Below are 68,226 nucleotides of genomic sequence, written 5' to 3' on the forward strand. Positions count from 1 at the left end.
TGGAACCCTGGAGGCAGAAGCTGCAGTGAGCTGAGATTGTGCCACAGCACTCCAGCCTGGGCAATAGAGCCTGACTCTCTCTCAAAAAAAAAAAAAAAAAAAAGATGGACAAGAGGCATCAGAAGCTCCTGTCCAGGTCTGGCCCTCCCTCGGGTCACTCAGTTCTCCCCCATTCATTCACTCACTCACTCATTCATTCCCACACTCTGCAGCCACTGACTTCAGCTAGCCATGCTGGATGCTAGGACGTAAAGTCCCGGCCCTCAAGGCCAGTCCATCTCAGTGGCATCTAGACATGCACAGAGATGACCAGGGAGCCCTTGAGGGACAGAGAGGCATACCCTGCCAATCCCATCTGGGGGCTGCGTGGAGGAGGGGCACAGGTGTGGCCTTGAAGGATGGGTAAGGGGCTGGGAGGGCGTTAGGGGCATTCCAAGGGGCAGGCACAGAGCTGGAGGCTCTGCCGGGCACACCCACAGGGTGGTAATGGCTGGAGGGTGACACTGACCCTCCCATGGACCACAGTGTGTGGCCTTGGCAGCCCAGCTCTTAAGGGGACAAAAATTAAGGGGAAAACAGACTTGGGGACAATGACCTTGAGCCATGAAATGATGTCCAATGCCCCCTGTGCCACCTGACATCAGCCTGATTAATGAACAAACAGAAGGGGAAGCAGGGGACCTGTGTGTCCCTCTCTGTGTTTTTCTGTCTTTCTCCATGTCCCCTCTCTTATGTCTCTCACGCTGTCTCTTGTCCTTGTTTTTAACTCTGACACGCCATGGGAACTTGGCTCACTTCCTAGAGGGAAGCTGTCTGGATTGGCCCAGAGATGGGCACCACCGTATCCCAATAAACACAAGATAAAATCAGAAAGCTGGCGTCAGTTCCAGAGCTGGGCTCAGTGGGGAAAAGGAAAAAAAGAAACAGAAATAAGAGCGGGGAAAGAACAGGGGCTGGATGCGGTGGCTCACATCTGTAATCCCAGCGCTTTGTGAGGCCTAGGCGGGAAGCTCACTTGAGCCCAGAAGTTCAAGACCAGCCTGGGCAACATAGGGAGACCCCATCTCTAAAAAAGTTTTAAAAATTAACTGGGCATGGTAGTGTGCATCTGTGGTCCCAGCTACTCAGGAGGCTGAGGTGGGAGGATTGCTTGAGCCCAGGAGGTTGAGGCTGCAGTGAGCTTTGATTGCATCACTGCACTCCAGCCTGGGCAACAGAGCAAGACCCTGAGACCTTGTCAGAAAGAAAGAAAGAAAGAAAGAAAGAAAGAAAGAAAGAAAGAAAGAAAGAAAGAGAAGAAAGAAAGAAGAAAGAAAAGAAAAGAAAGAAGAAAGAAGAGAAGGGAGGGAGGGAGGAGAGGGAGATGGAGGGTATGGAGGGATGAGCAGGTTATTTATCGGTCGATTAGTTTGTTTATGTCTCCCTACTAGAGTAGACATGGGGGCCGGAGGGAAGAAATGCCGTCCTCAGACTTCTAAGGAATCAAGGAAGGAAGGAAGGAAGGAAGGAAGGAAGGAAGGAAAAGAAAGAAAAGGCCGGGCACGCTGGCTCAAGCCTGTAATCCCAGCACTCTGGGAATCCAAGGCGGGTGGATCACGAGGTCAGGAGATCGAGACCATCCTGGTTAACATGGTGAAATCCCGTCTCTACTAAAAAAAAAAAAAAAAAATTAGCCGGGCGTGGTGGCACACGCCTGTAGTCCCAGCTACTCAGGAGGCTGAGGCAGGAGAATGGCGTGAACCCGGGAGGCGGAGCTTGCAGTGAACCGAGATCGCGCCACTGCATTCCAGCCTGGGTGACCCAAAAAAAAAAAAAAAAAAAAAGGGCCGGCGCGGTGGCTCAAGCCTGTAATCCCAGCACTTTGGGAGGCCGAGACGGGCGGATCACGAGGTCAGGAGATCGAGACCATCCTGGCTAACACGGTGAAACCCCGTCTCTACTAAAAAATACAAAAAACTAGCCGGGCAAGGTGGCGGACACCTGTAGTCCCAGCTACTCGGGAGGCTGAGGCAGGAGAATGGCGTAATCCCGGGAGGCGGAGCTTGCAGTGAGCTGAGATCCGGCCACTGCACTTCAGCCTGGGTGACAGAGCGAGACTCCGTCTTAAAAAAAAAAAAAAAAAAAAAAAAAGAGGCAAGGGCTATGGTTTGAGAGAGAGGTCTCTCTAGGGTCCCAGCCACCCTGCCGTGGGGGCCCTTCCCAAGTAGGACACCCCAGGCAGAGGGGGTGACTTCCCCTTGCTCCCAGGACCCGCAGGTGAGCTCCTGGCTGAAATGCAGACTGTCCCCAGATGCCCCTGGGGACTCGTAGGGATTTGGGCAACTCTGTTGCAGAGGCCGGAGCCCCTGCTTGCCGGACGGGTTTGAGTTGTGCGGTCAGGCCCAAGGCCCCGGGTCTCCAGGATGGCACATGAGGGCTCACACCAGCTGCTCCCTGGCACCCTTCTCCCACTTCCCACCCTTCTCCTGGAGCCCCAGTCCTCTGGTCCTCCAAGCTCAGCTTCAAACGCCTTCTTCAAATGCTTTCACCACTTCTGTCTCTTCCACCTCGAGTGGTTTGTCAACCTCCGAATCATCTCAAATATCTTGGGATTACAGGCACCCACCACCTATAATCCCAGCACTTTGGGAAGCTGAGGTGGGTGGATCACTTGAGGTCAGGAGTTCAAGACCAGCCTAGCCAACATGGCAAAACCCCCGTCTCTACTAAAAATACAAAAATTAACTGGCCGTGGTGGTGGGTGCCTGTAATCCCAGATATTTGAGATATTCTGCTGGGTGAACCCGCAGAGCCCCGTTAGTGACCGAGCTGGTGCAGAGACCCTGCTCAGGACAACATCCCTGCCTAGGACTCCCACATCTCTGGCCCCAGCAGCAGCGCTGGGGGGGTTCCCTTATCTTCCTCCACTCCTACCCAGGCTTCCTCAGCAGGAGATGAGGCAGGACATTTCCACTCCCTTTCTGGAAGGTTCAAAAGGTTAATGAGAGCTAAGCACGTATGAACTTCTGGGAAGAGAGGAACCTGGGTCTGGGCTGACGGCCAAGGGTGGGGTGGGCGATGGCCCCTCTGGTCACGGAGCCTGTCCACCCGCTGCCCAGGGCCCTGCCTCGACCCCTCTGACCAGCCACCGAGCCCCAGAGGGGTCTCCATGAATGTCAGAGACATTGACTGGAGGCCTTGTCTCCAGTGGGAGACCCCCTTCTCTTCCCACCGTGGGCCGGTTCCAGCCTGGGCGGTCCAGAAAGTGACCTCTCAGGGCCTGGGAAGGGTGTGACCAATAGGCCTTGGTTGTACTCAAGTCATCTGCCTTGGGTCTAAGGTTGGGGTAAATGGAAGGGCTCACCTGGACCCTGGAGGGACACCAGGCTCATGCTAAGATCCCAAGAAGTGAAAAGCTTTCCCCAGGCCCAAGCAGAGAAACTGGACCTTGAAGCTACATCTCCGGACCTAGTCCTCAAAGCGGGAGACATTTGCCTCTAAGCTGTTCTCTCCCACCCCACCTTTCTGTGAGCCCCTGGTTCCCTGTTGTCCACATCAAGCTGTGTGCTGGGTACCGGATGCAGAAATAGCTTGACCACAGTCCCTGTTCTGGGGGTGAGGGGGTGGCCAGGCTACAGAGGGATGAACCCCAAGCAGTCCCAAAGTGCCATGACAGAAGCTCTCGGGGCCTGGGTGTGATGGTTCATGCCTATAATCCCAGCACTTTGGGAGGCCAAAGGTGGGTGGATCACTTGAGGTCAGGAGTTCGAGACCAGCCTGGCCAATAAGGTAAAAGTCCATCTCTACTAAAAAAATAAATAAATAAATAAGTAAATAAATACAAAAATTAGTCAGGCATAGTGGCATGCACCTGTAATCCCAGCTACTTGGGAGGCTGAGGCAGGAGAATCGCTTGAACCCAGGAGGCAGAGGTTGCAGTGAGCTGAGATTGTTCCACTATACTCCAGCCTGGGTGACAGAGCGAGACTCTGTCTCAAAAAAAAAAAAAAAAAAGAAAAGAAAAGAAAAGGAAAAAAAAGAGAGAGAGAAGCTCTCAGCCTACAGGAAAGGGCTCCCTCCTTGTTGGCCAACCCAGTGGGGCCTTCAGCAGTGACAGGTGTGCCCTGGGCCCACCAGGATAGGAGCGGGGGTCAGGAGGGCTGCCCTGCTTTGCAAAACAGAGGCTGACAGATCTGAAGTTTCTGTTACTGGGGGAATAGAGGCAGGTGAAGGAGACATGTGGTAGGTCCCCTGGGAAGGTGAAGGGAACACGTGTGAAATACTCGGAAAGGCACAGTAAGAACCGGCCTGTTTAGAATCCAGTGTTCTACACCTGCCCTAGGCCCCAGTAATTCTGCTTCTAGGCATTTCCCCAACAGAAATGAGCACTGAGCCTCCCAAAAGACATGCACTTTGGGAGGCCAAAGGGAGCAGATCACTTGAGGTCAGGAGTTCGAGACCAGCCTGGCCAACATGGCAAAACCCTGTCTCTACTAAAAATACAAAAATTAGCCGGGCGTGGTGGTGGGCGCCTGTAATCTCAGCTACTCGGGAGGCTGAGACAGGAGAATCACTTGAACCCAGGAGGTGGAGGCTGCATTGAGCCGAGATTGTGCCATTGCACTCCAGCCTGGGCCACAGAGTGAGACTCCATCTAAAAAAAAAAAAAAAAAATAGAAAAAAAGACACGTGCAAGAACATTCAGATCAGGATTCTTCATAACAGACCCAAACAGGAAACAACAGACATTCATCCACAGGCCAGTGAAGAGGCAAGCTGTGGAGCCTCCGCCTACACCATAGAATGCTATTCAGCAACATGGGTGACTCCCCTGCACATAACATTGGCAAAGAAGCCAGGCACCAGCGAATGTACACTGTAGGATTCTATTTATATAAAGAGCAAAAGCAGACGGGAGGGCCGGGCGGGCACAGTGGCTCACGCCTGTAATCTCAGCACTTTGGGAGGCCAGTTCGGGGGGTGCGGGTGGTGAATTGCTTGAGCCCAGGAGTTTCAGACCAGCTTGGGCAACACAGCAAGACCCCATCTTAAGAAAAATAATAAAAAAAAAATAGCCAGGTGTGGTGGTGCAGGCCTATCATCCCAGCTACTCCGGAGGCTGAGGCGGGAGGATCACTTGAGCCCAGAAGTTGGAGGCTGCAGTGAGCTGTGATTGCAGAGTGAGACCCTATCTCAAAAAAGCAGGTGGGAGTAATCTATGGCAATAAATTGGGATAGAAGGTATTCCCAGAGGTGGTGGTGACGGGTATGGGACACAAGGAAGCCGCCTGGGGCTGGGAATGTTCTTGTTCTTGATCTGGGAGATGGTGATGCAGTTGTAGGCCCGTGTAAGACTTCCTTGAGCTGTCCACATAAAATTTGTGCACTTTAGCTGAATGTAGTGGCTTACACCTGGAATCCTAGCACTTTGGGAGGCTGAGGTGGGAAGATGGCTAGAGGCCAGGAGTTCGAGACCAGCCTGGGCAACATAGCGAGACCCCTGACTCTAAAAAAAAAAATTTTTTTTTAATTATCTGAGCGTGCTGGCATGAACCTGTAGTCCCAACTACTTAGGAGGCTGAGGTGGAAAGATTGCTTAGACCCAGGAGATTGAGGCTGCAGTAAGCTATGATCGTACCACTTCACTCCAGCCTGGGCAACAGAGCGAGACCCTATCTCAAAAAATAAATAAATAAATACAGTTCTCTGTATGCAAAATGTCCATGTCTATCCAGCAAACATCCATGGAATAGTCCGGAGAACTGTGGGTTAGCAAGACACTGGGTAGCGTCAGGCACTGCAGGGATGGGGAAACAGCCACATAGAAGATCCCAGGCAGAGCCAAGGCAGAGATGCAGGGGGATGGTGGGGGGCCTACTGGAGGGCAGCTAAGTGGTTGCGGGACACCAGTGATCCAAGGGCTGGGGGCATCTAGAGGCGAGGGTTCCCGTTACCCACAGTGCCCAGGATCTGTGGGAGTAGTGGATGGGGGAGTAGTGGATGGGCAAGAGCCAGGCTGAAAACCAAGAGCCGTCACCTCCACCCTCCCGTGCCCCCACTGTGGCTCCATCCTGGCTCCTGGTTCTCATCAGCTGAGCCAGGGCCCTTTCCCCGGCTGAGGGTGGCCATGGCGCCAGAAGCCATGACAGGTTTACGTTCCAGCCGCAGCTGCGCTGGCCCCATCCCAAGTCCCCTCACTCGCACACACATTTTTCTCCTTGTGGAGTCAGAAGAGGCCTGGCTAGGTCCTGCATAGGGATCTCGAGGCGAGAGTCCTTTTGGAATCACGCTGTCTCCCCCAGCCCTGGGCCATCTCTGCTTGGGGAGTGCCCTCAGAGCTGCACCTGGCCCCTTTCCCCCACTTCCCAGCCCTTTCTCCTGTTCTTTCTCCCAGCCCCATCCCTTCTCCTTCAAGCCCAGCTCTCCACTGAGACTGTCTCCAGTCTCCAGTCTCAGTGGGAACAGTGTGTCCTTGGTTGCTCCCAGAGTCTATGGCAGAGATATGGACCCAAGACGCTGGACTCCCAGCTTTGGGCTGGCAGGTAACACCCACTCCTGGTGCTTCAAAGTGTTTCTCACTTTGAGAGGGGCAGTAGTTTTCACCCACAGGGGCGGGAGCTGAGCGGATTAAGGGACTGCAGCTCCAGGAGGCCTCAGAGAAAAGGGTGCGGGGGGACGCAGTGACTCACACCTCTAATCCCAGCACTTCGGGAGGCCGAGGCAGGAGGATCGCTTGAGTCCAGGAGTTGGAGACCAACCTGGGCAACACAGTGAGACGTCATCTTTGCAAAAAATTTAGAAGTTTTTTTTCTTTTTCTTTTCTTTTATTTATTTTTTAAATTATTAATTTTTGAGACAGAGTCTTACTCTGTCACTCAGGCACTCCGTCATCTCAGCTCACTGCAACCTCCACCTCCCAGGGTCAAGTGATTCTCATGCCTTAGCCTCCGGAGTAGCTGGGATTACAGGCATGAGCCATCAGGCCCAGCCCTCCAAAAAGAAAACCAATAACAACAACAACAACAACAATTTTGGCCAGGCGCGGTGGCTCACGCCTGTAATCCCAGCACTTTGGGAGGCCGAGGCAGGAGGATCACTTGAGGTCAGTAGTTGGAGACCAGCCTGGCCAACATGGTGAAACCCCATCTCTGCTAAAAAGACAAAAAAATTAGCTGGGCATGGTGGCAGGTGTCTGTGATCCACTTGGGAGGCTGAGGCAGGAGAATTGCTTGAACCTGGGAGGCAGAGGATACAGTGAGCCAAGACCACGCCACTGCACTCCAGCCTGGGCAACAGAGCGAGACTCTATGTCAAAAAAAAAAAAAAAAAAAAAAAAAGAATTAAAAAGAAAGACAAAAGGGAAAGGAGATCATCAGAGTCTGAGACCACACAGAAACTCTCTCTTTACTACAGGGCTGAAGTCCTCCTGGCAGCCATGCCCTGCTCACTTTTGGGATCTCCATGGCCTCAGGGCACATCCTAAGGTGACACCTGTCACCAGCCCTATGCCTGCCTCTGTCCACCTTCGCCTCTGCTGAAGACCATTCGCAGCCACCCCTGAGATGCCCAAAGGGGACCTGCAACCGCTTCCCACACCCCCCCACGAGGGGTCCCTGGGAAAACTGGGGGCAACATTCCCCCACTCCCACCCCTACTTCAGTCTGGGTGTTCAGAGTAGCCCTTTCTGTTTCTGAATTTTCTTTTTTTCCTTTTGGAGACAGAGTCGCGCTCTGTCACCAAGGCTGGAGTGCAGTGGTGCAACCTCAGCTCACTGCAACCTCCGCATCCCAGGTTCAAGCGATTCTCACATCTCAGCCTCCCAAGTAGCTGGGATAATAGGTTCATGCCACCAATCCCGACCTCTGAATTGCCTCTCTTTTATTTATTTATTTATTTTTTTGAGATAGGGTTTTGCTCTTGTTGCCCAGGCTGGGGTGTAATGTCTCTATCTCAGCTCACTGCAACCTCCACCTCCCAGGTTCAAGCAATTCTTGTGCCTCAGCCTCCCGAGTAGCTGGGATCACAGGCACCTGCCACCACACCTGGCTAATTTTTCGTATTTTCAGTAGAGACAGGATTTCAATATGTTGGCCAGGCTGGTCTCAAACTCCTAACCTCAGGTGATCCACCTGCCTTGGCCTCCCAAAGTGTTGGGATTACAGGCATGAGCCTGAATTTTCTCTTTCTGATTTCCTGTCTCTCTCTGCCTCTGACTGTGTTTCTCCATCTGTTTCTCTCTGTCTGTCTGTCTTTCTTTCTCTCGGGGCAGGGTCTTTCTTTCTGACCTCTGTGGGGCTGGGGGCTGTGCTAGGAGTCTGGGGGCTGTGCTAGGAGGGGGTTGAATTGTGACTTTGCAGTTCCTTATCTATGAAGTGGATGGGACACCAGCATTTAGTCCCAGAGTCCTTGGTGAGGACCTGGTGTGTTGAGGCTGGTGCAGAGTTAAGGGTTCAGTCCATGATTTCTATATCCATGAAAGGGGGATGGTGAGGCTGGGCATGGTGGCTCATGCCTGTAGTCCTAGCATTTTGGGAGGCCAAAGCGGGCAGATGACTTGAGGTCAGGAGTTCGAGACCAGCCTGGCCAACATGGCAAAACCCTGTCTCTACTAAAAATACAAAAATTAGCAGGGCACAGTGGCTCACGCCTGTAATCCCAGCACTTTGGGAGGCCGAGGCAGGCAGATCACTTGAGGTCAGGAGTTTGAGACCACCCTGGCCAACATGGCGAAACTCTGTCTCTATTTAAAATACAAAAATTGGCCGGGCGCAGTGGCTCAAGCCTGTAATCCCAGCACTTTGGGAGGCCGAGACGGGCGGATCACGAGGTCAGGAGATTGAGACCATCCTGGCTAACACGGTGAAACCCCGTCTCTACTAAAAAATACAAAAATCTAGCTGGGCGAGGTGGCGGGCGCCTGTAGTCCCAGCTACTTGGGAGGCTGAGGCAGGAGAATGGCGTAAAATCCGGGAGGTGGAGCTTGCAGTGAGCTGAGATCCGGCCACTGCACTCCAGCTTGGGCAACAGAGCGAGACTCTGTCTCAAATAAATAAATAAATAAATAAATAAGTAAATAAATAAATAAATAAATAAATAAATAAAATACAAAAATTAGCAGGATGTGGTTGCACACACCTGTAATCCCAGCTACTCGGGTGGCTGAGGCAGGAGAATCACTTGAACCTGGGAGGCAGAGGTTGTAGTGAGCCGAGATTGCGCCATTGCACTCCAGCCTGGGCCAGAGAGCAAAACTGTCTCAAAAAAAAAAGTGGGGGTGGGGTGGATGGTGAGAACAGCCCCTGCTCCTCTGTGGGGATTGGCGTGAGGACATCCTGAGTGCTTGCCCCAGGGAGGTGCCCTCTGCGGTCTGGTGACCAAGTGGCTCACCAGCACGCTGTGCTCCCAGTCACTCTGCGGGGTACAGCCACCATTGCCCCACTCTACAGATTAGGCAGATGAAGCCCAGAGAGGCTGAATAACTGGCTCACAGTCACACAGCAGGTCCTATCATAGCAGTGGAGGTAGGATTTGAACTCACTTGTCTGGCTCCACAGCCTACGATCCTCACTGTGGACCTCGTTTTTTTGTGGGTTTTGCTTTTTGTTTTTAGAGACAGGGTCTTGCTCTATCACCCAGGCTGGAGTGCAGTGGCACAGTCACAGCTCACTGCAGCCGTGATCTCTGAGCTTAAGCGATCCTCCCACCTCTGCCTCTTGAGTAGCTGGGACTATAGGTGTGCACCACCATGCTTGGCTAATTTTTTTATTTTTCGTAAAGGCAGGGTCTCGCTATGTAGCCCAGGCTGGTCTTGAACTCCAGGCTTCAAGCAATCCTCCGCCTTGGCCTCCCAAAGTACTGGGATGACAGGCATTGAGCCACCAAGCCCAGCCTGTGGACCTTGGCTTTAAAACTGTTATTCAATGGTATCTGTCTAACTGGTGCAGTAGGGGTGTCAAGATTGGTGGGATGGCGGGGGGAAGCTGGGGATAGAGCCCCATCTGGCCTCTGATGCCTCCCAGCCGGCCCCTCTGGCCAGCCAAGACTTTTTTTTTTTTCTGAGATGGAGTCTTGCTTTGTCACCCATGCTAGAATGCAGTGGCATGATCTCGACTCACTGCAACCTCTGCCTCCCGGGTTTAAGCAATTCTCTGCCTCAGCCTCCCGAGTAGCTGGAATTACAGGCACCTGCCACAACGCCAAACTAATTTTTATATTTTTGGTAGAGACGGGGTTTAACCATCTTGGCCAGGCCGGTCTTGAACTCCTGACCTCGTGATCCACCCACCTTGGCCTCCCAAAGTGCTGGGATTACAGGCATGAGCCACTGCTCCCGGCCAGAACTTCTTAACATACAGCTGTCACTTGGCCCAGAGCCTGCCAGGGATCCTTGTGTCCCTGGCTCCCGTGCCCAGCTTTTGTGGGTTCACAGCTGGGCTCCTCTGGCCTTCAGAGGGGGCCGCCCTTGCCACCCTCTGCATCTGCCACACAGCTTCCTCCTCATCCCTGCTCCTGCCTCCTATCCATTTTTGTGGGCTTCTCCTCCTCCAGCAATGCCTCCAGTGTCGTTCTTCCAGGACCTGCCTCCTCCCAGAAGTCCTCTCTGGGGGCTCTGGACCGTGGCACAGCAGGACAGGCACCAGGAGCCACTGTCAGAGTCTGATGGGTGAAGACGGAAGTGGCTCAAGAGTATTTCCTTCAGGCAGTGACAATTTTTTCCAGGAGGGGTGTGAGGCCTCCAGCTCCTAAAACTCCTCGAGGTTTAAGAGAGGAAAATGCTTTGGCTCCAAAATATTTAACTTTAAAAAATAGTATTTAAACTGCATTTAAACTGCAACTTTAAAAAATAGTAAATGTTTATTGAAATGTCTTCTAAATATAACTATGTCAGTTTCATCCATTGTTAAATTTAGTATTTCAAAATGCGTCACTGCGCATGAAAACAATTTGTAGGTCACATTTTCTCACTTTGGAAGAATCCTAAGATTCTCAAGAATGCATGATGTTGGTAGAGAAATCAAGGCCAGGAGCAAATCAAATGATTTACTTGCCCCCAAACCGCTTTGAAAGTTAAGTTATAAAATTCTGTGGCCGGGCGCGGTGGCTCAAGCCTGTAATCCCAGCACTTTGGGAGGCCGAGACGGGCGGATCACGAGGTCAGGAGATCGAGACCATCCTGACTAACACGGTGAAACCCCATCTGTACTAAAAAATACAAAAAACTAGCTGGGCGAGGTGGCGGGTGCCTGTAGTCCCAGCTACTCGGGAGGCTGATGCAGGAGAATGGCGTAAACCCGGGAGGCGGAGCTTGCAGTGAGCTGACATCTGGCCACTGCACTCCAGCCTGGGCGACAGAGTGAGACTCTGTCTCAAAAAAAAAAAAAAAAAAAAAAGTTATAAAATTCTTTTCAATTGCTTTATACAGTCAAAATATATGTACAAAGTTGGGGTATAGGTGCATTTTTTTTTTAATTCTGGTAAAAAACACATAAGGTTTGCCATCTTAACTATTTTATTTATTATTATTATTATTATTATTATTATTATTATTATTATTATTATTTGAGACAGAATCTCACTCTGTCTCCCGGCTGGAGTGCAGTGGTGCCATCTGGGCTCACTGCAACCTCCGCTTCCCGGGTTCAAGCAATTCTCCTGCCCCAGCCTCCCGAGTAGCTGGGACTACAGGCACCCACCACCATGCCCAGGTAATCTTTGTATTTTTAGTAGAGACGGGGTTTCACCATGTTGGCCAGGATGGTCTCGATCTCTTGACCTCGTGATCTGCCCGTCTCGGCCTCCCAAAGTGCTGGGATTACAGGTGTGAGCCCGGCCTTATTTCTTTGTTTTTTAAAATTGTATTTTTTTTCTCATGTTGCCCAAGCTGGTCTTGAACTCCTGGGCTCAAGTGATCCACCCGCCTCAGCCTCCCAAAGTGCTGGGATTACAGGCATGAGTCACCACACCCAGCACATCTTAAGTTTTTTTATTTTTTAATTTTTTGACGAGGTCTCTCTCTGTCGCCCAGGCTGGAATACAGTGGCACCATCTCAGCTCACCACAACCTCCATCTCTCGTGTTCAAGCGATTCTCCTGTCTCAGCCTCCCGAGTAGCTGGGACTACAGACGCCCGCCACCACGCCCAGCTAATTTTTATATTTTTAGTAGAGACAGGGTTTCACCATGTTGGTCAGGCTGGTCTCAAACTTCTGACCTCAGGTGATCCACTCACCTCGGTCTCCCAAAGTGCTGGGATTCCAGGTGTGAGCCACCGCGCCCGGCCCATCTTCACTATTTTTAAGCGGACAGCACAGTAGTACTAACTATACGTGCATTGTTGTGCAACAGACCTCTGGAACTTTTTCACCTTGCAGAACTGAAACCCTATACCCAACAAACAACTCCCTTTCCCTGCCCCGCTCCAGCCCCGGAAAACTTCTACTCTCCTTTCTGTTTCTGTGAATTTTACTATTCCAGATACCTCCTGTAAGTGGAAGCAGCCAGTATTTGTCTTTCTTTGTAACTGACTCATTTCACTTAGCATCATGTCTTCAAGTTTCATCCATGTTTTAGCATGTGTAAGAATCTCCTTCCTTGCTTTGTTGTTGTTGTTGTTGTTTGTTTGTTTGTTTTGAGACAGTTTCACTCTTGTCGCCCAGGCTGGAGTGCAGTGGTGTGATCTTGGCTCACTGCAGCCTCCACCTCCCAGATTCAAGCAATTCTCCTGCCTCAGCCTCCCGATGTAGCTGGGATTACAGGTATGTGCCACCACGCCTGGCTAATTTTGTATTTTTAGTAGATATGGGGTTTCGCCATGTTGGCCAGGCTGATCTGGAACTCCTGACCGCAGGTGATCCGCCCGCCTCGGCCTCCCAAAGTGCTGGGATTACAGGTGTGAGCCACCACACCTGGCCTTGTTTTTGTTTTTGGAGACAGAGTTTTGCTCTGTCGCCCACGCTGGAGTGCAATGGTGCGATCAAATCTCACTGCAGCCTCCACCTCCTAGGCTCAAGCAGTCTTCCTGCCTCAGCCTTCTGAGTAGCTCGAACTGCAGGCACACACCACCATGCCTGGCTAATATTTTTATTTTTCATAGCAAAGGGGTCTCATTATGTTGCCCTGGCTGGTCTTGAACTCCTGGCCTCAAGTGATCCTCCCATCTCAGCCTCCCAAAGCACTGGGATCATAGGCATGAGCCACTGTGTCTGGCCTCACTTTTTCTTTCGACGACACTGACCTATTGTGAATATCAAAAGCATGCACTGAAACTCAAGAGCTGCCTCCTCTCTTGTGCCAGGGTGCACCATGACTTTTGTGAGCCCTAGGCATGTTTGACTTACATGGGTTAAGATATTCAAATGTGGCCAGGCACGGTGGCTCATGCCTGTAATCCTAACACTTTGGGAGGCTGAGGTGGGCAGCCTCCCAAGTAGCTGGGATTACAGGCATGCGCCACCACGCCCAGCTAATTTCTGTATTTTTAGTCGAGACGGGGTTTCACCATGTTGGCCAGGCTGGTCTTGAATTCCTGAGCTCAGATGATCTGCCCGCCTTGGCCTTCCAAAGTGTTGGGAATACAGGTATGAACCACCGTGCCTGGCTGTTTTTATGCCCACCAGAGACTGGTGTGTCTGGACTAAATGGTGGAGCCAGGACTAGGCTCCCCTCCTGGCCCCACCCTCTGACTCACCCCCTCCCAAGAGAGCAGTTTCTGGGAATGTGCTAAAAACTTGGCTTACTTCCCTGGCTGAATCCTGTGTTAAGGATGTTCTCCCCCAGGAGTCCCCGAGCTCACAGGCTGTGCTCCCATAGGGAGGGATGATGGAGATGAGAAGGGGAGGGTTTCGTGTGCCCTTAGGGGCTGGGGCTACAGCAGAATGGCAGGTGTTGAAAACAGCCCAGCAGCTCCCAGGCAGGGAGTCTTTTTTTTTTTTTTTTTTTCTTTTGAGACAGAGTCTCACTCTGTCGCCCAGGCTGGAGCGCAGTGACCCAATCTCGTCTCACGGCAGCCTCCGCCTCCTGGGTTCAAGTGATTCTCCTGCCTCAGCCACCTGAGTAGCTGGGACTACAGGCACATGCCACCATGCCCGGCTAATTTTTTGTGTTTTTAGTAGAAACGGGGATTTCACCATGTTGGTGAGGCTCGTCTCGAACTCGTGACCACCACCAAGCGATCCACCTGCCTCGGCCTCCCAAAGTGCTGGGATTACAGGAGTGAGCCACTGTGCCCGGGACCACTGAGCCACGTTCCTTCTGAAATGGAGTGTGCTGTAGGATTCTTGGCATGTCACAGAAATCTCAGGCAAATAGAGGTGATTATCTACCCAAAAGGGTGTCATGAGAATCAAATGAAAAAACCATGTGGGTGCCAGGAGTCCAGGGGACATCTGGTGGGTACTAAAGGCTGTCATCTGGGGTATGACATGGAGAAATTCCCTTTTTAAATTAATTTATTTTTAAATGTTTATTTATTTTTGAGACAAGGTCTCCCTTTGTCACCCAGGCTAGAGCACAGTGGTGCAATCTCAATTCACTGCAACCTTCATGTCCTGGGTTCAAGCAATTCTCGTGCCTCAGCCTCCTGAGTAGCTGGGATTATAGCAAGCACCACCATGCCCAGTTAACTTTTTGCATTTTTAGTACAGACAGGGTTTTACCATGTTGGCCAAGCTGGTCTTGAACTCCTGACCTCAAGTAATCTGGCTGCCTCGGCCACCCAAAATTCTGGGATTATAGGCGTGAGCAGCTGTGCCTGGCATTGTTTGTTTATTTTTGTTTGTTCTTTCTTTTTTTCTTTTTGTTTTTTTGAGATAAGGTCTTGCCCGGCGCGGTGGCTCAAGCCTGTAATCCCAGCACTTTGGGAGGCCGAGACGGGTGGATCACGAGGTCAGGAGATCGAGACCATCCTGGCTAACACTGTGAAACCCCGTCTCTACTAAAAAATACAAAAAACTAGACGGGCGAGGTGGCGGGCGCCTGTAGTCCCAGCTACTCGGGAGGCTGAGGCAGGAGAATGGCGTAAACCCGGGAGGCGGAGCTTGCAGTGAGCTGAGATCCGGCCACTGCACTCTAGCCCGGGCGACAGAGCGAGACTCCAGTCTCAAAAAAATAAAAAAATAAAAAAAAAAATAAATCCCAGCACTTTGGGAGGCCAAGACGGGTGGATCATGAGGTCAGGAGATTGAGACCATCCCGGCTAACCCGGTGAAACCCCGTCTCTACTAAAAAATACAAAAAACTAGCCAGGCGAGGTGGCGGGCGCCTGTAGTCCCAGCTACTCGGGAGGCTGAGGCAGGAGAATAACTGGAACCCAGGAGGCGGAGCTTGCAGTGAGCTAAGATCCGGCCACCACACTCCAGCCTGGGGGACAGAGTCAGACTCCGTCTCAAAAAAAAAAAAAAAAAAAAAGAGATAAGGTCTCGCTCTATCACCCAGGCTGGAGTGCAGTGGCGCAATCACAGCCCAACACAGCCTCCACCTCCTGGGCTCAGGTGATCCTCCCACCTCAGCCTCCTAACTAGCTGGGACTACAGGCTCATGTCACCACTCGTGGCTCCGTTTTTATTTGTTTGTTTTGTTTTGTTGTTTGTATTTTTATGTGGAGATGGGGTTTCACAATGTTCCTCAGGCTAGTTTTGAACTCCTGGGCTCAGGCAATCCGCCCACCTCAGCTTCCCAAAGTGCTGGGATTACAGGCATGAGCCACTAGGCCAGGCCTACGTATTTATTTCTTTTCCTTTTTCTTTTTCTTTTTTTGAGATGGAGTCTCACTCTGTCACCCAGTCTGGAGTGCAGTGGCGCGATCTCAGCTCACTGCAAGCTCCGCCTCCCGGGTTCACACCATGCTCCTGCCTCAGTCTCCCGAGTAACTGGGACTACAGGCGCCCGCCACCATGCCCGGCTAATTTTTTGTATATTTAGTAGAGATGGGGTTTCACTGTGTTAGCCAGGATGGTCTCGATCTCCTGACCTCGTGATCCGCCTGCCTCAGCCTCCCAACGTGCTGGGATTACAGGCGTGAGCCACCGTGCCTGGCGTATTTATTTTTTTAAGAGACATGTTCTCACTTTGTTGCTGAGGCTGGAGTGGCGCAATCATAGCTCCCTGCAGCCTCAACCTCCTGGGCTCAAGCAGTCCTCCTGCCTCAGCCTCCCAAGTCACTGGGACTGCAGGCGAGCACCACGATGATGCCCGGTTAATTTTTTTGTAGAGACGTGGTCTTGCTGTGATGCCCAGGCTGGTCTCAAACTGACATGGAGAAATTTAAGATACTGTGGTGAATCTAGCCAACTCTTTGGGCTCCCAAGCACAAGAACCCCCTTTCTCTCTGTCCAGGGGACCTCCTCCTTCTCCCAGCTCTCAGCACAGATGCGAACAATCTGTCGCTGGCTCTCCCAGCCTTGTCGTGAAGAGGGATTTGGAGTATAACAGTTGCAGCAGCAGCACAGGGCGTCCCGTGTTGGTGTGAGATGAGGGGTCTGGTGCCAGGGCCAGCGATGGGGGTGTCTGCACCAAGCCACGCATACAATGTGATGTGGGGCCTTTGTGCCTGGTTCTTGGGAGAGTTTGTGACATACTAGATATCCATCTAACGAACCCTTTTTTGTTTAGTTGGAGCTGGTTCTTGCTGCTTGGAACCAGAAACTGGAAAAGCATGACACAACAAAGCTAAGTGTGTGGCATCAAGGGTCTACTGCTCTGGAGAAGGGAGAATTTTGTTTGTTTACATCTGTTTTGTGCAGCTACAATCTAGAAGGGCTGGTGACCAGGTCATTGTGGGGTCTAGAACTCTTGGCAGAGGTGGTTGAAGGCTCTGGGAGAGGGAGGGATGAGCTGACTGCACTGTTCTAGGGAGACCAGCTATGGTTTAGGTCCCAAGGGCCTCTCTTGGAAGGCTGAGGTGGGAGGATTGCTTGAGGCCAGGAGTTTCGAGACCAGCCTGGGCAACATAGCAAGACCTCATCTCTACAAAAAAAATTTTAAAAATTAGCGTACATGTTGGCTTGTGCCTATAGTCAAAGTTACTTGAGAGGCTGAGGCAGGAGGATTGCCTGAGGCAAGGAGGTTGAGACCAGCCTGGGCAACATAGTAAGACCTCATCTCTACAAAAAAATTTTTAATTAGCCGTACATGTTGGCTTGTGCCTACAGTCAAAGCTACTTGAGAGGCTGGGCAGGAGGATTGCTTGAGGCCAGGAGTTCAAGACTAGCCTAGGCAACATAGTGAGACGCCATCTGTACAAAAAAATAAGAAGTTAATGGTGCATGGTGGTGTATGCCACGGTCCCAGCTACTCCAGAGGCTGAGGTGGAAGGATCACTTGCGCCCAGGAGGCCAAGGCTACAGTGAGCCACGATCCTACCACTGCACTCCAGCAGGGTCCACAGAGCAAGACTGTATCTCTCTAAAAAAAGAAGAAAAAAAAACAAAAAAGGCCAGGTGTGGTGATTCAAGCCTGTAATCCCAGCACTTTGGAAGGCCGAGGCAGGTGGATCACCTGAAGTCAGGAGTTCAAGACCAGCCTGGCCAACATGGTGAAACCCTGTCTCTACAAAAATACAAACACTTGCTGAGCATGATGGCAGGTGCCTGTAATCCCAGCTACTTGGGAGGCTGAGGTGGGAGAATTGCTTGAACCCAGGAGGCAGAGGTTGCAGTGAGTTGAGATGGCGCCACTGCACTCCATCCTGGGCAACAAGAGTGAGACTCCATCTAGGAAAGGAAAAGGAAAGGAAAAGGAAAAGGAAAGGAAAGGAAAGGAAAGGAAAGGAAAGGAAAGGAAAGGAAAGGAAAGGAAAGGAAAGGAAAGGAAAGGAAAGGAAAGGAAAGGAAAGGAAAGGAAAAGGAAAGGAAAGGAAAAAGGAAAGGAAAGGAAAAAGGAAAGGAAAGAAAAGGAAAAAGGAAAGAAAAGGAAAAAGGAGAGGAAAGGAAAGGGATTATAAGACCGATAACGGGTGGGCTACCAGTACCAGGAGAGCTGACATTCTCCTGAATGTTGGTGGCCCTGTACTCGCAAAGAGCCACCACCTTGGGAAACGTGGCAAATCCAATGGACTTTCTGCATGCACATGTCTTCTGGCCTGGAGATTCCATTTCTAGGAATTTATTATCAACTGCATTTGCTCCCATGCAAAATGTATGAGCCATGCAGTTGTCAGGTAAAAGCAAATGATGGCAACAATCGGCCTGTCCACTAACAGGGAACCCAGACCTGTTGAAGAGAGATGGTATATTTGCCCAATGGCAGAGAGAATGAGCACCAGCATGCTTGCTTGCTTGGTTTCTCTCTCCCTCTTTTTTTTTTTTTTTTTTTTTTTTTTGAGACAGGGTCTAGCTCTGTTGCACAGGCTGGAGTGCAGTGGCACGATCTTGGCTCACTGTAACCTCTGCCTCCTGTGTTCAAGTGATTCTCCTGCCTCAGCCTCCCGAGTAGCTGGGACTACAGGCACATGCCACCATGCCCAGCTAATTTTTTGTATTTTTAGTAGAGACAGGGTTTCACCGTGTTAACCAGGATGGTCTCAATCTCCTGACCTTGTGATCCGCCCGTCTCGGCCTTCCAAAGTGCTGGGATTACACGCATAAGCCACTGCGCCTGGTCTTTTTTTTTGTTTGTTTGTTTTTTTGAGACAGGGTCTTGCAGTGGCGCGATCTTGGCTCACTGCAACCTCTGCCTCCCAGGTACAAGCGATTCTCCTGCCTCAGCCTCCTGAGTAGCTGGGACTACAGGCATGTGCCACCACGGTCAGCTAATTTTTGTATTTTTAATAGAGATGGGGTTTCAGCATGTTGGCCAGGTTGGTCTCAAACTCCTGATCTCAGGCGATTTGCCCACTTCAGTCTCTCAAATTTTTTTTTTTTAATCTTTTAAAAGACACATTTTTGGCCAGGCACAGTGGCTCACACCTGTAATCCCAGCATTTTGGGAGGCTGAGGTGGGTGGATTATGTGAGGTCAGGAGTTCAAGACCAGCCTGGCTGACATGGTGAAACCCTGTCTCTACTAAAAATACAAAAATTAGTTGGGTGTGCCGGGCGCCGTGGCTCAAGCTTGTAATCCCAGCACTTTGGGATACTGAGGTGGGCGGATCACCTGAGGTCAGGAGTTCCAGGCCAGCCTGACCAATGTGGAGAAATCCCACCTCTACTAAAAATACAAAATTAGCCGGGCGTGGTGGCACATGCCTGTAATCCCAGCTACTGGGGAAGCTGAGGCAGAAGAATTGCTTGAATCTGGGAGGGGGAGGTTGCGGTGAGCTCAGATTGCGCCATTGCACTCCACCCTGGGTAACAAGAGCAAAAACTCCATCTCAAAAAAAAAAAAAAAGATGGTATGGTGGTGGGTGCCTGTAATCCCAGCTACTCAGGAGGCTGAGGCAAGAGAATCACTTGAACAGGGGAGGCAGAGGTTGCAGTGAGCTAAAGATCGCACCACTGCACTCCAGCCCGGACAAGAGAGTGAGACTCCATCTCAATAAATAAATAAATAAATAAATAAATAAATAAATAAATAAATGACATTCTCCCTCAGCCGCCAAAATGACTCACAAGGAACTAAGAACACTAGATGTCTGTGGGGGAGAATCTGTGTGGCTGGGTGAGACTTGAGAGACTTACTTTTCTTTTCTTTTTTTTTTTTTTTTGAGACAGAGTTTCGCTCTTGTTGCCCAGGCTGGAGTATAATGGCACGATCTCGGCTCACCACAACCTTCACCTCCCAGGTTCAAGCGATTCTCCTGCCTCAGCCTCCCTGGTAGCTGGGATCACAGGTGCCCGCTACCACGTCCAGCTACTTTTTTTGTATTTTTAGTAGAGACGGGGTTTCACTATGTTGGTCAGGCTGGTCTCGAACTCCTGACCTCAGGTAATCCACCCGCCTCAGCCTCCCAACGTGCTGGCTGGGATTATGGGTGTGAGCCACCGCACCCTGGCTACAGATTTACTTTTCATTGTAATCATTGCAAACTCTATTTTTTGAATTTGATCAAATGTGCCTGTACCATACAAATAATAAAATAGGAAAACAATATAACAGAAACTAGAATCTGTATTAAGACACCCCCCCAACACACACAAATATATCCTGTGTACTTTATTTTTTGAGACAGAGTCTCACTCCTTTACTCAGGCTGGAGTACAGTGGCTCGATCTCAGCTCATTGCAACCTCCCTCTCTCAGGTTCAAGCGATTCTCCTGCCTCAGCCTCCCGAGTCACTGGGATTACAGGCACCCACCACCATGCCCAGCTGATTTTTGTATTTTTAGTTGAGATAGGGTTTGGCCGTGTTGGCCAGGCTGGTCTCCAACTCCTGACCTCAGGTGATCTGCCCACCTCAGCCTCCCAAAGTGCTGGGATTACAAGCCTGAGCCAGCACATTTGGCTAATACCTCTTCAATTTGATAACGTGTGCATGTACCATACAAATAACAAAATAGGAAAACGACGTAACAGAAACTAGAATCTGTGCGAGACAACCCCCCCCTCCCCCCAACACACACATTATCTCCTGTGTACTTTGGTAGGGCAGGTGTTTCTGCTCCCACCACCTACCTCTTTGCAGTCGATGAAACTGAACCAGCTCACAGAAGCTCAGGAAGCTGCCCAGGGTCACCCAGTAAGGGAGTGAGTGGTGAAGCTGGGTCCCAACCCAACTCTGTGGTCATGCTTGCGACAATGCCCTTAGGAGAGCCAGCTCGCCAGGGCCAGTCTCTGCTGTGCAGGGGCCCAGGACTGAACCATGAAGATGGATAATTCCAGAAACTCCGCTCTGGACAAAATCTGTGAGAAGGATCTCGCCCCAATGGAAAGACCTGCCATTAGGGAGTACTTGGGAGGCCAAGCCTGGCCCGGGTGCTACCTGTGTGACCTCCTGACCTCCAACAGGAAATCTTCCCACTGTGAACCTCATCCAGGTTCCCACTGCGGGGACGCTGGAGGAGTAAATCAGGTGACAATTGAGAAAGCAGCTTCTCCCAAGCAGGTGCACAAAAAATCAAAACAAGAACAGGTCTCTCAAACGCAAATGCCAGTTTCCAAAACCTCTGAGCTGCCCGGGCTTTCTCTGTCTCCTTCTGGGTCCAGGTGGCTGTGATATAAACACTCCTGTTTGCTGTTTGTTACATTCATCAGAACGCTCATTCATTCAACTCACATCCACGCAGGGCCTTCCACCCGCCAGACTCCGGTGGTCCCGGCGCGGTGGGAACGTGTCCCCCCCTTGCACGCGCTCCCCACCCAAGGCCCGCGTGTCCCCAGCTTACAGTCAAGAGTCACCCCCCCATCCCCCGGTGCTCGGCGTTCCTCGGTACTCGCGCTCGGACCACACCCGCCGCCCACACGCACCCGCGGCCCAGACCACGTGGCCCGGATTCCCCACCCGCGCCTCCAGGGGCGCCCCGCTAGAGCCACCACGCGGGCAGTGCCCGCAGCCCGGCGAGCGTCAGCGCCTCCGCACAGGCCCCGCCCCTCACACCCCAGACGGCCAATGAGCGCCGCGGCCCCGGCAGGCCCCGCCCCGCTCCGGGGAATCCCGGTCGCGGATTGGCCGGCCCGGGAGCAGTGTACCCACACGTGGGGCGGGGGTGGGGTGAGCGGAGTGGCAGCGAAGCCCCGCCCCCGCCGCCCCGCCCCCGCCTCCCTCCCCGGCCCGCCCCCCGCGGAGCCCAGTCCAGCGCCCGTCGCCCGCCACCCCGGACCCCGGTGTCTGGCTCCCCCCGAGCCGGGACCCCGCGATGGCCAAGCGCAGCTCGCTGTACATCCGTATAGTGGAGGGGAAGAACCTGCCGGCCAAGGACATGTGAGCGCGGCCAGGGGTGGGAGCCCCAACTTTCCGGGGAGGGCACTGCCCCCCAGGACGCCTGACCTTTCCGGGGTCCACCCACAAGTAGAGCAGCGGAGAGGGTGCGGGAGTGCGGCCGCGGTGGGGCATCGGCGGGGAAAATGGGGACAGTGACATTTGCTGTGAGCACCAGACGGGGTGACAACCAAGGGGGGACGGGAAAAGTGTCACCGAGGGCTGGGGGACTGGGAACTAGGGAGGGGGTGAGAATTTGTCAGCGATCCGCTGCTCACGAGGGGAAGGGGCTTTGATAGGACAGGAGCTGGAGCTGGGTGACGTGCCAGGGGAGACGTCTTGGTGATCTGCCCCTGGTGTGTGGTTGGAGGGGTGGGGTGTCCCCCTGCAAAGGAAGGGTCTTGATCAGTAGTTCCAGAGCCCTTAATGCCCCTGAGTGTGCACCTGAAGCACATGCTGGGGCCCAGGGGCTGTCCCCGGGCTTCCTGCTGTGCACTTGGGTAGGAGGGACTGGCATGAAAAGTGAGAACAGGTCAGAAGGACAGGACAGGTGCAGGACTGTGGGGGAGGGAAGGAGGGTAGTAACTGTCTCTTGTGCCTTGGGCTTTACACCTGAGCCATCCCGTTAATCCTCGCAACCACCCAGAAGGGCGGTTCTCACCGTTCCATTTTACAGATGAGAAAACTGAGGATCAGAGACGTGAAATGCTGGCTCCAAGTGGCAGGCAGAGCAGGGTCTTGAGTCTAGGGCTTCTAACAGGCACTGATATCTGGGGATTCCCCTGGTCCCTGGCTCGATTTGAGGAGGTTTCAGGGGCCCCTCGTCCCACTCTTCTCAGTAGGTCCCAGGGCTGAGCTGCCTGACCCCTGGCCCCCCATCTTGGTCTTGCCACCACCTTCCTCATGTGCAGGGTTTAGGCAGCTCCCTGCTCCTCAAGCCTCAGTTTCCCCTCTTTAAACTAGGGGTTGAAATCCCTCTAGAGGAAGAGGGGGAAAGCTCAAAGGTCGAGGGGCACTGGCTGCTTGGAGGAGGAGGGTGGGGCGGAGAAGGGGAGCCTGGAGGAAACAGAGTCCAAAGTCTGCGGGGCTGCAGTTCCCCACCCCTGGGGTTCCTCGTCGGGGCGCCCTGGGCTCCTGGATGCAGAGAAGTGGTCAGCGTGGGCGAGGGGGTGGGGCGGGGTGTGAGGCAGGCACTCTGCTCACACATATGTATGGTGGCCCCTGTGAGCTTCCCATCACGCTCAGCGCGCCACCACTGAGAGCAGTGCCAGTTCCAGGCCCCCTGGGTCTGATGAGGCCCAGCTCAGCAGTTACCATGACAATGGGGAAGGGAGGGCGGTGGGCAGCCCTAGGTGGGTTTCTGTGCTTCGAGGCTTGGAGGGAGATGGAGTGGGAGCTGCCAGTGAGGTCTGTGGGCTGGGAAGGCAGAGGAGCTCCGAAAAGGGTCTCAGCCTCCAGGCCCAGCCTTTAAGCACCCTCCACCCCCTGCCACCACTGGCACTAGGAACTAGGTCATCTTGGCCTCTTCTGGCTGGTGACGGCTGGGAGGAGCAGCCCCTCCGTCTGTCGCCTCCCTCCTCATCCCCACAGCAGCTGGCCCTAGTGCCTGGCTCCAGGCTCTCTCCAGCCCAGGGCAGCGGAACTCTTGGGGTATGCCTACCTGGGAGCCCAGTGCCTGGTTCCCTGCCCAGTGCTTTGCCTCTGAGCAAAGGGGCTCCATCTACAGTGGAGGGGTGCCTCGGAATCTCGCTCCTCACCGTGTCCCCCTGCCTGCCCTACTCACATCTCCCTTGCAACCCCCCTATCTTCCCCTGTGGCTGGCATACACAACTCTGACCTGTCAGCCACCTCTTTAACCATCCCATAAACAGTCCCTCACATTTGGGTTACTACCCTTCACATCTCTGCCTTCGCCCATGTGTGGGGACTTCTGTCTTCAAGCACTCCGATTCACTCCTCCAGAAAACTCCCATTCATCCTTCAGGACCCCTCTCAAACTTCTCCTTTCCAGGGCATTCTCTGGTGGCCTTGGGCAGAGTTCCTGGCTCCTGGTCTCGCCTCCCAGCACTTTGGGTGGCAGGAGGAAGCCCCTGGTGTGGCAGGGACTGGGAGGGCAGGGATGGTGACTCATTAATCCTGGCACCAGGTCCATAGTAGGGGAGAATAAGAGGTGTTGAGGACTTCCCCTACTTAGTCCTCATCTTAGCTTTATAAGGGAGACGTCCTCAGTTTGTACATTGGGAAACTGAGGCTCAGGAAGTGAAAGTCATTTGCCAAGTTGATACAGAGGGTAGGTAGAGAAATCCGGATTCAGATTGCCTTTGTCTACTGCTGACAGGCTGAGAATCCTAGCCTGCCCACGGCTGCAAGCTTGCGGCTGGGCTCGGTGAGACTGAGCCTCGGAAATCCTATGCAAAGCATTTGGCTGCAGAGTTGGGCAGGGGTTTGGAGATCATGGGAGGCCCTCACTGAGTACTGGAGTTTCCCTGTGCCTCACCAGTGCCCTGCCTATCTTCTGAGTGGCATCCTCTCCAGCCAGGGCTTGCATACTTCTGAGGACAGGGAGCTCACCACCTCTCATACTGGCTCATCTTGACTCAGTTCCAAGGAGGGAACTGTCCTCACACAGCTGTCAGCTGCCTTCCTGCCACTTCTACTCATGGGTTTTTGTTCCTCTAAAGGGCACAGAGCACAGCTGCATTCCCCATCACTGCTAGCTTTCAGAGCCTGCCTGTTCCTGCCCTGCCTCTTCCCACTGTCTCCCATCCCTGTGTACCTAGGCATGAGCCAAGTATCACGATGACCAGTGACCCACTGCCTCCCACACCAAGTGGCCTTGGGGACTGGCCCAAGGCTATTTTGGGGTTTTCCCTGATCCTCCTCCTTCCACAGCCTAGAAACTGCCAAGGCCCTAAATATAGAGGACCTGAAAGTAGCCAGACAAGGCCAGTGGCAACTGGCTTGGGGAAGGATAAATGAGAGAGGTGGGCAGCCTAGGGGCCTCACTAGCGAAGAAGGAACTGGACATGGGTTCTAGCAACCCACTGGGGACCATGGTTGGGTCCAGGTCCTTAAATCTGGCCTCGGCCTGCTCTCAATACCATCCTCTTGCCCCCGCCCTCTGATGCAGCCACCCAGCTCTTCACAGTCCTTGCACACTGGGGTTCGGGTCCTGCTTCCAGGCCTTTGGAAGCAGTAGCAGCCCAGTAGTGGGGGACAGCCCAGGGAGATCCCCTGTTGCCTCAGCCAGCACTGACCTCTCCCTGCGTCCTCTGAGCTCCTTATATGGCTCCTGGGTCCTGCAGCCCAGCCCAGCACCTGGGGTGCCCAGGGGCCTGCTTGCTTAGCACCTGGAGTCCCCTGGCTTTGGGTTGATGGGACACAAGCTGGGGTATTCACAGGGGGCTCCCTGGAGGGGGCTGTTTTATTTTATTTTATTTTATTTTATTTATTTTATTTTATTTATTTTATTTTTGAGACAGAGTCTTGCTCTGTTGCCCAGGCTGGAGTGCAGCGGTGTGATCTTGGCTCACTGCAACCTCCTTCTCTGGAGTTCAAGGGATTCTCCTGCCTCAGCCTCCCCAGTAGCTGGGATTACAGGTGCACACCACCACACTCGGCTAATTTTTGTATTTTTAGTAGAGACGAGGTTTCATCATGTTGGCCAGGCTGGTCTCGAACTCCTGGCCTCACGTGATCTGCCTGCCTCGGCCTCCCAAAGTGCTAGGACAGGTGTGAGCCACCATGCCCAGCCAGGAGGAGGGGACTCTCGAATGATGGCAGGGGGAGGTTACAGGCACAGTTGCAGGCAGTGCTAAAATGTACTGAGCACCTCCAAGACCTTCTCATATCATCTCAGGACCCAGGGAAGCTCCCTTGTGAGCCGGGGTTACACTTCCCACTTTATAGGTAGAAAACTGAGTCTTGGTAGACATTTCCTGTCTGTGTCCAGGAGCTTCTGGAGCTGTTTGCCCCAAGTGCCTTCCTCTGCCGGAAGAGCCCCTTTTGAGAAGGGAAGCAGAGGTTGGAACTCCCCACCCTCCACCATAGAAACACACTTCCTTTTTATGGACACTCAGTGGAGAAACAGCTCTAGAGACAGCCCTCACTCCCCCACTTTACCCAGTACCAGCCTTAGGCCTGGCTGCAGGTCTCTCCCAGCTCCAGGAGGCCCCCAACACCTGAGACCCTTGGAACTGAGCACAGGTTTGCATTCCCCCATCCCTCTTTCCCCAGATAGCTGTTATTCGTTCATTCACCATCAGTTCATTCATTTGTCCGTTCATTCGGCAAACACTCACGGGCTGCCTGTCTTGTGCCAAGCCCTGTGGGGGCCCTAGGGACACAGGCATGCTCCCCGCCCCCAGGTAGCTCAGAGCAGGTGGGAGGCAGCTGATCACTACCAGGCTGGATGGAGTGGGCAAGGAGTGTGAGTCCAGGGAGGCCTTCCTCCCCGTCTCACCCTGGGGCAAGGGAGGGCTCTGGCAGGGCTGAAGGCAGACTGGGCAGAAGGGACAGCAGGAGCAAAGGCTCCAGGGAGATAAGGGGCTAGACTTTGGTGTGGAGGGTAGGGGTCCCAGGAGCTTGCCTGGAGCTGTTGCTTGGAGCTGTTTTGGGGGGAGGCAGGGATGGGGTAGGAGGGCATAGAAAGGAGGAACATTCTATCCCCTGCGGGAGGAACAGCAGGTTTCCAGTACCCCCTCCCTCTGTCCCTCTCCCTCCCCTCCCTGTCTCTCCCCTCTCCCCCTCCCTCTCACCCCCTCCCTCAGTCTCCCCATCCCTCTTAACTCCCTCCCTCTTAACTCCCTCCCTCTTCCTCTCCTCCCTCTTCCTCTCCTCCCTCTCTCCCCCTCCCTCTCACCCCCTCAGTCACCCCCTCACTCAGTCTCCCCCTCCCTCTTACTCTCCTTCCTCTTACTCTCCTCCCTCTCTCCCCCTCCCTCCCTCACCCCCTCCCTCTTACTCTCTCCCCTCTCTCCCCCTCCCTCTCTCCCCCCTTCTCTCCCCCCTCTCCCCCTCTCTCACCCCTACTCAGTCTCCCCCTCCCTCTCACTTTCCTCCCTCTCTCCCCCTCCCTCTCACCCCCTAACTCAGTCTCCCCCTCCCTCTTAACTCCCTCCCTCTTACTCTCCTCCCTTTCTCCCCCTCCCTATCACCCGCCTTCCCTCTTACCCCCCCCCCACGTCCCTCTCTCTTCTCCTCCCTCTCAGTCCCCTCCCTCTGTCTCCTCTTCCCTCTTTCTCACCTCCCTGTCCGTCCCCTTCCCTCTCTGCCCCTCTCTCTGCCCCTTTCCCAGTCCCTCCCCCCCTCCTTCCCCCTCCTTTCTTCTCCTTTCTCTCTCTACCCATCCCTGTCTCTTCCCTCTCCTTCTCCCTCCCCCACAACTCTCCCTCCATCTACTCCTACCCCTGCCCGCGAAAGGGGAGCCCTGGCGCGGGTTCCTGCCCTTCCCTCACCATCCGCTCCCAGGCTGAGGGCTGGGACCCGTGTTTGGCCCGAGGAGCCTGCGGTCTCCTAACCAGGATGCGAAGACTCAGCCTCGGCTCTCTTCCCCGCACTCCTCCCGAGGGGCCGGGGAGGAGGGAGGAGCGTGCCGCGAGGCCCCGCCCCGCCCCTGCCCTCCAGCCCTGCCTCTGCCCTTCTGTCTTGCAGCACCGGCAGCAGCGACCCCTACTGCATCGTGAAGGTGGACAATGAGCCCATCCTCAGGTACCGCCCCCACCCCCAGGACCCAGGGGCGCTCAGCCCCTCACGGACCCGCGCTCTCCCCGCAAAGGGGTGTGAATTTTGTTGTGAATTTTGTACGGAGATGGGAGGGGGCTTGGTGCACCTGGTCCCCTGCCTGGGATTCCCCACCTCACCCTGACACCCAAGCTAGGAGGTAAGAAAGACCTTCCAGGAACTGGCCTGGCCAAGGGCCTCTCGCCGGACTCTGTTCATCTTTGCAGTCACCACAACCTCCGGGAGAGACAGATGCTGACGATTTGTAACAACCGCTCTCATTTATGGAGCCAGCCCTTTTCTAGCCCGTTTAGTTCTTGCAATTAGTGAGATACGATATCATTAGACCCCATTTACAGACTAGGAAACTGAGGCTCAGGGAGACTACCCTGCCCAAGGTCACAAGCCTAGTAAGTGGCAGAGCCACACTGGAGCCTAAGCTTGGCCTCCCGAGAGCTCCCTTCCCCTCCCTGGTCCTGGCTCTAACTTGGGTCCTGTCCCCTGAGAGTCCCACAGTGATTATCCCTCGAGGCTGGGCACCCGCAGTCTGCACCCCAAAGAGCCACTTCCTCCAGATGTCCCTTCCTCCATGGTCCCCATGATCTCTGGGCAGGGTCTTTGCTGTCCTCTCCCTTCCTTCAATCAGGCTCCTGCTTCCAAGTTCATGGCCAGACCTGCCCTGCTCTTCTGCCCACCTGAGTGCCCGTGGCCTACTCGTAGCCAAGGCCACCAGACTCCCAGTCCTTTCCTACCTGCAAGCAGGCTCCCAGCCTTTCTCAAGGGTCTGCAAACCACAGACAGCAAGAGGTAGAGGGGTGTGATGGCATTGCTGTTCTTGATACAGAAGGGAAACAGGCCCCCGAGGTCAGATTACCTGTCTGAGAAGTGGTTGGCATGAGGTGGTCCCCTGAACTTTCATCCGGGTCCTTGGGGGCTTCAGCATCTCCCCACCCGCTAGCCCGCTGAGTCCCATGAGTTGAAGGCTCTGATCCACAGGGGGTTGACCAGAGCTGGGTGAGGATGGGAGGCCAGGCTCAGCAGTCGCCCTGAGGCAGCTATCCTGTGACCTGAGGCCAACGCCTGCCAACTGTGATCTCAGTTTCCCCAAATGTAAAACAGCTGGAGAGGCTGGGCACGGTGGCTCACACCTGTCATCCAAGCACTTTGGAAGGCCGAGGCAGGCGGATCACCTGAGGTCAGGAGTTCGAGAGCAACCAGGCCAACAGGGTGAAACCCCCGTCTCTACTTAAATGGCAAAAATAGCTGGGCAAGGTGGCAGGTGTCCGTAATCCCAGCTACTCAGGAGGCTGAGGCAGGCAGAATTGCTTGAACCTGGGAGGCGGAGGTTGCAGTGAGCCGAGATCATGCCACTGCACTCTAGCATGGGCGACAGAGCGAGACTCTGTCTCAAAAAAAAAAAAAAGATAAATAAAATAAATAACAGCCAGAGAGATGCAGGCCCTGTGCCCCATCCAGGGCAGAGAGGAAGGTCGGGGGTAGTGACTGGTGGTGGACAGTAGGGTCTGGCACAGGGAAAACACGTCAGCAGCAGAGCCAGTAGTTATAGCGGTAGGAAGAGATACAAGGAAGGTCCCAGTCCAGGGCCTAGGGGTGGCCTGGGCGCCTGCTGAGGGTTCTCTCCTGCAGGACAGCCACCGTGTGGAAGACCCTGTGCCCCTTCTGGGGTGAAGAGTACCAAGTGCACCTGCCGCCCACCTTCCATGCTGTGGCTTTCTACGTCATGGATGAGGATGCCCTCAGGTGAGCACCCCCCTCTCCAGCTGGGACCCAGACCTGGCCATCTGATTGCTCCCTGGCCCATTTCACTGCCAGGACTCCTGGGTCTCCTTTTTGGCATCCTCTTTGCAGCCTGGAGGGAAGTGGAGCCTGGGGCCTTGGGAGGACGAAAGGCTTAAGCGTGTGGGTGTGCACATGTGTGGCTCCATGGTGCACGCACCACATCAAACGCGTGTGTGTGCAGGCATGGGGGGTGCAGGTGTGCATGGACTACACGTGTGCGTGCAGGTGTGAGCTATGAAATGGGCACCCAGAGAGCGTGAGCTTGGCATGTGCGGGCATGTGATAGAAACCTATCACATCCCCCTAGAAGGTCCAGAGCCCACAGCCTACGGAAGGGCCACAGGTCCAGCTCTGTTGGGTTACTCTGGAAATGATGACAGTGTCCACCACCCTGCTCCCCCCCAGGGGTCCTGAACTTGGTGGGAAGTCCCAGAGGGCAGGTCCTGAAGCCCTGCCCAGCTCTGACTCCATCTCCCTCCTCTAGCCGGGACGACGTTATCGGAAAAGTCTGCCTTACAAGGGACACCCTGGCCTCTCACCCTAAGGGTAAGTTCTCCCTTTCCCTCCCGCACTGGTCTGCCCAGGCCCTGGCCTCCCTCCCACTCGGAGACCTCCGCTCTAGGCTCCATCTGGTCTCCAGCTCAGGGAAAGCCATTTCTGCTCTCCCCAAAAGCCGGGGCCACGTTCTGTACTCCTGGCCTCTGTTCCTCAGCATGTCCCCAAGCCTGGTTGTTACTGCCTCTTCCCTAGGGCAAAGAGGGGCTGCTACAGGTAGAATCTGAGGCCTCTGCTGGCAGAAGAAGGGGCCTCCTTACACTCCATTGCTGAAGCGTAGGGACCCCTTCTCCCAATGGAGCCAGCTCCTTCTGTAGCCCATGGGGTCGCCTCCACCTGGACCCTAGTACCACTGTGTCCTGAGTCTGAAGGGTTGGCCTGGAGCCAGTCCAGGCTGGAGATCCCTTTGAATTATTTCTGGGATGCAGACATTGTTTGGTGTTATTGTTTTTAAAATTTTTATATAGTTAAAAAAAAAAATTGAGGCCAGGCTCAGTGGCTCACACCTGTAATCCCAGCACTTTGGGAGGCCGAGGCAGGCGGATCACCTGAGGTCAGGAGTTTAAGACCAGCCTGGCCAACATGGTATAACCCTGTCTCTACTAAAAATACAAAAAATTAGCTGGATGTGGTGGTGGGCGCCTGTAATCCCAGCTACTCGGAAAGCTGAGGCAGGAGAATCGCTTGAACCTGGGAGGCGGAGGCTGCAGTGAGTCAGGATCACCCCATTGCACTCCAACCTGGATGACAGAGCGAGACTCCATCTCCGAAAGAAACATAGAGATGGGGGCCGGGCACGGTGGCTCACACCTGTAATCCCAGTGGCAATTCACTTGAGGTTAGGAGTTCAAGACCAGCCTGGTCAACATGGTGAAACACTGTCTCTACTAAAAATATAAAAATAACCTGGGCAGGGTAGCGCTCACCTGTAATGCTAGGGAGACTGAGACAGGAACATCTCTTGAACCTGGGAGGCAGAGGTTGCAGCAAGCCAAGATTGCGCCATTGCACTCCAGCCTGGGCAACAGAGAAAGACTCTGTCTCAAAAAAAAAAAAAATGGAGATGGGCGTCTCACTCTGTTGCCCAGGCTGGTCTTGAACTCCTGGCTTTGACGGATCCTCCCGCCTTGGCCTCCCCAAGTGCTAGGATTGCAGGTGTAAGCCACATGCTCTGCCCAGACAGGATTTTGAGGGGTCAGCCCTGTGCCAGCCTCACTGTGTGTGACCTTGGGCAGCTCTTGCCTTCTCTGGGCTCTCTGAGGGTTCAAAGCAGTTCTTGGATGCTATGGACTCTGCCATCAGAGCCTTTGTCCCGCTCACTGGCCTCCCCCTGCACACACCTGCTCCTGTCTGTGAGGCTGGGCCAGGGAAGGGGGCAGGGCGGAGGCAGGTTCTGCAGACTCATGGGGCTTCTTGGCCCCTGCCAGGCCAAAGGCCTTTCCCACCTGCAGCCTTAGCCAGCGTCTCTGGGGTCTAGCGGCCCCAGTGAGGCTATTCCTCAGGGTGCCTTGTAGCTTCCCCATCCGGGCCTCAGACCCTCCTCCCAGCAGCCCTAGGGGAGGGCCACTCTCTTCCTGTTTTAAGATGGGGAATCTGGCTGGGTATAGCGGCCCACGCTTATAATCCCAGCACCTTGGGAGGCTGAGGTGGGAGGATTGCTTGAGGTCAGGAGTTTGAGACCAGCCTGAGCAACATAGCAAGACTCCATCTTTCTTTTCTTTTTTTTTTTTTTTGAGATGGGGTCTTGCTCTGTCGCCCAGGCTGGAGTGCAATGGCACGATCTGTGTTCAAGCAATTCTCCTGCCTCAGCCTCCTGAGTAGCTGGGATTACAGGCATGTGCCACCACACCTGCCTCACAGAGTGAGACCCTGTCTCTAAAAACAACAAAATGACACAATAGTGAGGGCACAGGCCCCAGGTCACTGACTTAGATTCTAACCCCAGTTCTTCCGACTGCTGCTGTTCACCTGCTAAGCCTCAGTTTCCCCATCTGTCATTGGGGATACCAGCCCCTGCTTCACGGGTGCCTAGAGGATTCCCAGGAGATTATAGAGGTGCCTCAAGGTGCCTGGTGGGGCTGAGGGTGGAGGGTGTGGGGGTTCAGGGCCGGGTCCCTGGCTGAGCTGACCCCACAGGTTTCAGCGGGTGGACCCACCTGACGGAGGTAGACCCTGATGAGGAGGTGCAGGGCGAGATCCACCTGCGGCTGGAAGTGCGGCCAGGGGCCCGGGCCTGCCGACTTCGCTGCTCTGTGCTGGAGGCCAGGTGAGACTCAGGGGCCTGGGGGAGGACAGTGGGTCTCCTGCAACTAGAGAAACCCAATGAGGAAGCTGAGCCTCCCCTCGCCCCACCCTACCTCCTGGTCCCAGAGCTGGCCACCTCCAGTCAAAGCCTGCTCTCAAGAGAGTCTTGCCAGGCACGGTGTCTCACACCTATAATCGCAGCACTTTGGGAGGCTGAGGTAGGTGGATCACCAGGAGTTCAAGACCAGCCCGACCAGCATGATGATACCCTTTCTCTACTAAAAATACAAAAATTGGTCAGGCACGGTGGCTCACGCCTGTAATCCTAACACTTTGGGAGGCCGAGGCAGGCGGATCACGAGGTCAGGAGATTGAGACCATCCTGGCTAACACGGTAAAACCCCGTCTCTACTAAAAATACAAAAAAAAAAAAAATTAGCGGGGCGTGGTGGCGGGCACCTTGTAGTCCCAGCTACTCGGGAGGCTGAGGCAGGAGAATGGCGTGAACCCATGAGGCGGAGCTTGCAGTGAGCCAAGACTGTGCCACTGCACTCCAGCCTGGGCGACAGAGCGAGACTCTGTCTCAAAAAAAAAAAAAAATTAACCAGGCGTGGTGGCGGGCGCCTGTAATCCCAGCTACTCAGGAGCTGAGGCAGGAGTCTTGAACTCAGGAGGTGGAGGTTGCAGTGAGCCGAGATGGCACCACTGCACTCCAACCTGGGCAACAAGTGAGACTCCATCTCAAAAAGAGAAAAAGAAAAAGAGAGAATTCGGGGAGCTTTTCTGGACTTGAAGATGTTTCTTTGGTGATTTCCATTCAAGGTAATATGTCCCTTAAGGGAGAGTCTAATGTTCTCATGGAGGAACTGGAGCCATCACAGAAGGGTGGAGTAGGGGGTACGGGTGAGGGGACCCCAAACTCTGATCATACAGCCTCAGTGCCCCAGTGCTAAGGCCGGCTTCCCTATGTTTAACCCCAGTGTGAACTTGGCCTGGTGGGAGTGTGTGTGTGGGTCAATGGGTCCTTTGTGGGGTTGGGGGGTGAAAAGATTTGCTGAAAATCTCCCAATGGGTAAATTGAGGGTTCCCCCAAGGAGAGACAGTGGTTTGGATGGTTCCATGGGCCTGAGTCACCTGTGACAGGGCCACCCCGCCAACCCACAGGGTATTTTTAGCTGCAGGCTGCACTCACGTCTGGGCCTGGGCCTGAGTCACACTCTGTCTGTGAGAAGTGCCTTCCCTTCCGGCTCCAAACCCACCTCCCCGAGTCACTCCCTGCCTGTGGGGCAGGAGGGTGGCCCCCAGCCAAGCAGCCCCTATGGAGCCAGTGTTCCCCCCACCCTTGAGGGGTCAGCCTGTCTAAGGAAGACTTCCCTTGGGCAGAGGAGGGGTGTGGGTCGGATGATGCCCATGTTGCTCACTCTGGCTTCCCAGGAGTTATTTTCTGTCCTGGGAAAATAGAAATGGATGGAGAATGGCTGGCCTTGGGAGTCTCAGCCACGCCCCCACACTCACTCACTCTCTGGCCTCCGCCATTATTTCCCCCTCCTGCCCCGCCCCACCCCAACTCATCCGCTTCCTCCATCCTTATCCTTGCCTGGCACCAGGCTGTCTGGAGGACAGGCATGCACAACCTGTGCACCCGCCCACACACGTGGCCAGGCTCTGGGACCTCGGGACCTCTTCTCCCAGGCACCCCTCGTCACCCACGGAGATGGGAGGCACGGAAGCATGTCTCCCTGGCCCTCCTCTCTCTCTAGGAATCTCCTCTCTCCCATCCTCCGGGGCCACAGTGGTTGGCCTTCTCCTAGTGAGTCCTAGCAAAGGAGAGGAATGTCCAGGCCTCTCTCAGAGTGAGGGGACTTGTCCCCCGTTGTCCTCAGCAATGAGACTCTTGCTGGAATCCCAAGTCAGCCTAAGAAGGTCCATTTGCTGCAGAGGAAGAAAGAACATTTCCTCCTCATTTTTTTCTGGGGAGATTCTCAGTATTTCAATAAGACCTTGGGGCTTTTTTTGTTTAGTTTTTTGTTTTTGAGACAGTCTCCCTCTGTCATCCAGGCTGGAGTGCAGTGGCCCCATTTCAACTCACTGCAACCTCTGCCTTTTGGGTTCAAGCAATTCTCCTGCCTCAGCCTCCCTAGTAGCTGGGATTACAGGCGTGCATCACCACACCCGGCTAATTTTTTTGTGTTTTTAGTAGAGACGGGATTTCACCATGTTGGCTAGACTGTTCTCAAACTCCTGACCTCAGGTGATCTGCCTACCTTGGCCTCCCAAAATGCTGGGATTACAGGCATGAGCCACCGTGTCCGGGCTGTTTTTTTTTTCTTTTTTTGGAGACAATCTGGCTCTGTGGCCCAGGCTGGAGTGCAGTGGCATTTTCTTGGCTCACTGAAACCTTCGCCGTCCTGGGTTCAAGTGATTCTCCTGCCTCAGCCTCCTAAGTAGCTGGGACTACAGGTGCATGCCACCACGCCCAGCCCATTCTTTTGTATTTTTAGTAGAGATGGGATTTCACCATATTGGCCAGGCTGGTCTCGAACTCCTGACCTCACGTGATCCGCCTGCCTCAGCTTCCCAAAGTGCTGGGATTACAGGAACAAGCCACTGCACCCAACCTCAACCATGGGGTTTTATTAGACAGTTTTGAGGGGGAAAGAAAGGCAGGCATGAGAGGCTTAAAATATCAAAGACGAGTGGGCTTTGGTGTTCTTCCACAGAGAGTTCTAAGTAGGGAATACTGGCAGGGTGCAGTGGCTCATGCCGGTAATCCCAGTGCTTTGGGAAGCAGAGGCGGGAGGATCTCTTGAGGCCAGGAGTTCAAGACCAGCCTGGGCAACAGCAAGACCCTGTCTCTACAAAAAAATTAAAAAATTAGCCAGGTGTGGTGGGGCATATCTATAGTCCCAGCTACTTGGGAGGCTGACGTGGGAGGATTGCTTGAGCTCAGGAGGTGGAGGCTGCAGTGAGCTATGATTGCATCACTGTACTCCAGCCTGATCAACAGAGCAAGACCCTGTAGAAAGAAAGAAGGAACGAAAGAACGAAAGAATGAAAGAAAAGGAAGGAAGGGAAAGAAGGAAAGAAAGAAGGAAAGAAGGAGGGAGGGAGGGAGGGAAGGAAGGAAGGGAGGAAGGGAGGGAGGGGCGGGCATAGTGGCTCACACCTGTAATCCCAGCACTTTGGGAGGCCAAGTTGGGTGGATCACCTGAGGTCAAGAATTGGAGAGCAGCCTGGCCAACCTGATGAAACCCTGTCTCTACTAAAAATACAAAAATTAGGCCGGACACAGTGGCTTAAGCCTGTAATCCCCGCACTTTGGGAGGCCGAGACGGGCGGATCACGAGGTCAGGAGATCGAGACCATCCTGGCTAATACGGTGAAACCCCATCTCTACTAAAAAATACAAAAAGCTAGCCGGGCAAGGTGGCGGGTGCCTGTAGTCCCAGCTACTGGGGAGGCTGAGGCAGGAGAATGGCGTAAATGCGGGAGGCGGAGCTTGCAGTGAGCTGAGATCCGGCCACTGCACTCCAGCCCGGACGACAGAGCGAGACTCCGTCTCAAAAAAAAAAAAAAAATACAAAAATTAGCTAGGCATGGTGGTAGGCACCTGTAATCCCAGCTACTCAGGAGGCAGAGGTAGGAGAATCACTTGAACCTGGGAGGCGGAGGTTGCAGTGAGCCGAGATTGCGCCCCTGCACTCCAGCCTGGGCGACAGAGCAAGACTCTGTCTCAAAAAAAAAAAGAAAAGAAAAAAAAAGGCTGGGGGTACCGTGACTAGACTACGGCTGTGTAAAGACCCATCCATGGAGAAAAGGAAGGGCCGCCCATCAAGGCTGCACCTCAGCCCTCCACCAAGTAGGGCGACATTACTGGGGCAGACCTTCCAGAAGCACACTCTCTCCCTAAACCTGAGCCCAGTAGCGATTCACTTTTCCATTTTCCTGATGAGGAAAACGAGGCTCAGGGCAGCCCTGGGAACTGAGGGCCGGGAACATGGCCCCAGCCGTTCCCTGGCAGCACTCACACCACCCCCCTGCCGCCCCCAGAGCAAGGTGCACCCACTGGCCTGCAGCTGCCTGGTGGGAAGGACCCATGGCCTCCGCCTTGGGGGATTCTTGGCCACATGGGCGGCCCTGGGGAGATGGCTATGGGAGCAGGGCCCAGAAAGGCCAGAGGCGCACTGTCCACAATCAGCTTGCCAGGGACGGAATGTGCTCAGGCCTTTTGGCCGCTGTGGTTACATAATGACGGTGACAAGTGGGGGAAGGGGGGCTCAGGGACAAGTAGATGATCCAGTCTTCTCCACCCCCACCAGGGATCTGGCTCCAAAGGACCGCAATGGCGCATCTGATCCCTTCGTCCGAGTGCGCTACAAGGGCCGGACACAGGAGACCTCGGTGAGGAGGCCAGAGGGCAGGGAAGGGGCAGGAGGCTCAGGGGACCTGCCAGCTGTGCCCCTGTTGCTCATCTCACCATCTGCTCACCGTCCCCTGGGGGGACAGATTGGGGGCCACAGTCTTACAGAGGAGGCCTAGGGAAGGGGGCCACCTCTCTGAGGGGACGTAATAGGTCCCAGCCTCTCTGGGGCCAACTCCACTCACTCCTGGCCATGCTTGGGGGTAAGGAGGGGATTGAGACAGCTGGAGTGGGGTTTATCTGGGAACATCCATGCTGCCTTCCCCACCCCCAGGAAAAGTCCAGGGTTGGGGGGGCCCAGTCCTGGGCAGGAAGGCACCAAGGTCTGGTTTCTCTGTGTAGTCGCTACTGTTTTTGTTTTGTGTTTTGTGGGGTTTTTTTGAGGCCAAGTTCCACCCTGTCACCCAGGCTGGATGGACAGTGGCTACATCTCCGTTCACAGCAGGCTCTGCCTTCCCGGTTCAAGAGATTCTCCTGCCTTAGCCACCAGAGTAGCTGGGATTACAGGCACACGCCATCACATCAGGCTAATTTCTTGTATTTTTAGTAGAGGTGGGGTGTCACCATGTTGGCGAGGCTGGTCTCGAACTCCTGGCCTCAAGTGATCCTCCTGCCTCGGCTTCCCAAAGTGCTGGGCATGAGCCACCACGCCCAGCCCTGTGTGTGTGTATTTTTAAACATATTTTATTTCCATAGGTTATTGGGGAACAGGTGGTGTTTGGTTACATAAGTTCTTTAGTGGAGATTTGTGAGATTTTGGTGCACCCATCACCGAGCAGTATACACTGCACCCAATTTGTAGTCTTTTATCCCTCACCCCCTTCCCACCCTTCCCCGCAAAGAGTCGCCAAAGTCCATGTGTCATTCTTATACCTTTGCATCCTCATAGCTTAGCTCCCACATAGGAGTGAGAACATACGATGTTTGGTTTCCCTTTCCTGAGTTACTACACTTAGAATAATAGCCTCTAATCCAATCCAGGTTGCTGTGAATGCCATTAATTCATTCCTTTTTTATAGCTGAGTAGTATTCCATCTTATATATACATACAACAGTTTCTTTATCCACTTGTTGATTGATGGACATTTGGGCTGGTTTCACATTTTCGCAATTGCGAATTGTGCTGCTATAAACATGCGTGTGCAAGTATCTTGGCCAGGTGCAGTGGCTCACGCCTGTAATCCCAGCACTTTGGGAGGCCAAGGCTGGCAGATTGCTTGAGGCCAGGAGTTCGAGACCAGCCTGGCCAACATGGTAAAACCCCGTCTCTACTAAAAATACAAAAATTAGCCGGGCGTGGTGGTGGGCCCCTGAAATCCCAGCTACTTGGGAGGCTGAGGCAGGAGAATCACTTGAACCTGGAAGGCGGAGATTGCAGTGAGCTGAGATCGCACCACTGCACTCCAGCCTGGGGGACAGAGCGAGACTCTGTCTCAAAAACAAAACAAAACAAAACAAACAAACAAAAAACATGTGTGTGCAAGTATCTTCTTTGTGTAATGACTTCTCCTGTGGGTAGATACCCAATAGTGGGATTGCTGAATCAAATGGTAGTTCTACTTTTAGTTAGTTAAGGAATCTCCACTCTTTTCCATAGCGGTTGTACTAGTTCACATTCCCACCAGCAGAGTAGTACTGTTTTGCTGTGTGGCCTTGGATACGTCTCTTCCCCACCCTGGGCCTCAATTCTCCCCATCTGATAAATGGGTGGGAGCTTGGACAGGACGTCTTAACCTCTGCTGTGGCAGAGCCTCCAAGGCGAGGAGGCTGTGGGGAACCCAGGGGAGGTGTCTGGGGCAGCTCTGCCTTTTGCCCATCCTGGGGAGTCCAGTGGCATCAGCCTAACCCCCTCCCACCCTCTTCTGGGCAGATCGTGAAGAAGTCGTGCTATCCACGCTGGAATGAGACGTTTGAGTTTGAGCTGGAGGAGGGGGCCACGGAGGTGCTGTGCGTGGAGACCTGGGACTGGGACCTTGTCAGCCGAAACGACTTCCTGGGCAAAGTGAGCACCACCCCCCACCACTTCCTCCAGGCTGCACCTACTGTCCTCCAGCACCTGGCTCCATTGCAGCCATCCCACCCTCAGGGACCTCCCTCCAGCTTCCCCAGAGAGGGACACTCAGGAAGCCTGGGACTACCCCCTACTGTCTGCCAGAACCAGCAACTCCCCCCCACCGCCACTGGCACTCAGGGACCCTTGGAAGGGGCCCCTCCCCACTAAGAATAGTAGTTGGCAAGGAGGAGACCTAAGCCTCCCAGCTCCAGGAAGACTGCCGCTATGTCCCCAGGTGGTGATCGACATCCAGAGACTACAGGTGGCCCAGCCGGAGGAGGGCTGGTTCCGGCTGCAGCCTGACCAGACCAAGAGCCGGCGGCATGATGAGTAAGTGCGTGGGGCTGGGCAGCTGGCCTCAAGGGGTGGGGTGGGGGCTGAGATTTGGGAATTGGCTACAGGCAGGCAGGGCAGGGGTCTGCTCAGGGGTGAGAGGTCAGGAGACACAGCTCCAGGGCCCCCTCAGCCCCTGCCCACCAGGCCAGCATCCTTCTCATCCAGGCTGGGCTCCACCTCCCACCCCCCCCCCCCTTTTTTCTCCCCACAGTCCCCCACTCAGCTCAGCTCTGTCTCTTTTTTTTTTTTTGAGATGGAGTCTTGCTCTGTTGCCCAGGCTGGAGTGCAGTGACATAATCTTGGCTTACTGCAACCTCCACCTCCCGGGTTCCGGTGATTATCCTGCCTCAGCATCCGGATTAACTGGGATTATAGCTGTGCACCACCACCCCCAGCTAATTTTTGTATTTTTTTTTTTTTTTCTTTTTTTTTGAGATGGAGTCTGGCTCTGTCACCCAGGCTGGAGTGCAGTGGCCGGATCTCAGCTCACTGCAAGCTCCGCCTCCCGGGTTTACGCCATTCTCCTGCCTCAGCCTCCCGTGTAGCTGGGACTATAGGCACCCGCCACCTCTTCCGGCTAGTTTTTTGTATTTTTAGTAGAGACGGGGTTTCACCATGTTGGCCAAGCTGGTCTCGAATTCCTGACCTCAGGTGATCCACCCACCTCAGCCTCCCAACGTGCTAGGATTACAGGCATGAGTCACTGCACCTGGCCAGCTCTGTCTTCTTAGCTCACAGGTTATACAGGTCTCCTGCTTTCTGTCTTCTGGAAGTTTCTAAAACAAGTGCTCAGACACTTCCCCTTTGAAAATTTCCCCACAGACCTCAGACCAGCGTTCAAGTCTCCAGGGTCAGTGTCCCTGAGCCATAGCTCCAACTCCCTCTGAAAGATTCTCAAGGAATAGGGTTGCCAGATAAAAGACGGGACACCCTTGGCCAGGAGCGGTGGCTCATACCTGTAATCCCAGCTTTTTGGGAGGCTGAGATGGGAGGATCACTTGAGGCCAGGAGTTTGAGACCAGCCTGGCCAACATAGTGAAACTCTGTCTCTACAAAGAAATAAAAAATTAGGCCAGGCACAGTGGCTCACGCCTGTAATCCTAGCACTTTGGGAGGCCAAGGCGAGTGGATCACCTGAGGTCAGGAGTTTGAGACCAGCCTGGCCAACATGGTGAAACCCCGTCTCTACTAAAAATACAAAAATTAGCTAGGCGTGGTGGCGGGCGCCTGTAATCCTAGCTACTTGGGAGGCTGAGACAGGGAGAATCGCTTGAACCCTGGAGGCGGAGGTTACAGTAAGCCGAGATTGTGCCATTGCACTCTAACCTAGGCAACAGAGCTAGACTCTCTTAAAAAAAAAAAAAAAAAAAAAAAAAAAACACAGAACACCCAGTTATAACTTAATTTTGGATAAACAGTGAATACTTTTTTTTATTTAAAGACAGAATCGCACTCTGTCACCCAGGCTGGAGTGCAGTGGCATGATCTTGGCTCACTGCAACCTCCGCCTCCCAGGTTCAAGCAATTCTCGTGCCTCAGCCTCCCCAGTAAGTGGGATTACAGGCATGCGCCTGTACCACCAGTGCAGTAGTGATCATAGCTCACCGTAGCCTCCACCTCCTGGGTGTAAGCAATCCTCCCACCTCAACGTCCCAGATAGGACCACCTCACCTGGCTCATTTTTTGTAGTTTTAATAGTGATGGGGTCTCACCACGATGGCCAGGCTTGATGTTGAACTCCTGACCTGCGCCCAGCTGTGAATACTTTTTTAGTATAAGAATAACTGGAAAAAAAAGAAAAAGAAAAGAATAACTGCTGGGCATGGTGGCTCACACCTGTAATCCCAACACTTTGGGAGGTTGACGTGGGTGGATCACCTGAGGTCAGGAGTTCGAGACCAGCCTGGCCAACATAGTGAAACACCGTCTCTACTAAAAATACAAAAAATTAGCCTTGCAAGGTGGAGGGCACCTGTAATCCAAGCTACTTGGGAGGCTGAGGCAGGAGAATTGCTTGAACCCAGGAGACGGAGCTTGCAGTGAGCTGAGATCCCACCACTGCACTCCAGCCTGGGTGACAAGAAGGAAACTCCATTTCAAGAAACTGGCCGGGCGCAGTGGCTCATGCCTGTAATCCCAGCACTTTGGGTGGCTGAGGCAGGCGGATCACAAGGTCAGGAGTTCGAGACTAGCCTGGCCAACATGGTGAAATCCCCTCTCTACTAAAAATACAAAAATTACCTGGATGTGGTGGCGGGCACCTCTAATCCCAGCTACTCAGAAGGCTGAGGATGGAGAATTGCTTGAACCTGGAAGGTGGAGGTTGCAGTGAGCCGAGATCATGCCACTGCAGTCCAGCCTGAGTGACAGAGCAAGACTCCATCTCGGAAAAAAAAAAAAAAGAATGACCATGCACTATTTGAGACATACTTATACTAAAAATATTCAAATTTAGGCCAGGCACGATGGCTCCTGCCTGTAATAGCACTTTGGGAGGCCAAGGAAGGAGGATCACTTGAGCCCAGGAGTTCAAGACCAGCCTGGGCAACATAGCAAGACCCCATCTCTAAAAAATAGTTAATAAGTAAATAAAATATTCACATTTAACTGAGTGTCTTGGATCATTCTGCTCAATCTGGCAGCCTGTCTAGGGAGCCCTCTGGCTTGTTTGCTGTGGCCCCACAGCCCTTGATGGTTCCGCTTTGTGTCTCTGTAGAAGGCCCCAGACCCCCTTCCCCCCATTCCCATCCTTGACAGGGTAGGGGCAGGTGGACAGCTGTGTGTCTAGCATGAGGCGTTTCCATAGAACCAGCCAAGGCCCATCTTCCCATCTTCTTTTTTTTCTTTCTTTCTTTCTTTTTTTTTTTTTTTTTTTTTTTTGAGACAGAGTCAGGCTGGAGTGCAGTGGCGTGATCCTGGCTCACTGCAACCTCTGCTTCCTGGGTTGAAGCAATTCACCTGCCTCAGTCTCCTGGGTAGCTGGGATTACAGGCACCTGCCACTATGCCTGGCTAATTTTTGTATTTTTTTTTTAGTAGAGATGGGGTTTTGCCATGTCCGCCAGGCTGGTCTCAAACTCCTGACCTCAAGTGATCTGCCTCCCTTGGCCTCCCAAAGTGCTGGGGTTATAGGCATGAGCCACTGCGCCAGGCCCAGGGGCCCATTTTAACACTGCTTCTGTGCATGAGGCTCGTGCTGAGCAGAGGCAGTGGGAGCCTTAGAGGATGTCATGCCTTGGTCCATACCGTCCTCTGTTCTGACCTTCCCTGTCAGAACAGGGAAGCTTGGAAGCTCGATCTAATGTGGCAAGTTGCAGGCTCGGGTCTCAGTTTCCCTATTAGGTTGTTATGAGGGTTGGGGATTTGCTTCTGCTGTAAACTGTACACATGATGGTGCCATTATCTGGGAGTTTATAGATTCAAGGCTGGGAGCTCCACATACCCAAGCTTGGAGGTGGCAGGAGCCAGACCTTGAAGACAGACAGAGGTGCCTTGAGTGCAGAGGCAGGAACGGCTTTCCAAAAAGAGAAAATAAATAGGCCGGGCAGAACCTGGGAGGCAGAGTTGTGCAGGGTATCCGGATGGAGGGCATAAGCAGAGAGATGGGAGGCTGGGCCCAAAGGAAAAAAAATGGAGGCCATGGGAGGGCTGTGGCCCAGGGTGGCCTGGGTCCCTGGTGGAGAGGTCACAGGCTGCCCATTCCAGGGGCAACCTGGGCTCCTTGCAGCTGGAGGTGCGGCTGCGGGACGAGATGGTGCTGCCTTCCAGCTGCTACCAGCCGCTGGTGCAGCTGCTGTGCCACGAGGTGAAGCTGGGCATGCAGGTGAGGGGGCTCCGGGCAGGGTGGGAGAGTCCAGTGGTAGGCCTGTGCCCCTGTCCTCCTAAACCCATTCTGCAGAGCAGAAAACTGAGGTCTGGGGAGGTGAGGAGCTGGCCAGTACCCAGGGCCCCATCCCCAGCCACCCCTTGGGAAAATGTCCTCTTTCCCTGGGGGGCTCTGAGGTCCTCAGAGGAAAGGGTTTGGGATCCCCCGTGCCTCTCCCTGCAGGGCCCAGGGCAGCTGATCTCACTCATTGAGGAGACAACCAGCACCGAGTGTCGCCAGGACGTGGCCACGAACCTGCTCAAGCTCTTCCTGGGGCAGGGGCTGGCCAAGGACTTCCTGGACCTGCTCTTCCAGCTGGAGCTGAGTCGCACCAGTGAGGCCTGGGAGGGAGCTGGGCCCAGAACACTGGGAGGTGGTTGGGCCGGGGTGGGCTCCTCCTGTAGGAGGCAGATGGGGTCAGACAGGAGGGCAGCAAGGGACAGAGCCAAGGGCAGAGGTGGGACAGTGGGCTGGGAGGTGGCGAGGAGGCCCTTTATTGAGGGGCCAGCTTAGATGCCCCAGCCACCAAGGTCCTCTGTCCTCCTCCTCCCCCAAAAGCTTTGTCCTAGCCCCCTACCCATTGGGGCCTCTGTTTGTAGGTGAAACCAACACCCTGTTCCGGAGCAACTCTCTGGCCTCAAAGTCCATGGAGTCTTTTCTGAAGGTGAGTTGCATGCTATATTGTTATCTTACAAACGACAACACCGAGCTTCAGAGAGAGCGACAGAGGGGGCTGAGACTTCAACTCCAGTGTTCTATCTCCGCATTCAGAGCCCTTTAAGGTTAAGAATGTGGCTGGGCGTGGTGGCTCACGCCTGTAATCCCAGCTCTTTGGGAGGCTGAGGCGGGCAGATCACTTGAGGTCAGGAGGTTGAGACCAGCCTGGCCAACATGGCGAAACCCCATCTCTACTAAAAATACAAAAATTAGCCTGGCATGGTGGCGGGCACCTGTAATCCCAGCTACTGGGGAGGCTGAGACAGGAGAATCCCTTGAACCAGGAGGTAGAGGTCGTAGTGAGCTCACGCCACTGTACTCCAGCCTGGGTCACAGAGCGAGACTCTGTTCCCCGCCGCCCCCCCCACCAAAAAAAGAATGTGTATGTGTGTATGTGTGTGCTTAAAATTTAAGTTAGAGACAGTCTCACTATGTTGCCCAGGCTGGTCTCAAACTCCTGGCCTCAAGTGATCCTCCTGCCTTGGCCTCCCAAAATGCTGGGATTACAAGGGCTAAGAATTCTAGTCATTCATTCATTCACTCCCTCATTCATTCACGGATAAGCAGTTTGCCCTGTATGTGTACCTGGCCCCCTCCTAGGCGGATGCGGCAGGAAGATGGTGCAGGAGCCGCTGCCGGGAGAGGGTGGGCAGCTGGAGTGGGATTGGGGGAGACAGGATCAATGTGACTTGTGGTGGTCCCCAGGTGGCTGGGATGCAGTACCTGCACGGCGTCCTGGGCCCCATCATCAACAAGGTGTTTGAAGAGAAGAAGTATGTGGAGCTGGACCCCAGCAAAGTGGAAGTTAAGGATGTAGGGTGAGGCCGGGGGTAACCCCGGGGGGGTGCGGGGTGCAGCGACGTGGAATCAGGCCCCGTCTGCACGTGTGCTTGTGGCTCTGCAAACCCATGTATTGTCCCCTGTGTCCGTGTCCTGGCTGCTGCAAGAGCCACTGTTCCTGTCGTGGCCCTGGCGCTGACCGCGACCCCCTCTACCGCCCCGCCCCGTTCCACGCAGGTGCTCGGGGCTGCACCGCCCTCAGACAGAGGCCGAGGTGTTAGAGCAGAGCGCGCAGACGCTGCGCGCCCACCTGGGGGCGCTGCTGAGCGCGCTCAGCCGCTCGGTTCGCGCGTGCCCCGCCGTAGTGCGCGCCACCTTCCGCCAGCTCTTTCGGCGCGTGCGCGAGCGCTTCCCCGGCGCCCAGCACGAGGTGCGCCCTCCACCCGTGGGGCTAGACTGGGCCGGGTTAGTCTGGGCCAGGTTGGACTGGGCTGGGGCTGCGGGCGAAGAGCGGTGAGGAACCAGGGAGCGCTGGGGAGGATGAGGGAGGCGGTGTCCCGGGGAGGGTCAGGGACAGAGCCTAAGGGGAGGGGGCTGCCGGGAGCCCAGGCCTGGGGCACCCCAGCCCGCGCTCTCCCGCATCCCTGCAGAATGTACCGTTCATCGCCGTCACCAGCTTCCTGTGCCTGCGCTTCTTCTCTCCCGCCATCATGTCTCCCAAGCTCTTCCACCTGCGGGAGCGCCACGCGGACGCCCGCACCAGCCGCACCCTGCTCCTGCTGGCCAAGGTGCGGGCCTTGCGGCCACGAGCGGGATGCACAGCTGGGTGTCCCACCGGGGCCCTGGCCTGGATTGCAGTGTGTTCCCTACCGGCTCCGGGGAGGCCAGTGGCACGCCCACGTGGGCACTGCACTTCACGGTTTGCAAAGCCTTCCTGTGGCCACCTTGTTCCAGCTCCATCTCATGGATAAGGGAACAGGCCTGTGAGGGGTCGGAGGTGGCCAAGGCCGCCCAGCCTGTCGCTGGTGAATCCTGGGACCTTCCAACCTGGGTCTGCTTACTCTCAGGCTGCACCTATCTGCCCGGCACCGGGGTGGGGTACCCAGTGCAGCAGCGTCTGTTAAACCTGCAGAGGAAGGTCCAAGTGGTCCCAGTTATAAAAAGGCATCAAACTCCATGATCCACTCCTCCCTGATCCCTCGTGGGGCTGGAGGGGGCCTGTGGGCATGGCCTCTGTCGCCTCTGCCTCCATCTCTAAAGCTGAGTAGCAAAGATTTGGGGGGTGGGAGGGGGTGCAGTGGTTAGGCCTCTGACCCAGCGGAGCCTGGTCCTTCCTGCTGTCACCTCCAGGCAGTCCAGAACGTGGGCAACATGGACACGCCGGCTTCCAGGGCCAAGGAGGCTTGGATGGAGCCGCTGCAGCCCACCGTGCGCCAGGGCGTGGCGCAGCTGAAGGACTTCATCACCAAGCTCGTGGACATCGAGGAGAAGGATGGTGAGCGCAGCCCTGCACAGACCCGCTCACAGCCTACTGCTGACGTTTGATCCGCCCTTGAGCCCCACGGCCCCACCCACCGCTGTTTCTGCCTCTCGTGGCCCCACCCACCGCCTGCTGTTGACATTTGCCAGGCTCCCAGACCATAGACCCACCCACCACTGTTTGTGCTTCCTGTGACCCTGCTCACTGCCTGCTGTTGACGTTTGCCCCACCCCTAGACCCATGGCCTCACCCACCATCTGTGCCTGTTGACATTTGCTCCACCCTTGAGCTCCATATTGGTCAATAGCCACCTGCTATTGACGCGTGTCCCGCCTCCAAGCCCATGCCCTGCCTACCTCAGTCCACCCGTCACCCCGCTCACCACCTGCTGTTGATGTTTGCTGCACCTTTGAGCCCCATGACCACGTCCACTGCCGGCTGTTCACACTTGCTCAGCCCTTGAGCCCCATGGCCCCGCTCACTGCTCCGCCCCCCCGGGCCCGCCCTCATTCACTGGGCTCTCGATTCCCCCCTCCCTCCCTGGCCTGGCAGAGCTGGACCTGCAGCGGACGCTGAGTTTGCAGGCGCCACCTGTGAAGGAGGGGCCACTCTTCATCCACAGGACCAAGGGCAAGGGCCCCCTCATGTCCTCCTCCTTCAAGAAGCTCTACTTCTTCCTCACCACCGAGGCCCTCAGCTTCGCCAAGACGCCCAGCTCCAAGGTGGGTAAGGAGGGAGGCCGGCAAGTGAGGCTCTGAGAGGTTATGGCACCTTAGAGGCACCTGTCCCCTTCCTTGGAGCCCACCTGAGGTCCTCCGGGGTCAGAGAAGAAAGCCAGGTGTGTGGCATCTGTACTGCTTGTCAGAACCTAGGAGGGCCGGACATGGTGGCTCACACCTGTAATCCCAGGACTTCGGGAGACCAAGGCGGGTGGGTCACTTGAGGTCAGGAGTTCGAGACCAGCCTGGCCAACATGGAGAAACCCCGTCTCTACTAAAAATACAAAAATTAGCCAGGCGTGGTGATGGCTGTAGTCCCAGCTACTCGGGAGGCTGAGGCACAGGAATCCCTTGAACCCAGGAGGCAGAGGTTGCAGTGAGCCAAGATTGTGCCGCTGCACTCCAGCCTGGGCAACAGAGCAAGACTCTGTCTCAAAAAAAAAAAAAAAATGGACGAAGATGATTCGACCTTACCAGGTTGTTGAGGATTAGATGAGATGATCTCCCTAAGGGTCTTGACCCAGGGCCTGGCAGGTAGTACTATTTAGGCAAATGGTATTATTAAAGATAGTACATCACCTGGGCTGCTAGGTGAGGCGGTGGCTAGGGCAACCAGGAGAGGCTTCCTGGAAGAGGCAGGAATATAGAAGCACGGAAGCTTGGTGTGGGAAGGGATCTCAAAGATCATCTTGTACAGCCCTCTCTGAGTCATGGGTCACCTCTCCTGCAAGCTCTCTTCTTCCAGGAAGGGCTGAGGACATAATTCTTCCATGGACCTGGTGACCCCTTGCTGTACACCTGCCCCCAGTCATGCAGGCTATGGGGATGGTTGGCCAGGAGTACCCAGCCTAGCCCTGGGCAGGTGCGAGTGGGCTTGGGGTAGGTGAAGGAGCTCATCACTCACCTTGTTCTCAAAGAACCAGCTCAGGGGTCCCACCAGATGAGGGGCCTGCCCCTTCCAACCGGAGATTCCTCAGATGATGATAACTAGTTTTTGAGATAGGGTCTTTCTCTGTCACCCAGGCTGTAGTGCAGTGGTGGGATCGTAGCTGACTGCAGTCTCCAACTCCTGGGCTCAAACAATCTTCCTGCCTCAGCCTCCCAAGTAGCTGGAACTACAGGCATGTGCCACCAAGCCCGGCTAATTTTCTTTAACTTTTTTTTTTTTTTTTTTTGCACAGACGGGGTCTTGCTATGCTGCCCAGGCTGGTCTGAAACTCCTGGCCTCAAGCAATCCTCCCACCCCAGCCTCCCAAAGCACTCAGATGATTATTATGCATTTTCCTTGCCAGAGCTGAAAGATTTGGCTACATGGGCATTATTTAATTCTGGTCCCTTTTTTTTTTTTTTTTTTTTCTGAGGTGGAGTTTCACTGTTGTTGTCCAGGCCAGAGCGCAATGGTGCGATCTTGGCTCACCGCAACCTCCGCCTCCTGGGTTCAAGCGATTCTCCTGCCTCAACCTCCCGAGTAACTGGGATTACAGGCATGAGCCACCGCAGCCAGATAATTTTGTATTTTTAGTAGAGACGGGGTTTCTCCATGTTTATCAGGCTGGTCTCGAACTCCCAGCCTCAGAGCTGCCTTGGCCTCCCAAAGTGCAGGGATTACAGGCGTGAGCAACCGCGCCCAGCCAGGATATGACTATTAGAGCCTGGGACTATAAAAGCAAGTTGGAAAATTAATAAATGCAAAGTCACACAGCCTTGACCGTGGCTGGATTGACTTTGTAGCCCAGGGAATACTGGCTGTCCAGACACTACCCCAAAGCTTACACCTCCCAGGCTTTCTGGGAGTGCTCCCTTGAGAGGCCAGGTCCTCCCCTCCCAGTTGCTGGGCACTTGGTCACCATCAGTCTGTGCTCTGCCCTGGCTGAGGTCACTCTGGGTCTCCCACACCTACCCCTGGTGCTGCAGAAGGGGAGGCTGAGGCCCAGAGATGGTTAATGGAATGGCCCTGGCTGGGTCCCTAAACCTCCTCCTCCCTGCCTGCCCCAGAAAAGCGCCCTCATCAAGCTAGCCAACATCCGGGCAGCGGAAAAGGTGGAGGAAAAGAGCTTTGGCAGCTCGCACGTCATGCAGGTCATCTACACGGATGATGTCGGCAGGCCCCAGACTGCCTACCTGCAGTGCAAGGTGCGGGGAGGGGAGCAGGTGCTGTGGGAGCGGCCTGAGCACTGTGGAAGTGGCTTGGGTGCTCTGGGAGAGGCCTGGTTACTGTGGGAGTGGCATGAGCCCTGTGGGAGTGGCCTGGGTGCTGGGGGAATGGCTTGAGCTCTATGGGAGGGGCCTGGGTGCTGTGGGAATGGCTTGAGCTCTGTGGGAGTGGCCTAGGTGCTATGGGAGTGGCCTGAGTGGACTGGATGAGAAAAGAGTTGATTGAGCCTCTCGCCCCCCTACCAGCTACATCAAGCATCGCAGGGTTTGTCTGATCTGGGAGGTGTCGGGGACAGATGGGTGTGTGTTGTCCAGGGGTCTGAGCCCCCAGGAGGCCATGGCCCATGTCTTTCCCTGGGCATCCATGTATGTAGGTCTGTGTATGGGCCAGTGTACAGACAGGTGCATCCCTGTGATGTGAAATTTGCACGTTGCACCCGTTTGTTGGAAACTATTTCCAGATAACTGAGATCGGGGCCAGGCACGCTGGTTCATGCCGATAATCCCAGTGCTCTAGCCAGGGCAACAGAGCAAGACCCTGTCTCTAAAAAAGAAAGTCTGAGCGGGCACCTGTGTGTCTCTGTGTCTGTATCAATGCGTAATAATCAAATGTTATGCTCCGTGTGGCTCTGGATGCATGTTCTCAAGTAACCTGCTCATCTGTTCCTTCATTAACTCATTCATTCATTTATTTAAAAAATACTTACTGAGCACCTCCTAGGTTCCAGCCATGATTCTAGGTAAGGGGATACCATGGCAGATGAGGCAGAGTCCTGCTCTCATGGACCTGATATCCCAGGGAGAAGATGGGCCAATAAATACATGTCTCAAATGTCGGGCCAGGCACAGTGACTCGTGCCTGTAGTCCCAGCACTTTTGGAAGCCAAGGTGGGAGGATGACTGGAGGCCAGGAGTTTGAGAATAGCCTAGCCAATGTAGCAAAACCCCATCTCTACAAAAAATAAAAAATTAGCCAGGCATGGTGGCATGCACCTGTAATCACAGCTACTTGGGAGGCTGAGGCAGGAGGATTGCCTGAGCCCAGGAGTTGGAGGCTGCAGTGAGTTGGAGGCTGCAGTGAGCTGTGATCACACCACTGCACTCCAGCCTGGGTGACAGAGTGAGACCCTGTCTCTTAAAAAAAAAAAGTCAGGCCGGGCGCGGTGGCTCAAGCCTGTAATCCCAGCACTTTGGGAGGCCGAGACGGGCGGATCATGAGGTCAGGAGATCGAGACCATCCTGGCTAACACGGTGAAACCCCATCTCTACTAAAAAAACTACAAAAAACTAGCCGGGAGAGGTGGCGGGCGCTTGTAGTCCCAGCTACTCCGGAGGCTGAGGCAGGAGAATGGCGTGAACCCAGGAGGCGGAGTTTGCAGTGAGCTGAGATCCGGCCACTGCACTCCAGCCTGGGCGACAAAGCAAGACTCCGTCTTAAAAAAAAAAAAAAAAAAAAAAAAAAAAAAAAAAGTCAAATTGTGATAGTGACTTGAAGGGAACCAGAAGGGACTAAGGGAGCAAGGGAGGGAACAGAGTGGGGTATAGCAGGAGCAGTCTACCCTATAAAGAGTGGTCAGGGAGGACCTCTGATAGGTGGCATTCAAGCAGGGACCTTGTAGGAGGGTGACCCAGATGCATATCTAGGGCAGGAACACGTGGGAGAAGTAAGAAGCCTGCAGCTGGAGGGGCAGGTGTGACTGTCCTAGAGGAAGTCACAGACCTCCCCCCTCTGTGCCCTTTCCTCTAGGGGTTCCCTTTTGGGTCAGGGTCCAGAGCCACAGGGAAAAGTACTGATATCAGGGCCACCAAATATAGTTGGCGGGTTCTGGAATACCTATGAGTGAGGCCAAGGGGCCAATGGCAGCTGAAGTCCAGCCCACACCAGCCTCCTGGGCTCCTACCATCCCGGTGCCTTTTGCGGGGACAAGTGGAGCTGCTGCCACCAAAGAGAAAAGACAGGTGGGAGAGGAGAACATGAAGTCTTGCTGTGTTGCCCAGGCTGGTCTTGAATTCCTGGGTTCAAGCGAACCTCCCACCTCGGCCTCCCAAAGTGCTGGGATTGTAGGAGTGAGCCACTGCACCTGCTCTCCAGGCCATGCGCCCAGGCATGGGCCACGTTACCCTGGAGGAAGGGCAGCCTCTCCTAATTCACTCAAAGCTGCTGGGTTGGGGTGGTGGGGAACATGGCATCTGGCATTAGGAGGGCTTCCTGGAGGAGGTGACGTCTGAATAGGCCTCCCCCTCCCCCTCCCCCGCAGTGTGTGAACGAGCTGAACCAGTGGCTGTCTGCGCTGCGGAAGGTGAGCATCAACAACACCGGCCTGCTGGGCTCCTACCACCCTGGCATCTTCCGTGGGGACAAGTGGAGCTGCTGCCACCAAAAAGAGAAGACAGGTGGGAGAGGAGGCCTGGACACCAGACTCTGCATCCATCCACTGCGAGATCGGGCCTCTAGCTGAACGACAGAGCCCTGAGCCCTGCTGTGCACCTGCAGGGACCTAACCCAAGGAATGGTGGCCCCTCCAGGTGCTCTGGGCAGAAAAGGTCCCATGGACCAGGTGGTTTGGGAAATGCCACGCGTTACGTGTGATGCATATGAGTGAATTCGCTGACGACTCTAAGGAGGCCCGAAAACACGTTAGAATCCCATTTCTTTTTCTTCTTCTTCTTCTTTTTTTTTTTTTTCAGACCGACTCTCACTCTGCCGCCCAGACTAGAGTGCAATGGCACAATCTCAGCTCACTGCAACCTCCACCTCTCAGGGTCAAGCAATTCTCCTGCCTCATCTTCCCCAGTAGCTGGGATTACAGCCACTCGCCGCCAAGCCTAGCTAATTTTTTTGTATTTTTACTAGAGATGGGGTTTCACCATGTTGGTCAAGCTGTTCTTGTTTTTCTTGTTGTTGTTGTTGTTTGATACTGCGTCTAGCTCTATCATCCAGGCTGGAGTGCAGTGGTGAGATCTTGACTCACTGCAACCTCCGCCTCCTAGGTTCAAGTGATTCTCCTGTCTCAGCCTCCCAAGTACCACGGGTACAAGCCACTGCACTCAGCTAATTTTTGTATTTTTAGTAGAGATGGGGTGTTACCATGTTGGTCAGGCTGGTCTCCAACTCCTGACCTCGTGATCCGCCTGCCTCGGCCTCCCAAAGTGCTGGGATTACAGGCGTGAGCCACCGCGCCCAGCCTAGAATTCCATTTCTAACGCTGTTTAACCCACCACTTCCCAAACTCATTTGACAGGGAACTCTTCTCTTCCCCAACGAGCTTCTTACAGAACCGGTGTTCTGAGGAACACACTTGAGGAACCCCCTGCTAATAAGAGCCAGAGAGCCCTGGGTTTGCACACCCCCATGCTGGCAGTCTCAATCCAGAGCTGTGAGTGGGAGGGGACCCTGAGCCTTGGGCACTAGAGGGATGGCAGAGAGGAGCTTCTAGAAGGACTCCATACTCTGTAGTACTCTAGCTTCTAGCACCTGTGGCTTTATTTATTTATTTATTTATTTTTTGGGACAGAGTCTCGCTCTGTCGCCCAGGCTGGAGTGCAGTGGCGCGATCTTGGCTCACTGCAAGCTCCGCCTTCCGGGTTCACGCCATTCCCCTGCCTCAGCCTCCCGAGTAGCTGGGACTACAGGCACCCACCACCATGCCCAGCTAATTTTTTTTGTATTTTTAGTAGAGACGGGCTTTCACCATGTTAGCCAGGATGGTCTTGATCTCCCGACCTCGTGATCTGCCCGCCTCGGCCTCCCAAAGTGCTGCGATTACAGGCGTGAGCCACCGCGCCCGGCCTTTGTACCAGTGGCTCTTGAGTACTTGAAATGTGGCTTGAGGAGCTGAGGGGTTTTTTTTGTTTAATTTTGTAAAACAGGGTCTTGCTCTGTTGCCCAGGCTGGAGTGCAGTGGCATGATCATAGCTCACTGCAGTCTCCAACTCCTGGGCTCAAGCAATCCTCCTACCTCAGCCTCTGAGTAGATTGGAACTACAGGCATGCGTCACCACACCTGGCTCTTTTTAAAAAAATTTTTTTAGAGGTGAGGTCTTGCTATGTTGTCCAGGCTGGTCTTGAATTCCCAGGCTCAAGCAATCCTCCTGCCTCGGCTTCCCAAACTGCTGGGATTGTAGGAGGGAGCCACCACATCTGGCCTGAGTTTTACATTTTTAAAAATGTTGTTTTGGCCAGGTGTGGTGGTGGCTCATGCCTATAATCCTAACACTTTGGGAGGCCAAGGCGGGCAGATTGCCTGAGCTCAGGAGTTCGAGATGAGCCTAGGCAACATGGTGAAACCCCGTCTCTACTAAAATACAAACAAACAAACAAATAAATAAGCAAGCCAAGTGTAGCAGCGTAGGCCTGTAGTCCCAGCTACTCAGGAGGCTGAGGCAGGAGAATTGTTTGAACCCGGGAGGCAGAGGTTGCAGTGAGCCAAGATGGTGCCACTGCACTGCAGCCCGGCGACAGAGCAAGACTCCATTGCAAAAAACAAACAAAGTTGTTTTAATTTTAATTAACTCAAATAGCTTCATGTGGCTAGCTGCCACCTTGTAGAACAGCACAGTTCTAGAACTTTTGAGGCCTTCTCCCTGTTATCCACGCTTACTTTACAGAGTAGACTCAGCACTTGGAGTCCCCTGGCCTTCGGGCCAGGCCAAACGTTGGTCCCCAGAGCCCAGTGTGGCAGAGGCCATTGAAAGCTGACCCAGCCACTCTAGCCCAGCCCTGGATTTATGGTCAAGTCATGTATAGGGATGGGTGACTTTTTTGTTACTGTTTTTGTTTTGAGTAGGTTCTCTCACTCTGTCACCCAGGCTGGAGTGCAGTGGCACAATCATAGCTCACTCCAGCCTTGACCTCCTGGGCTCAAGCAATCCTCCTGCCTCAGCCTCCTGCACAGCTGGGACTACAGGCACATGCCACCACACCCAGCTAATTTTTTATTTTATTTTTTTATAGAGTCAGGGTCTCACTGTGTTGCCCAGTCTGGTCTTGAACTCCTGGCCTCAAGCTCTCTTCCTGCCTTAGCCTCCCAAAGTGCTGGGATTACAGGGGTGAGCCACTGTGCCCGGCCTCTTGGTGACTCTTTGCAAAGGCATTGCTGGCTGGCTGATACGACTTGCAGCCTCTGCCTAGAACCATCATAACGATACTCTCATTGGCAATGTGGGACCCACTGTGGCCCAAGAGACTGGGCCTGTTATTCCACTGTGTGGAGGAGAAGCTGAGGCTTAGGGAAGGCAGATGACTTGGCAAGGTCATAAAGACGGCAAGCTGCAGGACCAGCTCACTGTAAGGCATGAACGCCCTGTGGCCCACCTCACCATGACGTTAACATTTCAGCCTGCTCCCTTCCAGGCAGGCAGCTTTCCAGAAAGTTACCCAGCTCCCTGGCCAGGCGCGGTGGCTCACGCCTGTAATCCCAGCACTTTGGGAGGCCGAGGCGGGCAGATCACGAGGTCAGGAGATTGAGACCATCCTGGCTAACACGGTGAAACCCCGTCTCTACTAAAAATACAAAAAAATTAGGCGTGGTGGCCGGCGCCTGTAGTCCCAGCTACTCAGGAGGCTGAGGCAGGAGAATGACGTGAACCCAGGAGGCGGAGCTTGCAGTGAGTCCAGATTGTGCCACTGCACTCCAGCCTGGGTGACAGAGCGAGACTTGTCTCAAAAAAAAAAAAAAAAAAAAGTTACCCGGCTCCCCCAGTCATAGCCTGATGACATCCATGCTCCGCAGTCACGCATCCCGTGGTGCAGAGGCTGACCCCAGGAGAAGCTGCTGCCCCGAGGGTACGGAGCCGAGGCAGGGCCTGGGTCAGACTTACCAGGCTGTGCTCCCAGCCCTGCCCTCACCAGGGACCCCCAAGTGCATCTCTCTCCCCTCCAGGCCTCCGTTTCTCCATCTATGCAACCAGAAAGTTGGACATGGTAGTCCCAAGTGTCTGCTTGTGACTTTGCCCTCTCTGTGCCCCCAGGTCAGGGCTGCGATAAGACCCGGTCACGGGTGACCCTGCAGGAGTGGAATGACCCTCTTGACCATGACCTTGAGGCCCAGCTCATCTACCGGCACCTGCTGGGCGTGGAGGCCATGCTGTGGTGAGTCCCACCCAGGAGAGCCTGTGCAGCCCGGGGAACGTGCCAGGCTTGGGGCTGCTCCATGGTGGCTGGTCACCTCTCTGCTAATTGGCCACATCTGGGGAGGGCACCAGGAGTACCTCTCTGCAGCACGAGGCCAACTCAGGTTAGGACGGAGGCCCCAAGGGTCAGGGCTATGCCTGCTTCATGTTGTGTGTTGAGCCCCGCTTGCAACCTGGCCAGCTGTTCCCCCAGGCCCTTGTAGCACAGGCACAGCCTCGGCCAGCTCCCTGAATCCTTGACCATCTTGCTGCATCCAGTGGTTCTCAGCCCTGGCAGAAGCTTAGAAAAAACAGGATGCTTTTAGAGATCAGCTTTAAAAAACAGGATGCCAAGGCCCCATTCAATCAGGGTCTCTGGAGATGCGGCCGGTACTGGGATACTTCAAGGTGATCCAGTGCTTCCCACACGCTCAGCTTCCCCTGAGCCAGCTGGAACCGGAGCTCGTTCATCTCTCACACCCCTACACCCTGCGAGGAGGAAGGGTGTGGTCCTCCCCATTCCTCATCGACTCTTCCGGGGTTTATCTCTGCCCTCAAAACCCACAAAGGGGGGGTGCGGTGGCTCATGCCTGTTATCCCGGCTCTTTGGGAGATGGAGGCAGGTGGATCGTTTGAAATCAGGAGTTTGAAACCAGCCTGGCCAGCATGGCCAAATCTCGTCTCTACTAAAAATACAAAAATTAACTGGGCGTGGTGGAGGGTTCCTGTAATCCCAGCTACTCGGGAGGCTGAGGCAGGAGAATTGCTTGAACCCAGGAGGTGGAAGTTGCAGTGAGCTCAGATTGCGCCACTGCACTCCAGCCTGGACCACAGAGCAAGACTCCATCTCAAACAAAACAAATCAAAACAAAAAAAAAATCCAAAGGGCATTCTGGTCATCCCACAGTGGTGTGGGGAGGAGTAGGAGACACAGGGAGGGAGAAGGTGCAAGGTGGCCTGGGGCCGAGGCTGGGCCCGTGTTTCCTCTTCATAGACTGAAAGAGTCAGCCCTGCCATCACCCCCAAGCCACCTCTAGCCCAGGAGGCCCATGCTGGGTCACCCCCAGCCTTCCCACAAGGACACCAGAAGCTCTGGCAGGGCAGGTGGAGGATGCTGGCCCTCACTCTGACCTCCCCCACAGGGAGAGGCACCGGGAGCTGAGCAGGGGCGCAGAGGCAGGCACGGTGCCCGCGAGTCCTGGCGAAGGTAGGTCCTGCCCACCTGGGACTTGCTCGTGGCCAGAACCCCCTCCAGGGATGCACGGGTGGGGTCCTCAGGCTCACTCCCAGGGGCCTCACGGTTGCCTCTGCCCGCAGCTCCCAAGGACTCACTGGCCCAGCTGCTCTGCGTGCTGCAGGACCTCCGGGAGGCCCATAGCTCCAGCCCGGCCGGCTCCCCGCCCTCAGAGCCCAACTGCCTCCTGGAGCTGCAGACGTGAGGCCCGCCCTGCGCTCCCGTTGCTGAGTCCCCTGCCAAGCGCTCGGACCCCCCACCGGACTCTCTGCACCCCTCACCCCTGTCCTCCTCATTAGGGTGCAGGGCCTAGGTCTCTTCCAAGTGGGGGAGAGGGGGAGTCAGGAATAAGGGGATCCCCAGAAGTGCAGAGCTGAGTAGGCCTGGGCCTGTCATGGCCGGCCTGAAGTGTCCCTGGCTCCCTACAGCCGCTGCAGCCATCACTGCCTCTCCAGGGACCCTCCTCTCCAGCCTAGGACAGACCCAGCCAGAACCACCGCTAGGGCGGACCACACCCAGGGGTCTGGCCTCCAGGGACCTAGAGAATGGGAGGGAGAACGGGGCCCCAGGAGACCCGGCTGCCACCCCACCCGCTACCCTTGGGTGGCACAGGGCTGTGCTGTTGCCAACAGTAAACCTGCTGTTACTGTCCAGGCTGTGGGGTCTTGTGATGGGGGTCTGGGGAGAAAGTAGGCTCGGGGGAACCTCGGAGGCCGTCGGTGGATGTGCCAAGGGTAGGGCTGACAGCATGGGCCTGGGCATCCCTGTTCCCCCCTCTTTCTTCCCCCTACTCATCTGGGGTCAGGGACTCCTTTCCCTTCCCAGTTGCTGTCCCCACCATGTCCCTGGGTCCCCTCTTCCATGCCCCACAGGCCACAGAGCCTAGTGTGTCCAACCAGATGTTCTCTCCTCAAAGCAGCCCCCAAGCAAGTCACTTCTCTAGGGTGTCTCTGAGGACAGCACAGAGGCGGGGCTCAGAGACCCCATTCCTCTTCACGTAGCCCTTACCCCAAGCCCGTTAGCTGTGTGGCTGGCAGTATTGGCCCTGTGGAGGCTCCCGTCCCCCCAACCTTTGTGTCACATGGGCTGCCAGGCTTAGCTCCCAGCTGCGTCCACAGTGACCTGGATCAGGGTGGGGACAAGGCCTGGACCCTCCTTCTCCAGAAGACCTTCAGCTCCTGCCTTGCCACGCAGTCACCTCCTTCCCCACTCTGACCCCAGATCCCAAAGGCCCACCCTTGCCCCAGCCCCTTCCTGGCCCCATGGGGTTTCTCTGATGCCTTCATCATAGAGGCTCCGGGCTGGTCCGACGGTCAGCAAAACTTGACTGTGGCCTGGTCCACACTCTTGGGGACTTAGAGCCCCTGGTGTCCTGGGATCTGGCCTGCCTGTCTTTGGTCATTCCCTGTGGTCCCCCACCAGCTCCCCCTCCCATAGGGCTACCCACTAAGCCCTGCCTCCAGCCCAAGAGGAGCCCTGTGGGGCAGTGATGTCTGGCCACCGGCTCACACTGATGACTTGGTCCTGGGGTGGCAGAAGCAGCAGGTGACAGGAGCAGGGCCCCTGTCCCTCTCTTCCGGCCCTGTGGTACCCAAGCCACACGTTGTGCCCGCTCTTGGGGCTGACCTGCTACAGGGACCACCAGCCGCTGCTACTGTGGGCCGCCCCGGGGCAGGGTGAGCAGGGCCTTTGTGCCTTATGAGGACACAGAAGTCCCTGAGGCCCCCAGACCTGGCTCAGCCAACCTCCTTCCTCCCCCGGCTGCCCCCTACTCGAAAGCTGCCTCCTTCCCAGTGCCCATCGGCTCCAGGCTCCTCACAACAGCAGCTCAGACACAGGGCGCCTCCAGGTGGTCCCAGCCTCCAGGAGGGTGCTGTTTTCACATCTGCCTGCATCCATTCATTCATTCATTCATTCCTCACCTTTACCCTGTTATCTGTATCTTGTTTAAGCTACCAGGAAGGAAAGGGAAGAAGAGATCAGGAAACTGGGACCCTCAGAAGGGAGGAGTGGGCTTGGAACTTAGACATCCACCTCAGACCTCAAATAGGTTGTTTAAAATCACATTCGGCCGGGCGCGGTGGCTCAAGCCTGTAATCCCAGCACTTTGGGAGGCCGAGACGGGCGAATCACGAGGTCAGGAGATCGAGACCATCCTGGCTAACATGGTGAAACCCCATCTCTACTAAAAAATACAAAAACTAGCCGGGCGAGGTGGCAGCCAGCTACTTGGGAGGCTGAGGCAGGAGAATGGCGTAAACCCGGGAGGCGGAGCTTGCAGTGAGCTGAGATCCGGCCACTGCACTCCAGCCTGGGGGACAGAGCAAGACTCCATCTCAAAAAAAATAAATAAATAAAATAAATCACATTCGATTTTCAGATGAAGGGGAACTTTATAGATTTTTTTTCTTTTTCTTTCTTTTTTTTTTTTTTTTTTTTTTGAGACAGTCTCACTCTGTCGCCCAGGCTGGAGTGCAGTGGCTCAATCTTGGCTCACTGCAACCTCTGCCTCCCGGGTTCAAACGATTCTCCTGCCTCAGCCTCCCAAGTAGCTGGGATTACAGGCGCCCGCCATCACGCCCGGCTAATTCTTGTATTTTTAGTAGAGATGGGGTTTCTCCATGTTGGCCAGACTGGTCTTGAACTCCTGACCTCAGGTGGTCTGACCTCCTTGACCTCCCAAAGTGCTGAGATTACAGTTGCAAGCCACTGTGCATGGCCAGGACTTTATAATTAAAAGCGAAGCTGGGTGTGACGGTGCACACCTGTAGTCCCAGCTACTCAGGAGGCCAAGGCAGAAGGATCACCTTGAGGCCAGACTGGGCAACATAGCAAAACCTAGTCCCTAAAATTAATTAAAAAAGAAAAAAAGGAAAATAAAGGAGACTTGAGATTTTTGAACTAAATAGTGGTGATGGCTACACATTGTAAATGTAATTAACACCACTGAGTTAAACACTTAAAATGGTTAAAATGGTAAATTTTATATTATACCTATTTTACTACAATAAAAAGTATAAAAGAGAGACTTAAGATACTTAGGTGACTTACAGCAACCAATTGCAACAAAACAAAATGTTAAGAAATGACCTTTTTGCCAGGCGCGGTGGCTCAAGCCTGTAATCCCAGCACTTTGGGAGGCCGAGACGGGCGGATCACAAGGTCAGGAGATCGAGACCATCCTGGCTAACCCAGTGAAACCCCGTCTCTACTAAAAAATATTTAAAAAAACCAGCCGGGCGAGGTGGCGGGCGCTTGTAGTCCCAGCTACTCGGGAGGCTGAGGCAGGAGAATGGCGTAAACCCGGGAGGCGGAGCTTGCAGTGAGCTGAGATCCGGCCACTGCACTCCAGCCTGGGTGACAGAGCGAGACTCCGTCTCAAAAAAAAAAAAAAAAAAAAAAAAAAAAGAAATGACCTTTTTATGAGGCAATTGGATATCTGAACATTGATCAACTATAGGATGATTAGAATTATTAATTTTGTAAAGGTGTGATAAGATACTGCACTTGGCTGGGCACGGTGGCACATGCCTGTAATCCCAGCTACTTGGGAGGCTGAGGTGGGAGAATCGCTTGAGCTCAGGAATTCGAGACAAGCCTGGGCAACATGGTGAAACCCCCGTCTTTACAAAAACAAACAAACAAAAAAGATACTGCAGTTGTGTTGTAGGAGTCCTTATCTTTCAGAGCTACATAGTGGAATATTTATGGAATATTTAGGATAAATGATACGGGCATTTGGGATTTGCTGCAAAATGATCCAGAGGCAGGGTTCGGGGGAGAGGTAGAGATGAGACAAGAGGTAGAGGGGAGACGTAGAGGTAGCCACGAGCTGATAATTACGGAAGAGAGATGTGGAGTAGGTGGGGGCTCATTAACCTGCATAGTCTAGTTTTGTGTACCTTTTAACTTTTCAAGAATAAAAAAGCTTAAAAAGTATACGTGTCCTGGTCTTACCAGAGACTCACCCACAGCCAGCCTCCAGCCAGGGAGGGCCAGGTTTGCATTTTCACACGTATGTCACACTCCTCTGCACTCTCAACTTGGAGAGCTTCAAACAGGGAAACCCCAAGCCCTGCTGGCTTCTGCCAACCGCCTGAGCAGAAGCATGGGTCCCCCTGGTCACCACCTCACCACCCTCATCCTGATCTCACCGTACACAGCAAACCCCAGTGTAATTAACAAGACTGAGGATACCTGTAATCCCAGCACTTTGGGAGGCTGAGGCGGACGGATCACCTGAGTTCAGGAGTTCGAGACCAGTCTGGCAAACCATGGCCAACATGGTGAAAGCCCAGTCTCTACTGAAAACACAGAAATTAGCTGGGTGCGGTGGTGCGCATTGTAATCCCTACTACTTGGGAGAATCAGATTGAACCTGGGAGGCGGAGGTTGCAGTGATCCGAGATCACGCCACTGCACTCCAGCCTAGGTGACAGAGTGAGTCTCCATCTCAAAAAAAAAAAAAAAAAAAAAAAAAAAGAGAGACAGAGTCTTCAGTCTTCCAGAACATTTTTTTTTTTTTTTGAGACAGAGTCTCACTGTGTTGTCCAGGCTGGAGTGCAGTGGAGTGATCATAGCTCACTGCAGCCTCCCAGTTCCTGAGTTCAAGTGATCCTCCTGCCTCAGCCTTCTGAGTAGCTGGGACTACAAGTGTGCACCATCATGCCCATTTTTGTACTTTTGGTAGAGACAGGGTCTCACCATGTTGTCCAGCTTGGTCTCCAAACTCCTGGGCTCAAGCCATCCTCCCATTTCAGCCTCCCAGAGTGCTGGGATTACAAGACCACCGCACCCAGCCACGAACACATTCTCAAAGCTCATCCAAGCAAACTCTGAGCCTCCCCTCTTTGTCCTTATCCTAGGACAGCCCCCAAAGTCCCAGGGTTCAGACATGACCCCTGACCTGGCTGCCCAGCTAGGTTCTGGGGCAGGGCCAGTGGGGCAGCCTGTATACCTTGGCTCTTCCAGGAACTGTTGAAAGGTAAAGAGGGCCGGGCACGGTGGCTCACGCCTGTAATCCCAGTACTTTGGGAGGCCAAGGTGGGTGGATCACCTGAGGTCAAGAGTTCAAGACCAGCCTGGCCAACATGGTGAAACCCTATCTCTACTAAAAATACAACAATTAGCTGGGCGTGGTGGCAGCTGCCTGTAATCACAGCTACTCGGGAGGCTGAGGCAGGAGAACTGCTTGAACCCGGGAGGTGGAGGTTGCAGTGAGCCGAGATCGTTATGCTGCACTCCAGCCTAGGCAACAGAGAGACCCTGTCTCAAAAAAAAAAAAAAAAAGGTCAAGGGGAGATTTAGATTCAAGTGGCCTGCCCTCTCCCTCTTCCCTATGGCTTTTGGGGCCATATCAATGTTTTCTCCTGGCTGTGGCCTTGGTGGATACCATTTCCCCCTTAAGCAGCCCACCAGACTGACCCCTTAGAGCTTCATAGCCTCCTGTGGTATGCCATCCTATGGGCCTCCTAAGCCTTTTTGCTGGATTGGGTCCCTCCCCTCCTTTCCTGGCCCAAGGCCTGGGTCCAGGGACGGCTGAGCCTGATGCAGCCCCCACCCCACCCTAAATCACCAGCACGTGGTTCTCTGGCTACTTCCTGAGGGGTACACAAAAATCCTCATACCTGTTGGATCTCATTGGGTTTCAAGGACCTACTGTCCAGGAAGTATGGCCTCCAGGGTCTCCTGAGCCTAAATGCAGGCAGTGATAGGGAAAGAGGCGTGGACTTACTAGGGCTACAAGTGGAAACCTGGATCTTGAGTGCACACACACAACCACCCTCTGGCAGCATCCACCACGCCTCTCCTCCCCTCCCCAGATCCTGACCACTGCAGCTGGAAGGGAAGTTAACATCAGTGCGTGCCTGGCCCTGCCCCCCCGTCCTCCTCGCAGGCCCTGAGCAGAGCTGCCCATAGCCCAGGATGCCACATTGTTTCTGGGGGCCACCTGGAAAAGCGAGAGGAACAGGAGAGGGTTTACCTCCCATCTGCCCCGTGAGACTCCCAGAGACTTCACGCCTCCCAGAAACTTCAAGGCCTGGCATTCAACTGGGGCCTGGGGCAGGTTCCCAGATGGTTTTGTTGTTGTTGTTGTTGTTTGTTTGTTTGTTATTTGAGATGGAGTCTCGCTCTGTTGCCCAGGCTGGAGTGCAGTGGTGTGATCTCAACTCACTGCAACCTCCACCTCCCGAGTTGAGGCGATCCTCCTGCCTCAGCCTCCTGAGTAGCTGGGATTACAGGCACACGCCACCACTCCCAGCTAATATTTTGTCTTTTTTTTCAGTAGAGATGGGGTTTCATCATGTTGGCCATGCTTGTTTCAAACTCCTGACCTCAGATGATCCTTCTGCCTCAGCCTCCCAAAGTGCTGAGATTACAGGTGTAAGCCACTGCACTGGGACCCCCTTTTTTTTTCTTTTTTCTTTTTTTTGAGACAGAGTCTCCCTCTGTTACCCAGGTTGGAGGATAGTGGCACATTCTCGGCTCACTGCAACCTCTGCCTTCCAAGTTCAAGTGATTCTCCCACCTCAGCCTCCTGAGCAGCTGGAATTACAGGCGCCCACCACCACACCTGACTAATTTTTGTATTTTTAGTAGAGACGGGGTTTCCCCATGTTGGCCAGGCTGGTTTTGAACTCCTGAACTCAAGTGATATGCCCACCTCATCCTCACAAAGTGCTGGGATTACAGGCGTGAGCCACCACGCTCAGTTCCAGATGTCTTAAGGATCTGATTGGACCCCCAGGCAAGTATCTGCAGCCCAGGGGGCCGGTGTTCACCACAGGGCAGGCACCCTGGGAAGGCTTAAGCAGACCCAGCTCACCTAGTACCTGTTTCTCTCAACCTGTTAGGAAATCTGAACAGGTATGCAGCAACCACCTCTGGACAAAGCCTTGTCAAAGTATAATTTTCAAATATGTCAAAAAGATGACTCATATATAGCATGAACACGTATCAAAGATCTATTACGCACCAAATCAGAGAAAGAGTGGGAACTCTGATTCATGGATCATTTTGAGAAGCTGGGTACATGTATTTCATGTATTTGTAAGCATTTCTTTGTTTTGTTTTGTTTTTGAGACAGGGTCTCGTTCTGCCACCCAGACTGGAGTGCGGTGGTGCAATCATAGCTCAGTGCAGCCTCTTTCTCCTAGGCTCAAGCAATCCTGTTGCTTCAGCCTCCCAAGTAAATGGAACTACAGGCACACACTACTATGCCCAGCTGATTTTTTTAATTTTTAGTAGAGACAAGATTTTGCTATATTGCCCAGGCTAGTTTCAAACTCCTGGGCTCAAGCAATCCTCCCTCCTCAGCCTCCCTAAGTGCTGGGACTACAGATGTGAGCCACTGGTGCCTGGCCCGTAAGCATTTTAAGAGAAGAATGCTAGAATAAGATTGTAATGTTAGATTCAAAACTGGTTAATAAAGTTTTCTTTTCTTTTTGAGACAGAGTCTCGCTCTGTCGCCCAGGCTGGAGTGCAGTGGTGCAATCTTGGCTCACTGCAACCTCCACCTCCCGGGTTCAAGCGATTCTCCTGCCTCAGCCTCCCAAGTAGCTGGGATTACAGGCATGCACGCCCAGCTAATTTTTATATTTTTAGTAGAGACGGGGTTTCACCATGTTGAAGACCAGCCTGGGCAACATAGGAAGACCCCCCATGTCTCCCCTAAAAAAAAAAAAAATTGCTGGGTGTGATGGCACATGCCTGCAGTCCTAACTACTCGGGAGGCTGAGGTAGGAGGATCTCTGGAGCCCAGGAGTTGGAGGCTGCATGATGGCGCCACTGCACTCCAGCCTGGGCGACAGAGGGAGACACCGTCTCTAAATAATAATAATAATAATATATAAAAAGATACACGTAACCCTCCGGGCTCCCCTCTCACTTCTGTATACACCTGCCTCCTTCTGCATCCGTCACCCAATTGTTCCTCCCAGCTAACAAGCCGGTGGCACCCCCAAGGCAGGGGTCCTGCAGCAGTCGATGTAGGCAGCCTGCGCAGAAGGCTTATCATAGATCTGCCTCTGGCCACGAGATCTTCTGCTCCCACTACGGTTACCAGCCGCAGCTGTCCACTACCCCTTAGCTGTCTTCTCTCTATTCAGGGGCTTACTGCTGCGCACTCTAAAGGGGTGCAAGTTTCTAAAGAGAGATCAAGGGATATGGGGAGCGGAGAAAGGTACAGCTTGGGGTTCCCGCTCAGCCAGGACTAGGACGTCTCTGTGGGGGCAGAACAGCCCTCCTAACGCTCTGAGCAAGCGCCGAAGAGCGCCCACGGGGGAAAGCCACGCCGAGGGGAGGCGGTGGTGTGTGTGTGTGTGAGTGAGTGGGTGGGGCCTCCCGACTGACGCATGCGCAGAGGCACGGGCCTCCCTCAAGCTTTTCTCGCGCCTGCGCAAGATCCTCCAGCCCGACAGGGGGCGATAAGCCGATCCTTACGCGGATTTGCCTCGCTGGAGTAATCCGGAAGAGGCCTCTTATTAGGGCTCTGGAGGAGGCGGCGGCGGATACTTGGGGTCTGGACGCGACGGTGGCGGGAGCATGAACGCCCCTCCAGCCTTCGAGTCGTTCTTGCTCTTCGAGGGCGAGAAGAAGTAAGTGACGCTGGCTGCGGCGGGCCGAGGTGCGCGGGCTTGCGACTGTCGCATTCTAGGGTGTCTCCTGCCCATCTCTTGCCCCGGGAGGTAAACAGGTTTTGCTTGATCGTCCGCTCGGCCTGTTTTAAGGCTGCGAGGCAGTGACGAGTGTGTACATTTTGCAGATGAGGAGACTGAGTCTCGGAGGAACAAGTTCCCCCGGACACGCAGGAAGTGGCGGGGTTGTATTCGAACCTAGAGTGTCTGGTTCTCCATAGCTCTTTTCCTCTGGGATCTGGCAGCCTCCTCTCTTGTCTCTCGCCCGCCACTGCCATCCTCCATCCCCCATCCCCTCCGATCTGTCAGCGGCCTGTGTAAAAGCCGCAGTGGCTCCTCGCTGCCTGCGGGTTGAAGGAGTCCAGGGGAGAGAGCTTGGGCTCAGCCCCTGCGTCCCCCACTTAGCTACTCTGTATCTGTGACTTGATCTGTTGGAGGCCGTTTCCTCATGTGGAAAATGAGTTTATTACTGTACTTAAACATGGGATTCAGGCCGGGTGCGGTGGCTCACGCCTGTAATCCCAGCACTTTGGGAGCCCGATGCGGGCGGATCACCTGAGGTCGGGAGTTCATGACCAGCCTGACCAATATGGAGAAACTTCTACTCTACTAGAAATACAAAATTAGCCGGGCGTGGTGGCGCGTGGCTGTAATCCCAGCTACTCGGGAGGCTGAGGCAGGAGAATCACTTGAACGTGGGAAGCGGAGGTTGAGGTGAGCGGAGATCATACCATTGCACTCCAGCCTGGGCAACAAGAGTGAAACTCCATTTCAAAAAACAAACAAAAAAGGGGATCTGGCCGGGTGCGCTGGCTCACACTTTTAATCCCAGCACTTTGGGAGGCTCAGGTGGGAGGATTGCTTGAGCACAGGAGTTTCAGGCTGCAGCGAGCTGTGATCGCATCACTGCACTGCAACCTGGGTGACAGAGCGCAATCCTGTCTCAAAATAAAAATAATTGGATGAAGTAATTTGTGTAAAGCTCTTGGTCCAAAGCTCAGCACCTGGAAGACCTCATAACCATTGGCTCTTACTGTTCCCAGGTTGGTGTGCGGAGGTCTTGGTCTGGCCCTTGTCAGCCACTTCAGCCTCCTTTAGAGCAGACTCTCAACTGGGGACCATTTGGCCCCACAAGGGACATTTGGCAATAACTGGGAACATTATTGGTTGTCAAAGGGGTTATGACTAGAATCTACTGGACAGAGGTCAGGGATGCTGCTGATGTCCTACAATGTCCACAAGACAGCACCCCACAGGAAAGAATTATGCACCCTAAAATGTGTGTGGTATCAACGTGGAGAAACCACCTTGGAAAAAAGGAACAGGCCAGGCATGATGACGTGCATCTGTGGTCTCAGCTACTCAGGAGGCTAAGACGGGAGGATCACTAGCCGAGGAGTTGGAGGCTGCAGTGAGCTAGGATCACACCACTGCACTCCAGCCTGGGCAGCAGGAGGGATCAGTTGAGGCGAGGAGTTCAAGACCAGCCAGGACAACAAAGCAAAACCCCATCTCTACAAAATAAAAATAAATAAATAAATAAAAAGAGGAGGAATTCAGAAAAGGTCAAGGTTCCATAGACCTGGGGTAGCAGGAAGTAGGGGACCGGGTTGGCGAAGTCTTTATGGGATGAAGAGATTGAGAAAGGTCTTTGGGAGGAGGCAGAGCTTGTTTTCCTATATATATATATATATATATATATTTTTTTTTTTTTTTTTCCGACAGAGTCTCACTGTTGTCCAGGCTGGAGTACAGTGGCACGATCTCAGCTCACTGCAAGCTCCGCCTCCTGGGCTCATGCCATTCTCCTGCCTCAACCTCCGGAGTAGCTGGGATTACAGGCACCAGCCACCACTCCTGGCTAATTTTTTGTATTTTTAGTAGAGATGGGGTTTCACCGTGTTAGCCAGGATGGTCTTGATCTCCTGACCTCGTGATCCGCCCGTCTCAGCCTCCCAAAGTGCTGAGATTACAGGCGTGAGCCACCACGCCCAGCCTTTTTTTTATATTTTTGATACAGAGTCCCTCTGTTGCCCAGGCTGGAGTGCAGTGCCGTGATCTCGGTTCACTGCAACTCCACCTCCCAGGTTCAAGTTATTTTCCTGCCTCAGTCTTCCCAAGTAGCCAGGACTACAGGCATGGACCACCACACTCAGCTAATTTTTTTTTTTTTTTTTTTTTTGTATTTTTAGTACAGACAGGGTTTCGCCATGTTGGGCAGGCTGGTCTTGAACTTCTGACCTCAGGTCATCTGTCCACCTCAGCCTCCCAAAGTGTTGGGATTACAGGCATGAGCCACCGCACCTGGCCGGGAGGAGGCAGGATTTAGACTCAGGGTGGGAGGAGGGGAGCCCCTGCCCCTCATCTGTGGCCTCTGTGTCTTCCTAGGATCACCATTAACAAGGACACCAAGGTACCCAATGCCTGTTTATTCACCATCAACAAAGAAGACCACACACTGGGAAACATCATTAAATCGTAAGTTTCCCATCACAGGCTCTCATGGGCTGTGTTTAATGGGCCCCTCTGGGCAAAGCACAAGTTCCAAGATCTTTCTCAGTCTCTCTGAGCTACAGGAGGTCCTTCTGGGGGCTTGCTGTGGGCATTTTATAATCTTGGTACCTTTTTATCAAAATGGCCTCCATGTCTTCACATAAGCCACGCTCCGCTCCTGTAGTGGCTTATTCTGCAGATGAACATGTGCATTTACATTCACTTTTTTTTTTTTTTCCCTGAGACGGAGTTTTTGCTCTTGTCGCCCAGGCTGGAGTGCAATGGTGCAATCTTGGCTCACTGCAACCTCCGCCTCCCAGGTTCAAGTGATTCTTCTGCCTCAGCCTCTCCAGTAGCTGGGATGACAGATGCCCCCCACCATGCCTGGCTAATTTTTGTATTTTTAGTAGAGATGGGGCTTCACCATGTTGGCCAAGCTGGTCTTGAACTCCTGACCTTAGGTGATCCCCCTGCCGGCTTCCCAAAGTGCTGGGATTACAGATGTGAGCTGCTGCACCCGGCCTTACATTCACTGTTAAGTGCACATTCTGTAAATGAACGAGCAGCAGGTTCCAGCACAGTAGGCCTGTGTGTTGTTCATGCTAAGGGGTATTGAAAAGCAGTCAAGATTAGCTCCCTTCATGCCACCTGTCTGTGACCTCGGTGCCACTTGGGACTCTTAAGATGTATGTGGCAGAGAACTTACTTCTGTGTAACAAGAGAAAGAAGTAGGAGAGTTCTGTGGCTCTCCAGTGCCCCGATGGGCGCCCTGCATTGGTTGGTGGATGTTCGTTTACACCAGTGAGGTCCTAGCCAGGTGGTTGGTCAGGGATGTGACGGCCACTCTGGCCCAGGGACTTGTCATTTTACTGTAGACTTGGCTCTTCCCTCTGGTGCCACCAGGGAAGCTAGGCCTTTCCCTGTCTGTGAGTGGGGTCTGCCCAGTCTCCTGGTGTGGTCGGGCACAGAGATGGAGGACTCTTGCCCGGAGCCCAGCCAGTGGGGCACCCAAACTCTCCTGGGGCCTGCTGCTCCCCTGCTCTTGAGCCCAGTGTTGCCACCTATGCATGGGTCCCCCTCGTGGTGCTCACACCACTCTGAGCTGCTCTAGAGGAGACCCCAGCGTGCCCAGGGCACAGTA

At 54.1% G+C, this 68,226-nt stretch overlaps 2 protein-coding genes across 12 annotated transcripts in view; both read left to right on the forward strand.

The window, feature by feature from the left end:
- The first annotated feature begins 21,635 nt into the window (after positions 1 to 21,635).
- RASA4B (RAS p21 protein activator 4B) lies at positions 21,636 to 56,610 on the forward strand. 9 transcript variants are annotated; one of them, XM_030933405.1, is made up of 22 exons: positions 21,642 to 21,771; positions 27,421 to 27,477; positions 28,136 to 28,296; positions 29,137 to 29,250; positions 29,695 to 29,835; positions 31,981 to 32,110; positions 36,408 to 36,489; positions 38,379 to 38,510; positions 38,797 to 38,891; positions 42,602 to 42,719; positions 42,945 to 43,095; positions 43,361 to 43,425; positions 44,184 to 44,296; positions 44,496 to 44,688; positions 44,909 to 45,046; positions 45,609 to 45,753; positions 46,291 to 46,460; positions 48,453 to 48,590; positions 50,870 to 51,005; positions 54,582 to 54,702; positions 55,865 to 55,929; positions 56,040 to 56,610. In XM_030933405.1, the coding sequence occupies exons 1-22, from the start codon at positions 21,707 to 21,709 to the stop codon at positions 56,159 to 56,161; spliced, it is 2,652 nt and encodes an 883-aa protein (XP_030789265.1). In that variant the 5' UTR covers positions 21,642 to 21,706; the 3' UTR covers positions 56,162 to 56,610. The 9 variants fall into 9 exon arrangements, with proteins under 9 accessions (XP_010385721.2, XP_010385720.2, XP_010385723.2 ...); XM_030933408.1 differs by lacking the exon at positions 21,642 to 21,771 and adding an exon at positions 25,453 to 25,974 and having other exon boundaries at positions 29,774 to 29,835; XM_010387419.2 differs by lacking the exon at positions 28,136 to 28,296 and having other exon boundaries at positions 21,636 to 21,771.
- Positions 56,611 to 64,339: 7,729 nt separating this feature from the next.
- Positions 64,340 to 68,226, forward strand: part of POLR2J (RNA polymerase II subunit J) — a 5,543-nt gene continuing 1,656 nt past the window's right edge. For 2 of the 3 annotated variants that reach the window (XR_750547.2, XR_004058129.1), the window contains exons 1-2: positions 64,357 to 64,553; positions 66,981 to 67,070. Coding sequence is in view for 1 of the 3 variants with exons in the window: in XM_010387416.2 (XP_010385718.1) it covers positions 64,501 to 64,553; positions 66,981 to 67,070 (143 nt within the window). In the remaining 2 variants the exon portion in view is untranslated. Of the gene's footprint in view, positions 64,554 to 66,980; positions 67,071 to 68,226 lie in introns of all 3 variants that reach the window. The other variant, XM_010387416.2, reaches the window with a different exon arrangement.

This window comes from Rhinopithecus roxellana, chromosome 6 (genome assembly GCF_007565055.1).
Source record: "Rhinopithecus roxellana isolate Shanxi Qingling chromosome 6, ASM756505v1, whole genome shotgun sequence".
Lineage (NCBI taxonomy): Eukaryota > Metazoa > Chordata > Mammalia > Primates > Cercopithecidae > Rhinopithecus > Rhinopithecus roxellana.

Bases quoted from the DNA above. Each gene is read 5' to 3' on its own strand.
- RASA4B (XM_030933405.1), top strand. From the start codon at position 21,707: ATGGCCAAGCGCAGCTCGCTGTACATCCGTATAGTGGAGGGGAAGAAC. The intron at 43,426-44,183 runs GTGAGTTGCATG...GGTGGTCCCCAG, and splicing joins CCATGGAGTCTTTTCTGAAG to GTGGCTGGGATGCAGTACCT. The intron at 45,754-46,290 runs GTGAGCGCAGCC...CTGGCCTGGCAG, and splicing joins GGACATCGAGGAGAAGGATG to AGCTGGACCTGCAGCGGACG.